The 72,089-nt window shown below is 34.9% G+C and overlaps 2 protein-coding genes across 2 annotated transcripts; one reads left to right on the top strand and one right to left on the bottom strand.

The window, feature by feature from the left end:
- Window positions 1–974: 974 nt before the first annotated feature.
- Hil (peptidase hillarin) lies at window positions 975–58,920 on the bottom strand. Its single transcript, XM_077443676.1, has 15 exons — window positions 58,815–58,920; window positions 51,134–51,460; window positions 46,964–47,153; window positions 35,020–35,249; window positions 5,343–5,459; window positions 5,067–5,263; window positions 4,752–4,977; window positions 4,594–4,676; window positions 4,373–4,516; window positions 3,459–3,677; window positions 2,976–3,184; window positions 2,772–2,902; window positions 2,438–2,695; window positions 1,246–1,423; window positions 975–1,168 (listed from the first exon to the last, which is right to left on the bottom strand). Exons 2-15 carry the CDS (start codon window positions 51,284–51,286, stop codon window positions 1,029–1,031), a joined length of 2,475 nt encoding a protein of 824 aa, XP_077299802.1. The 5' UTR covers window positions 51,287–51,460; window positions 58,815–58,920; the 3' UTR covers window positions 975–1,028.
- Mccc2 (methylcrotonyl-CoA carboxylase subunit 2) lies at window positions 7,297–9,474 on the top strand. The gene has a single exon (XM_077443677.1). The coding sequence runs from the start codon at window positions 7,469–7,471 to the stop codon at window positions 9,122–9,124; it is 1,656 nt and encodes a 551-aa protein (XP_077299803.1). The 5' UTR covers window positions 7,297–7,468; the 3' UTR covers window positions 9,125–9,474.
- Window positions 58,921–72,089: the final 13,169 nt, after the last annotated feature.

Consider the following 72,089-nt stretch of genomic DNA (forward strand, 5'->3'; position numbering starts at 1 on the left):
TATGTATAATTAAATTAATGATTCTTCTTATTTTAAATAAGATTTTATAAGTGGTATTATTCACAAAAATATACATTAAATAAAATTGTAAAATTAATAACGACTGAATAAATTTTATATATTTTTAAATTTATGTTTTTGTTTTAAATGCACAATGGGATTCATTATTTCCTTTGTAAAATATATTTTTACTTCTTTAATATTATTGTAATAATGTGTACAAAACTACGACTATGAAAAAAACAGGTATTGACAGTCTATTGGTTCATTGAATATGAAAAATTTCAATGAAATGATGCCGTAAATTTTACGAATTGTTCTAAAATTTATTATCATATTTATATTGAATACACGTGACTCTTAAGTTTAATATAAATATCATTGTTATATAATCTTATACATGTTACCTATTATTAATCAATAATTTTATTTTATTCAGGTATTATAAAATCTCGTGTACGTTAAAAATAAATACACACGTAGAAATCATTTATATAATACAGTAGCCAATGAATATATAAACAGTGTCTTTTAAAATATCTTTCAGTAATAGTTATACATGTAAAATGGTTAATATAATAATTTGAATATTTTAATTGCTCAAATATGTATATATATATAAACTTTTTTGGGCGTGATATTAATATAAAACTATGTTTGTTTTTATAATAATAACTGGTGTTGATGCATTAATATAGTTCATAACTATTCATGAACAAAATTACATTCAATATAATGCACCATAAAAAGACAGTGGAATGTTTTAATCACATTTTTTTAAGTATAAATGTTACATGTTATATTAAATTTTATACCTATGAAATATTAACCCGTTTTTCTACAATAAAAATTGAAAATATATAATATAATATGTAGTTAGATTAAAAAGAACGTTACGTACAAATATTGATCAAATATATTAAAGATTTTTAAAGTGTATTATAATATTATTTATATACAAGAATAATTGATTGCTATTACAGTTCGCACATACACTAAATTTATCATAAATTTAAACACGATCCTCGTTAATTTCTTTTGCTGCTGTTTATCAAATACTTGCAACAGTGAGTGAGGAGATGTTTCTCCCTTTCGCTGGAACCATTCTGATGATGATTGGCAGGACCGCTGCCTCTCTCTCTCGTATACACATCTAAACCGTACTGACCTGCGGACGAATCGTCAAATATTGCAATAAAACACCACAAATATTTATACTTTATATGAAACGGTCCAAATTTCTACCTTCTTCAGGGAAGTTGATCACGAACGTGACGATATCATCGGTCAACGTGTGCGTGACGAATTTAGACAGTCGCTTTTCTTCAACGCCGTTCTTGTGTAATGTAGCCATGAAGTCGGTTAACTGACGAGACATCCTGAATTGGATTTCTACTTCGCGACCAGCAAATACTAACGCATCCTGTAATTTGATAGATTTATTGTTGGTAAAAGTAAATAAGATAGTTTCAGTGATGATAATAATGTTATATAAACAAGAAAACCATTTATTAAAATGCAAAAATTGGTATGAAAACAACAATTTCCACGCTTACTATTGGAAAAGTCATCATCTTGAGTTAATCTACTTGTAAACTACCTACATATGTCTATGAACTCAAATAGCATGGAAGAATACAAAGATAGTTTAGTATGGTTTGAAGAAAGGTCGGACCTTAGTTATAATACTATAAGTTAGATAATTGCAATTCATCTCTAATACTATATCTGATTCAAATTAATCAGATTCATCTCCGTACAAAACTTTAGTGGTAGATCTGTCTTATTAATGTCACCATATTATATTTTACCATTCTACCATTTTCCAAGAAGTTTACTTAAAAAGACAGATGTTTACTTAACCGTTTGCCCGCGGCCGTCTTCTATGGAAGCTTTGAGCGACGAGTCTAGCGCGGCTGTCTTCCATAGAATTTCTGAACTTTGCACGGAATTTTGAGCCTTATTTGCGCCTATTTCAACTGTTTTAAGGTTCAAAATCAGTTGAATATATTACTGAGAGTTGAATGCTATCTATTCAATTTGCTTAAAATGAATATATACCAGTCAAAATTAGTTTTTTGTGGAACCATACTGAAACTTCGTTTATGTGACGTCACGTCTGTTGAACAATGGCGACGATACGTCTCAATTGTATGAAGAATGATTATTTGACAATTAAGCCAAAACTACGAGATATATTATGTATTTTATTGTTTAAAATAATACTTTATGTGTTCATTAACATATCTGGTTACTTGAGTAAATATTAAAATCTGTATTTAAGGTCGAAAACTCGATTGCCAAATTCGCGAAAAAGGTGCCGCGTACAGGGCTTGTTCGCTATATTTATTGCCGCGGGCAAAGGGTTAAATATGAAACCTTAGATGCTGATATGGAGCTCATTGAAATTAGCAAAATACATTGCTAATGTTAATACCTGATGCGTTATAGGGACCAATCCAAAGAGTCTGGTGGCCTTCGTTGGACCCCATTCGCCGCTGGCACAGTCCGGCAACGGAACCATCACGGTTTGTAATTCAGCACAGCATATCTTAAATTTACACACACTCTTAAACTTCATTGGTTCTCCGGTGAGGTATTCCTTGGGCGTAACAGCATTGGCGAATATATCGAGGAGGAACGCTCCACTGCACGGTGCGTGCACTCGGAATGATACCACATTGCCTATCACCGACTGAAATAATACAAATATATTAAAGCTACTGTCAAATATGATTTAAATCGGCGTTGGCTGTTTAAATTTGTTTTACCTGCATTACGAATCTTTTGAGACTGACACCGTCAAAGCCGTCACCTTCCGTATCGTAGAACTTCAAATTATAATGGAATATCAACGTGCTTTGCATGTGCGCTGGCATTGCTATCCTCACTGTTGCTGCGCCTGATTTTGAATTTTATTTAATATAATATGATTTTTTATTAAAATTTAATGTTATCTTAATGATTTATCAAACCTGTAGCATCTGTATACATGACAGCTTTGGTGTTTGCATCACTAAAGTATAAACCGTATCTGAAGAATAATGATCTAACAAATGGTAACTCTTCAAAGTCTCTAAGCGTTATCGGGGTCTTAAGCAGTTGCCAGTCCGATTGCAACGGGAAGAATTCATAAATAAATTCTCTTGGATCCGTCAAGAAATAGTGATCATCATATTCGTATCTGAAATGGTATTTATAATTTTTAGTATGAATTACTCGCATAATTCATGATTTAGGTTCGGTTCGATGATATGGAAGAACTGAGTAAATCCATTTATTGAAAATTATTAGGTTGAAACTTATGTACATAGTTGGTAGTGGAATGTCAGATCTAAATCCAGATCCAGTGCAACCTCGTGCATATCTTTTGTACAATATAAAAGCAAAATCATAAAATATATTGTACAACTACGTCTTAATATACATAATATGAAAAAAATCTAAGCAAAATTCACCTAAGACTATCACTTTTTCCCTTGTTTCCGGGCTTCGGGGCATCTTTGGCGTTAACAAGGTGGCGTGCCCCCCAATTGCACTGTACAAATCTCCACGCACCAGCAACATAAACGGCATTCCACGAATTGCGGAACCTATTATCTTCGAATCGCACGCCCGGTTGGTAGCCGGCAGATTTACTGTAACCCTTAATTACGACGCAGTGCAATCCAGCGTAACTAGAAGAAAATTATAACACAATTAGTATACTACTTACATGACAAATCACACACGTATACACAATCTATTGGAAACAAGGATATGAACATTGTGGATGTGCATATATCGCGCGCTCATATTACCATTATTAACCTATGCTTCACCTGTATGGAATAACGCCTCGAATACTAACTTTTCCAAGCTCCAAGTAATACAAAATAAATCCCTAAAAATAATTTATAATACACCCATATATACTAACTTGATAAAACTGCATGCCATATATAATATTCCGTTTGTTACAGACATTACTAACAAACTTACCAGTGGATTCTATGACAGAATCACTAATAACCATACTAACACACTTGTGAAGAGTCTCGGTGATTACAACAAAATGTCTATACCCTTCAGGTATAAACACAATCTGCTTTAGGTCATCGACTTTAGAGAGTCTTTAATTAATATTATGTATTAGATGTATTATGAGCATTTATAAGAATTGTAAATAGGTTTTTGAGCTCTTTTTCCTATTACGCTGTACATATTAACATTATAATAATATAATACTATGATTACTAACAAAATTAATTTAAAATTGTAAAATAGAAAATGATCAGTAGATCAGTAGCTATTAAAATAGATATAAGATGTATTGTGAACATAATTTCGTAATAATAAAAAGCATTTAAAAATCAAAATCAAATGTGCGTACCTGCAGAGACGTTTAAATAATACATGGTAACTCTCGGTGCCGTGTTTGATACCTCTCAAAAGACCCATCGGCGTGTCGCCTCTTAAATTGTCATCAAACTGCATGGTATTCAGATTCTTTACAGTAATCCAACGGAATATTGTTCTGTAACAATGCAGTGCAATTAGAATCTGAACATAATTACATACAATAGAATCGTAAATTGAAATTATACTACTCACCTCGCTTTTTCAATGTCTGAACCGCATCTACCGACTAGCTGTCGCACAAGATCTGTGAACGTCTTCTGATCTTCTTGAGCCACCTTGATTAAAAAAGCAACAGTATTATATTACATACATATATAAATATGTATTTTGTAAAGGCATTGGCTTATTACCGAGATGGCGATTTGATCGACCTCAGCAAACTCGGTGGGATCGCTGTAAATATGAAATTTGGTTAGAGCTGGTGGTGCTGGAGGAGGTGCTCGTGCTGGGTATGGAGCGGCTACTTCAGCAGCATCTTCGAAAAGAGATTCGGCACGCATGTATTCTGATCGTTTCTCGTTGATCAATTCCAACATTTCGTGACTCTGTTTTTCTACTAAGGCAGCAGTAGCAGCTCTGAAAATAAATATTTATAAGTAAATACACTATTCGATAGTGGTTTTAATTTTTTAATATTTCTACTTTAAGTTCTACTCCATACTGACCTCTCATGTTCTAACATCTTCCGTGTAATGCTTTCTTTCTTTTTGTCCCTTCTCAAAGTCATGTTCTTTTCCAGGTCGTCTTTTTCTTGTTGGTGTCTAAGAGTGAGAACATTTTGGTCTTCAGGTTTTTTCCTTTTCACCTGCATTTCTCTTTCGAAGCGATGCATCAAACGTTCTAATTCTTTTTCCCATTCATCCTAAGCATACAATTATTAAATAATAAGTATATTTTATGTAATATAAACATTAGACAAGACATATAAAATTGAGTTTTACCCTAAATTCTTCCCGTATGCGTCTATCTTCTTCCTCACGGTGTCTAGCAAATCTTCTGTAAAGGTCATCTTCTTCTTGTCTGTGTTTCATCTCCAATTGTGTCTGTTCATCTCGGTCCTGTAACAAATATAACATAATATTTAGAATCATTAAATTAGGTTTATAAATATCACTGATAATAAAGTTTATATTGCTTGAACTATGTATGAATAAACAACGTTTTGAAAAATAGAGAACAATATTTGTACAAAATAAAATAAATATTCTAATAGTACAAATATGTATATTTCTGACATTTTCTCATGTTTAGATATTTGACAAATCCGTTATGGCAAACGCGAACATTTTATTAGTTTCATTTATAAATTAAAAACACAAAATATTGAAAGAAAAAAAGTTTTATTAAATCAGCTCATTATATTATATATGCAGCATTTTGTATTCGTTTATTATTATTTGTATATTATTCCAGAAATATAAAAAAATTAGCCCAATGGGAAAAAAAATACATTTTTAAAATGGAAGTTGGAATCGGATTGTTTGAAAATGCATATTGGATGAGAGTCGTATTTTTTTATAAGGTTTTTAAAAACTTCACAACCCTGATAAAATCACATAGAATATTAATGAAATGAAATTAATTAATTAAACGTAAAGGAGGTTTGTAAAAAAGCAACAGTTTAACAGCTTGATCAAAAAATAACATAAAAGTTTAACAAATATAATTGCTAAAATATAACGATAGGTATAACAAGCAAGGCACAGATTTGATATATACAACCACCAGCCCTTTGTTAAGGCACTTGCGATTTAACTGTCTTACTAGTAACTTGCAATTTAACTGTCTAGTAACTTGCAATTAAACAGCCTAAATAGAAGGGATCCCAAATATTCGTCGACTTCAACTATTCGAATATCGAATAGTAAATCAAGAGCTATTCGAATATATTCGAAAATTAAAAAAAGATAATAACATATTTACTAAGCATACATTTGAATTAATCGTCTTATCATAGTTGCCATTGAATTCCTCGTTTTTACAGCCAATAATAATTTACCAATTTTTTATTTTCTTTATTCATTATTAGAGGTCGGAATCTGAAGGGGCCGGAAACGTGCCGCCTATTGTTCAATTGTTGTAAATCCTTTGTAAAAAAGGTTCGGCAAACCTTTAACAATGCATTTACAATCTTTGAACAATAAACAGCCCCTTCAGATTCCGGGCACTATTCATTATGGTTTCTTGTAAAAATGTATATTTCGCCGGTGGCTTCTTAAATATTCGTACTATTTTTCTGATGTTTTCTAAAATTTCGTAGAGATTATTATCGATCGGAAAGTTAAAAATATTTCCTTATTTAATAAATACAAATCTGTTTCTTCACATGTAGACATTTCATATTCTTCACTATCTTCATTTTTATCACAATTATCCCTATTATATATTTAATTTTCTTCATAATCGTCGGCTCTTTTCATGTTGATTTTGTGTATTTAGTTTATAAAAAAATACATTCACGAATAATATTCGAATAGTTGATGAAATATTCGAATAACGAATGGCTGAAAAATCAGACGAATAATTCGAATAGTCGAATATTCGAATATTCGACTGGGATCCCTACTAACTAGTAACTTGTGGTAGCACTTCGAGACTAGTAACTTGTAATACAAACTTGTACATTAATTTCGTTTATACTTACTGCTATTTAAAAGAATATAATCATTTGACAAAATCTGTGACTATAATATTCTTATACCATCTCCTACTCGTCCCCGTAACAATATGTTACTGAAGGGAGTTGTTTCATAAAAGGTACAATATCGTACATTTGAAATTCAAAAATGATTTTTTTTCCATTTCAAACGGATATAGAAATAAATGTATTCACATTATATCACACTATTTTGTTTTGGAATAACTTTTGGGTTTATTTACGAACCGCGTGTTTTTGTCGTAGCATATTCTCGCGTCGAGGTCGCGTCGTACGACAACAGCGCCAGATATCGTTCAGTGCGACAGCAACCGGCTGCCTGTCAACAGCTCCAAGTCAAGTGTTAAACCTCTCTCGCTTGCACATTCATTGTCCGACTGACGTGTCCTGGTCCAGAAACAACAGGACACGATGCACAAGCTAACGAAATGTCTGCGAAAGGCCACGCCGCTGTTCAGACATTACCATCACTCGGTAATGAGCAGCAATTGTGACGTAAACTCGCAGCTGTTCAAAGAAAACCGACAGGCAATGCTGGCGCTGATAGACGGGTTGAGACAGAATACGGCCCAGGCCAGCGAAGGTGGCGGACAGAAGTCCAAGAAACAACAGAAGGACAGAGGAAAGTTGGACGCTCGAAGCAGATTGGAATTGCTCGCCGATCCAGGCTCAGACCTCCTCGAATTGAGTGCTCTAGCTGGACCTCCTGCTAGTGCCGGAGTATTAACAGCCGTAGCCAGGGTCCACGGAAGGCCGGTAGTAGTCGTAGCTAATGATCCTTCGGTCAAAGGAGGCACTTATTTCCCAATTACAGTTAAGAAGCATTTGAGAGCTCAGGAGATTGCTCAACAGTGTCGTCTGCCTTGTGTTTATCTTGTCGACAGTGGGGGAGCTCATCTGCCAGACCAGGCTAATGTATTCCCGGATAGAGACCATTTCGGTAGGATCTTCTACAACCAAGCTAACATGTCCGCTCTGGGTATACCTCAAGTTTCGGTCGTGCTCGGCTCTTGCACAGCGGGAGGTGCTTATATTCCTGCCATGTCTGACGAGAGCGTGATCGTGCGCAATCAAGGCACTGTATTTTTGGCTGGTCCACCTCTAGTTAAAGCTTCAACAGGTGAAGAAGTCACCGCTGAACAGTTGGGAGGGGCTGATTTACATTGTCGCGTATCCGGAGTTACAGATCATTACGCGCAAGACGACGAGCACGCTCTTCATATAGCTAGAAACATAGTTCAGAATTTAACCTGGCCTGATATGTCGGCAACTAATGAAGCTCTACTCGAAGATGTAGAAGAACCGCTTTACGACCCAGAAGAATTGTATGGAATAGTAGGTACGAACCTGCAAAGACCTTTCGACATGCGAGAGGTCATTGCAAGAATTGTCGATGGTAGTAAGTTTCAAGAGTTTAAAGAATTGTATGGAGAGACTGTTGTGTGTGGATTTTCTAAACTGTATGGAAAACCGGTGGGTATTCTGGGGAACAATGGCGTGTTGCAATCGGAGGGTGCTTTGAAAGGTGCCCACTTTATAGAACTATGCGCAGCCAGGAAGATCCCTCTTATCTTCTTGCAAAACATCACCGGTTTCATGGTGGGCAGAGATGCGGAAGCTGGCGGAATAGCCAAGAATGGAGCCAAGATGGTGACGGCGGTCAGCTGTTTCAAAGGACCTAAGCTAACTGTGATCGTAGGCGGCAGTTACGGAGCTGGTAACTATGGTATGTGCGGTCGAGCGTACTCTCCCAACTTCTTATACATGTGGCCTAATGCCAGGATATCAGTGATGGGAGGTCCTCAAGCTGCTGGAGTACTTTGTCAAGTGGCAAGAGACAAAGCAGCAAGGGAAGGTAAAAGTTGGGGCGATGAACAAGAGGTAGCTATTAGAAAGCCTCTGGAAGAACAATTCGAAAAAGAGGGAGCCCCTTCGTTTAGTACAGGAAAACTTTGGGATGATGGAGTTTTGGATCCAGCTTGCACAAGACGAGCTTTAGGTTTAAGTTTGGCAGCTGCTCTGAATGCACCGTTCCCTGATCCTAAATTTGGCATATTCAGAATGTGAAGTGTGTGCTTTTGATTCATTTAAATTGAAACGATCTTAGTTTGGACTGACATTTATAATCGAGTGTAGAATTTGAAACAAAATAAGGATTAAATACATATGTAGATCCATCGAATATTTATAATCAAGGTTCAAAACCTAAAAAGAACACGGAGAAACTGTCAATTGAGCAAGATGGAATGAAATTCCAATTTGTTTGTAAATATTGTATTTTGTAAATAGTTGTTATGATGATTAAAAGAATTTTATTTTGTTATAAACAAACATCTTTTATTTTATTTATATAATATGTGTATATTTATTCACCTGTTTAGGTCGAAACTGTCACTTTTCTATTAATAAATAAATCGCGAGTCGTTCTTATTCTATTTATTTGCATATGGAAATGAATGTCGTTCGATAAATTCTAAAGCCAAATTATTAACATTTAAAATTTTTATTCAGTGGTGATGTATGTAAGTGTTAAAATAGTCTAACAAAAAATATTCATTTTATTGAATTTTATACGAATTTAATTTGACACTTTTGTGAAATGAATATTAAACACGTTATATTTTGCATTCTGTATTATAAATTGTATTTTAACGTAGTTCAGAAACTTTGGAGATAAGAAAAAAAAACTACAGAATAACAATATTGATAACAAGTAAGATAAAATGTAAACCATATTATACCTAGTAAATTGATAATAATTATAATTAATTTTACTATATAAATTGAGCGTACAAGCAACTCGGCACATCTCTTGGGTATGCAATTTTTAATTGAACCAATTAAACAACACGTTTATGCTTCGTATAACGAAGAGAGTGGATAATTGACCTATTCTTGAACCGATTTTCGGTGCGAAAATTATTAATGTCATAATAGAAACTTTTTATAACTTCGAAAAACAATAGAAAAAGTCGAACATTAGAATATGCAGTCCATGGAGAGATTGAGATCCGATCAAATAGGAGCAAATAGCACAATGGGTGCTTGTGCAAGAAACGCGTGGAAAGTTTGACGCTGGTCAGGAAGTTATGAGAACTTTTCTCCCAAAAAAATGCTATAATTGTGACATAATTGTGAAATTGTGAAATAATTTTCGCGCCAAATTAAACAAGTGAAAGTTTGCACTATGAACTTAGTAATTAATTTTTAGCCAAAAATTACGACACTTGAATATATTAATATAATAGAACGACTTTCAGTATTAAACAACAAAAATCTGCCTTCGTTTTTTGTATAATGTAAACGCACATTTTGATTTAGTAAAAGTACTGTTTCCTACTGCATACAAAATTTATTTACATCGTACAAAAATGATCAATGTACATAATTAGGATGGTATTACTCATATGGATTGGACCATCAATGCAAAATTACGTATATATGGTAATTGTATTATAATATTGTGGATTATGTATTTTCTTATTCAAACTATCGGAGTGAAGGCGTAAATTATCAATTAAATTTGTAAAAATGAAAAGTCAAGGAGAAGTACAGCCCACGAAGCAAGTTGTCTCACACGGAGATACTCCTGTATCGATTTCAGTTTAAAGGTATAATATGTATTTTCATGAATATGTGAAACTTACAAACATATGCAAAAAATATATTCAGACAAATAAAAATTAATTATGTATATGAAGATCAATTCGAGCACTGGTCGAAAAAGGTCTCGATTTGCAGTTAGAATATATGGGATTGAAAGGGTTATTAATTATTATTATCTATGTATATAAAATACATTCTATGTACAAAAAACGTTACAGCAATCAACAACCGTTTAAATGACTGTTAAAAGAACAAAACATTCATTCACTTTGAATCATTTGCAATTTAAATGACAATTACATATTTGAATCGAATGTTCGGAATCCTGCTATTTTATGACCTAATTGCGGTAGAATTATCATTACGCCATCCCTTTTGTTCACCGTGACGCAATACACATGATATTTTACACACACATGTAATGAGAAAATTGGCCTTGTGTACAACCAACGCGAATAGCAAAACCTGTAAGTCGCGGTACTCAAATTTCATTACTACTATCGGTCAATCGCGAATAGTATAACTGTTCTCGGATTTAAGCCGCAAAAAACAAACAGATAGTATATTCACAGCGAAAAAAATAAATCAAATTGTACTGAGAATTTAAATTAAATCGTTTGAATTTCAGTTAGCCAGCTCGTATACATATGTAATGTTGATCAAATATTATATTATACATGCTGTGTGTGAATACATATTTATATTTATTAATATTATGTATATAATATGTATGTATGTAGACATGGGCGTAGCATACGTTTTTCACATATATATTTACACGCAACGCCAGTGTATAATTAAGCGATATAAATCGAATTACATTGACGAACATTAAATAATTGGTTATATTAATTTGCATAAATCGTCATTCCTAATATTGGGAGATCACGCATATTATTAACTAATTGTTTATGATTCGTTAAGAGAAAAAATAATAGGAAGATCATCTGATGAAGGTCAGTCGTGTAGGTGTGATCAAATGAAGCGTAATCGATAACTGGTTTGGAAATAAAATAAACAAATATTTTGGAATTATTTAATCCTGCATAATATGCAGTATGCATACGATGCATATGTTCGACTCGGAAAGGTCAAAACTTTAATTTATTTCAATATGTTTAGCAAAACAAAAAAATCAATCATCATGTATAAAATTTCATACATGAATTATTTATATACGTATGATTATCATAAATAATAGAAAAAAAAATAAAAAAATTAACATGCTTATGAGAGTTCAATTTTTCACATAACTATTCGTCAATGTCACTTATAATAACATTTAATAATATGTATTGTGGCTATCAATTGAGATCCACTTATTTAAGATAATACATAGGCAATTTAAACGTCGTTTTTCAATCTAAAACTAGGGGAAAAACAAAATAAAACATCCATCATGTTGACATAGTGTGTGCGTTGCTCCAAACCAATTAAATAAATATTTTCTAAGACAAAATATGAAAAAGTATCTGTATTTTAAATTAAAAGTTAAAAAGAGTGGATTAACTATAGAATAGCTCTGACTCTCACATCAATTGAATTCAAAGTCACAGCAAATACATATTGACGTATCCAGTTCCAGAAATAGAAAATGGAGCAGCGGATTGTCTTCTTTGGTCTTATAAATTTTCTAAGCAAATTAGTGCGATTCATCGCGAAGAAACATCATCCTTATTAGCCTTCGTCTGAGATGGGTTAATTGGTATTCATCTTTGAGCTACGTGACTAGCAACTCGTAATTATTGTGAAAATCGCATTAATTAACAATCAGTTTTGGGTACATCAAGCAATTACATCAGTACACACAAATTAAAGATTTTCAACCAGGGGAGAGACCGCATTTACTATAATAATATTTAGTTAAAAAAAATTCAAAATTAAAATAACTTAGCGGAAACCTGGTATACCCATAATAATGCTCGCGCTCACTACTAATTGATAGCAAATAATTTAAAAATTTTAAAACATAGAAAAGTATCGTTTTCTGATTTCTGAATAGCCCTTTATGTGTCGCAAAACAGTAAAATCGTTCACGGTATATTGTCAAATGGAGAGGTCAAATCTTGATAATAGTATTTTGTGATCTAACTGTACACTAGTTACAGAGTGTGTATTGCGATTTGACGTACTACACGGTGTTCACGAAGTCGGTGTTGATCGTATCGGTAAATTATGTTCGATATACAAAGGGGAAATATTAGAGCGGGATTTAATCGGTATTTCGTATCGTAAACGTTCCGAGAAATCGATTGATGGATTAGTTTCTTGTGGATCGGATCGGCATTCATACAGAGTTTGTTGTGGTCATAATTGATTTGTTTTTTGTTCGTAAATACCAGATCAATTTCAAAAACAGTTTTAAAACACACACGGAAAATTAATGCAAAAATCAATTGTGTAAATCGAAATATAATGTACATACGTCAATTCATTACGAACAATCAAATTTGAACTATTGATTTTTTCCCATCGATTTCTACATTTAACACGCCTATACAATCGGTATTTAATTGCACGCTTTATTGCCGACGGAAACGGTTATTTATATTTTTCTAAAAAGTAAAAAGGTATAATTGATTTATTTTGTCATTAATCTCCGAAGTGAATTTTTATATGCGTTGAGAAAATTCAGCTCAAGGTAAAATTCACACGCATGTGTGATGACATTATTGCAATGATGATGATCCTATATAAATATGATGTCACAGATTTATTTATGCAACAAAATCATCAATTGCTTATAAAATACATACATTTATTATTCCATATCCTTCAATTTGAACTTCATTTGACCGTAGTTTTGCTCTTATTTACTACTAATCGATAGCATACTTCCCCTTAAAATTTATTAATAGAGCGACCAATTGTTGTAGTTTCTTCTCCCCTTTTATCACTTATAAACACACTTTTGTTATTTTTCTATCAATATAAGATTCTTAAAATACAATTAAGAGTTTTCAGAAAATTCAACTTCGAAATCTACAATAACGATATACGATGGCCGTATAATTATGTGTTATGGCCTGCGCATGACACGAACTGTCAAAATGACATTTGTCGCGCAAACACGCGAATATTTAAATTGAGTTTAAATCACACCATGAACCGACCTACACTATTTGAGTACCCCTGAAGTTTTTGCAATGTATTAAAAAAATCATAACACGAATGCCGACACAAACTTATCGCCATATTCCATCAATTTGTCAAACGTCGATGATAGGTTATGAAAACGCTGCTTACTCAGCATTCCAAAATGACTCTTAACGCATATACGACTAAGATCTATTATCGCTTATCAACTCTCGAGTATTCACTACAGTGTATGCAAGTGTTATGTATTTCGTGCGTGTGCGTTGGCACAAGTGGGCGCTATTCGATCAGTCGAGTTGAGGGCGGAGGCTGTGAGCAAGGACGACCGGTTCGGGAGGATCTGTGGGTCACAGGCAGAGCAGGAAATGTCCTCGGAGCCCTTCCAGAACAATCGGTCCGATCGAACGGGTCGTTCAACCACCATCGACACCGGTCGCCTCGTTTCCGACGGTCCACATTCCTCGATTCGAACGAGAGATTTCCGATTAGAATAGATGCTCGAATATCGTCGATAGTTAATTATATATATATATATATATATATATATATATATATATATATATATATATATATATATATATATATATATATATATATATATATATATATATATATATATATATATATATATATATATATATATATATATATATATATATATATATATATATATATATATATATATATATATATATATATATATATATATATATATATATATATATATATATATATATATATATATATATATATATATATATATATATATATATATATATATATATATATATATATATATATATATATATATATATATATATATATATATATATATATATATATATATATATATATATATATATATATATATATATATATATATATATATATATATATATATATATATATATATATATATATATATATATATATATATATATATATATATATATATATATATATATATATATATATATATATATATATATATATATATATATATATATATATATATATATATATATATATATATATATATATATATATATATATATATATATATATATATATATATATATATATATATATATATATATATATATATATATATATATATATATATATATATATATATATATATATATATATATATATATATATATATATATATATATATATATATATATATATATATATATATATATATATATATATATATATATATATATATATATATATATATATATATATATATATATATATATATATATATATATATATATATATATATATATATATATATATATATATATATATATATATATATATATATATATATATATATATATATATATATATATATATATATATATATATATATATATATATATATATATATATATATATATATATATATATATATATATATATATATATATATATATATATATATATATATATATATATATATATATATATATATATATATATATATATATATATATATATATATATATATATATATATATATATATATATATATATATATATATATATATATATATATATATATATATATATATATATATATATATATATATATATATATATATATATATATATATATATATATATATATATATATTGTAACGCGGTATGTTTTAGGTGTGAATATGATTCAGCTTTAGATATGTATGTATAGACACAAGTAGGATTGAGTCATCTGTGCAAATGAATCGCTGCAACAAACGTTGATAGAGGAAAAGTATATACAAATGTTACTTAACCCTTGGAATGGTGACCAACGCCTATCGGCGTTTTGCCAACAAGTCCATGAGCCTGAAATACGCCGATAGGCGTTGTTTTTTGATTATGTAAAAAATAAACAAGAATACTACCCGCTAAGCATTGATGTATAATACACTAGATCCGCCCTCACGCTTTATACTCGTCTCCCTTTTGGCGCATGCAAAATAAATGGCGCATGCACAGTTTCTCTCAGTAGGTAGGTAGGTACCGCTGCGTCGTAGGGAAAAAAGCTTTTTTTTCCCCAACTTCCCCGCTAGTTAAACCCCCCGCACCCCTCAGTTAGTGAAGACAAGATCTCTGACCAAAATCACACGTCAGGGCCCATCTATGTGTATCTATGCCGCTAAGCCTTTCCAGGTAGCATTGAAAAAAAATGGATAGAACATGGGTCGTGTAATCCGTGTCAATGTTTATAAAGACTGGTTTACACCGGAATTTATAACCATAGCAGAATTTCTCGATGAAAATCCCTAACTGCTGAGTATTTTAGATTTTGGCTTGGCATTTAGATTGTGAGTATGACATTTTAAAAACAATTAAGAAAATGGAACTAGTTTTGGAAAAATACATTAATTCAATATACTTCTTTTATTTATTTTATATTGTTGCAAGATATATTAGAGAGTCTAAACACACCTTTACAAAACTAAAAATCCTCGGCGGTGGTTATCTAGGGTTTGTTTGGATTAGCTCCAAATTTATACTACCTGCTTTCTATTGGATTTCTAAATAATTCTAGTTGGAAATTTTGGTGAAATATCCAGCGTGGCGGGCTTTCAACAGACAAGACGTCAGCACTCAAAGAGTTAATCTTCAATATACATACATATGTATCTATAGAAACCCAGTCAGTATTCAACATATTGAAGGAAGAATATTGATAATAATATAATGTTTATATGAGGTAATGCGAAAATTTTTAATGATTAAATGATTTAATTAAATTTGTGAACGAGGCTGCTTAGAAAGGCTTTCGGATGCTTAGAATCCCCTGGACAGCGAGAAAAACCAATGCTTCCATCCTGCACGAGCTGAGGGTTGGTGACGGGCTATCTTCCATATGCCTTTGGCGTATCTTCCAGTTCTTTGAACGCATCGCGAGGCGAGACCAGGACAGCCTGGAAAAATTGGTCGTTCTGGGAAGCGTTTATGGAAACAGAGGAAGAGGATGATTCCCAACAAGATGGAATGACCAGGACAGAACTGGCACTGGAAAAACGGTTGTCGAATCACTGCGAGCTGCAAGGTGTCGAGAAGGTTGGATACCCTCATACATAAGGAAAGCGACCGGAAAGAGATCGAATTTGGAGGGTTAATTGTATGAGACTAAGTCTAAGTGAGGAAAGGTTGAAAGCACGAATATATTTTCCATGAACAATGCCAAGGAAGACAGTGTCTTGAAGGAGATAAGTTCAGGGGTTGAGATTCCAACTCGAGTAGGATAGATAGGTTGGAATGAGAATGGATAAATGATATTTCTATTGAGCATGATATTGATATCACTTTCATTTGAATTGTAAAAAAAATCGAGATGTATCATCGAGAAGATACCGAGTCGCTAATAGAGCCACAAGGCAAGACGCCGAATAAAAATATGTACATAAATTATGACGAAATAAAAGCTCATAAAATCTCATGACCGACAAGCTATTATGGCATAAATGTCAAAAGTTTTGATTGTAATCGCATCGTTTGTCATATTTTTTTAGGGGTCGCGCTTGCAATTATGTGATCAAACACTGTCATTGTCCGTCGCAAATGTGCGTCGATAAATTTGTACGACCTTAAATTTTAAGCGTGTTCAGACCCGCACACGCTCCCAGGATGGATGTTGTGATTGTATAATGATTATACGTAGGCGACTCTACGAAATAAAAATCAGCGTTTTTCAAACAATATTTGGAAAATTTTTAAAAAAATTTTATAGAACACCCACACAACTTTCCGTGACAAGTAGTACATATAACATTACGATCGAGTTATCAATAGGAGCTCACGAGTTCAAGACCCAGACAGGGCGAAATTTTTTTTTCTCTGGTTTTTATGCATCTAATATGTAGAACCACCACAGTAAAAAAAAACAGTCGGAATTGGGCTATTATATTGTTACATACACTCGGATTAGGCCGAGTAGCATCCCAGAGACTGTGTGACCGTTATAATTGGTTTCGAGGATTATCTCCCCCGAATGCACTTAGCGGGGGTAGCACTAACTCGGTCGCAGTCCGGTAGAGTTCTCAGAATCCACAGTGATAGGTGGGACACTTTCGTGGCACATCTAGTACGTGACCATAACAATAGGTAAACAAATCGGACGTCGAAGATGTTCTGACAGACCTGCCCCTTATAAGGCGGTACTTAGGCGATATAAAGACATTCTGGGCGGAGCACTGGCGGTGTGTGTATCTCCTTAATCACCAATAAATACTGTGACACGACTTTGGCCTTTTACTTGGATCCTCCACCCACCCCTACGCAACAATATATATAATCTTGCCCTTTGAAATCTTAGTCTTGGAGGTTTTTACCTACAAAGCAAATCAATTTGCTCATCACTGATCCAATCTAAGGACAATCTAATAAGATTTGAAATAGTTGGTTACATATTTGGAATACCACGACGCGACAATTTATGGCTGTCAAGAACCAGAACGCATCAATTCTAATGTACAGTGAAACCCGAGTTGCCCCAGTTCTGCCGCAATTTCAATTATGCACATTAAGCCGCATGACTAGTTGCATTTTCAATAAGAAATTTGCACTTGGACCGACACATCGCACGGACAATTAATTCAGACGAATCCACGAGTATAGACTGTGCGTTATTATTGCATTTTCGATCGAAATAAAAAATGGCGCGGTGTGCTTCAAAAGTAGCGGTATGCAATATGCAAAAACGCATCGGTCACAGTCTAGATGCGATGCGGTTTAACGAGCCGGCGTATACGCGATCGCAAACCGCGGTTTTTTTATTCGCCCCGATAGATAGTGCGCGCTTTGGTTATAATTTCTTCTGAAATTCAAAGAAATCAATTCAGATATGGCGTGCGTGGGCTTCGGAGCGGAAAAAATGAGAGTTTGTGGGTCTCGGCGAAGTTCGTGTCGAGAATGGCGATATTTTGGAAAGGAGACACAACCGGGATTTAAGAAAGGATAGTGCAGTATAAATAAAAAAAAAATGGTATGAATCCTGTAATATTGTATTGAACAATTGAAAATGAAAGCCTTTCAAAATCTTCTGATCCCTACGAAAATCCCAAAAAATGATGAACGTCGTAGGATTTACACTGCGTTTTCAGGTTCCCAGAAAAATGCACTAAATAGTGGCGCAGATTCGAGAAGTCTTAATTTTCAAAGGCGTTCAAAAAGAACTTACGCAATAGAATTCCACAAAAAAAAATTAGCACCCTCGGATAACATAAAAATACCCCTTGACCTTTTTTTGTGGAATTCTATTGCGTTAGTTCTCCTTGAGCATCTTTGAAAGTTTGGATGTCTCAAGAGTGCAACTATCTCTAGTGCATTTTTCCTGTCACCGTGCTGACATTAGCGACAGCGCAGTATTTGTAGGCCCTGATTAAGTAGGAATAGTGACCTACAGGACTGATGAAAATTGGAGAGGACAGAGAACAAATTCCTGGGATCCATTCTATTTGAAGGGATTCTGGAGAAAATTATAACCAGACATAGGCGGCTAAGATGCTGCCGCAAAATAACAATAGACCTCTCCATTGTCCGAGAAAGCAGGAGAGCAAAAAAATGGTTAAGAATAGTAATTGACAAAAGTGAACCATTTTTTAGCCGTCGAGCATCGTCTCCGCTGGTTTCTGATTATAACAGGAATATATGTATATAAAAAAAATATATATCGAAAATGAATCGCAAATAATGAATTTGCACTCGTTGGGTACGACATTGAAATCTTCGAAGGCTTTGTTTTGGTATCTAAAAATGAACTTTCTGTTTAAAAAAAGTGTTGATTTTGACATTCAAATAATATGTACATTGGGGTACTCAAATTTAAAAAGAATCTTACCATCAAATCGTCTTCTATAAAGGGAATATTTTATTTTCGGAATTCTAATTTTTTTTCTTTTGGAAGTGAAGATAACGTGCACATTTTTTGTTCAGTTATGCAAATCGGGTCTAAACATGATCTCATAGGGTCCAGAATATCGGGTCCGAACGTGATCTCATACAAAAAAGGTCCAGAATTTTTCTTTTCCCAGGGCCCGGGCTAGCTCTCGACGGTACTCTGTGTGCACACTGCACAACCGGTTGACCCCCTACGGTTTTTTACAGCGAATTGCCTCACGCGTCGATCCATGTGTCAGGAAATCACGAGATAGTATTAGATTGCCAAGTGATGATGGGATTAATTAACGATAACAAAATTAACCAAGTTTAATTTAGAAGAGTTCTTAAGGTATAAAAGAGTGGTAGGGTTCTGCAATTTAGTAAATATTTGGTATGTTTTGATTAATGATTTTAATTTTGGATCTTAGAAGAATGGAAGCATTTGAGCTTTGGTGCTATCGTAGAATGCTCCTACTGATCTACTGGACTGAACGAGTGATAAACAACACTTTCTTACGAAAGATGAGTACAAAAGAGTTTTTTTTAACAATTAAACGCAGAAAACTCGCATCAACGGGCACTTCATGAAATGCCCAAAGTTCCACTTGTTGCAGACCATTAGGGTGAAAATACACCGAATCAAAGGACACGGGTACGTTCTTAGATTCCCATTGTGAAAATGCCGCATGGGTTCTTATTTTTCGACAAGTTTCTCCTACATTTCTTTAAATATGGGAATCACCGTTATCGCTGTAAAACCTATGTCAATACATAAAAGGATTTAAGCCTGCCATAGCATAGATTATGCATGCTAGCGTTTTTTTTACACGCGCAAAACTGAAGGCCGCACGCCTATATACATATGTATGTATCTGCACCCTGGAAAAATCAAGGGACGTCGCAGAGTGAGTTTTAAATGCCTGTCCTAGTTGCAGATCATTAAAAAATGGACAGGAGTAGCTTTTGTGGAGAATATATTCCACACAGCAAGAATTCGGGAACAATTACAAGAAATTGTCCGAAATTGGGAAGAGGATGACGTCTGAATCGGGCTTGCCATAAGAAGAAGATGTTTTGATATTCGATTTGACCCCATAGTACTGGAGAGAAATGTGGTTTTCATTGTACACACGTATTAGGGTTCAAAAGGGGTTCAAAAAGTTAAGGCAGAGTATGAAATTTATAGTAGAATTGGTTGAATTTTGATACATGTAGTTCGTCAAACTCTGGCAAAGCTCGGACTACTTCAAAAGATTTCGCGAGTCTCGAATTACTTACGTTATTTCAATTAAAGTTATAGTTTTTCTTTTGTCGGCTCTAACTATGCACATATATCACTGGATAACGAAATAATTAAACGCTCGCCTGTGGCTACACCACGATTGCCGAACTAAACAAACCAGCGATTATCAAACTGATATTGCCAGACTCAAGTAGATACATGCATATGTATTTTGGAAGAAAAAAGTTGTGTTGTTGTAATATTTAACCCTCTTAAGCTTAAGGCGCTTTATTCTTCCGCGGCTCGATTAGAACATTATCGTTAAGAACGGGACTATTCTAGATTGAAAATGTCTATTCTGGGTACTTCGCGTAATAATACGTACTATGTACAACAGCATTATAATATATTTGATGCTGGTTGAATATTCCAGATCAAATATGTATCCGAGTACATATTTTTTCGACGTTAAAACTTAATTAAAAATAATATATGGCTATCTCATTTTCAAACGACGTTTGAAAAACGGTGTTATACACACAATCGTTTTATTATTAATTAAAAAAATGATGAACATTTTTTGCTGTGCAATATTTTTATGAATCCGTCACTGAATATTAATATACATATATATATTAATTCTCGACTATATGCAAATTTAACGAATACATTTATCAAATATTCCAATTATTCTAGTCGTAACGGACATTGTCATACATACTAAAAAATAATGGCCATAATTCAGAGTTGTGTGTTCTAGTTTATGAAGTTCTTATGCTAAATAGGAATAATAATGAGAAAAAGGCTAGATGAAAGCTCATACTGTCAATGGTCCTAAATCAGTGGTTTCCACGCGGGCTTTTTTCGGGTGTAGTTTATATTTTGAGCGTGAGCCATTTTTATTAATAAAGGACGAATACCAGTCAAGAAACTGATATTTTTCTCGCATCTTTTGAAAATGAATTGCTGCAATCAATACTTTTGGAATATTAGTACCTGCTATGCCCATTGAGACTACTTTCGTATGCAATTACTTTTAACTAAATACTTTTTTCTCTAAGAAAGACATTATTTACCAGAAGGGTTGTTCATTTTATTTAAAAGTAATACTCCCAAAGGAGCCGAATAATTATAACAGGAAATAATGTTTATTACGGACGGACGAATCGATATTGTTAAGGGCGAAAACACACTGAGTGGTATGGGAAGTCACATGTCCTTGGTTTCCCGCTGTACACGTGCAGAATGCACATGTATGCATATCCGACAAGTTTCTCCTACATTTCTTCGAATATGGGATTCACCATTATCGATCACTATCGAGCAAGGATAAATTCAAGGATACAATATCACTGGAAACACTCCAGGGGGTGATTTTTGGGATTGTGTACCATGTATATGGGCTAGGGGTGCTGCGTTTTTTTCGCATGTTTAGAATTACTAAAAAGAAAACACACGTACCACGTCCTACTCAGTGTGTTTTCACCCTAAATGTACATAACTTATGTAACATAAGTGCAAGCCTTAATACAAAAGTAGGTATAAATTTTCTTTACAAAGAGAAAAAGGAAAGAACGGATCTTATCTAAAATATTTAACACGAAAATATTTACATTGTTATTGATTTGTTTAATTACAAAACACAGTACTTGTTTATATATTTTCTTAATACATATTATATTTTATAATGAAAACCCGTGTCAACTGTTTATATAAAATAATAGGCCAATAGAATAATACTGGAAAAATGAACTAAGCCTGAAAAAAAGCCCGCGTGGCGACCAGTGTCCTACATAGACCTGCTGTTTGTTCTCTCGTCCTCAGTGAGTACAGTTAGTTTCTTTCTGCAACTCTGCACTTTTAATCCTACAAATTGAGTGATCGAAGCGTGTCCAATTTTTCGGACGCGTACCAAAAGCTCAAAACAAACGAAAGAGGATAATCTTATCTTATCGGAATTGAAACTGGGAACTTCCGGTCTGTGCGTTACAGTTGGATACGCTCGTGACCATTGCGGAATAGTGCACTACAAAAATTGTTGAAAAACAAATAAATTCATGCTCGGAAATAAACTGTAGCAAACAGTGAGATAGTAATAACACGTTGTAAGCGTATACATCATTTCAATTTTTCTCCATACAATTATTGTTTTAAACAACAGATTATATTATACAATAGAAAGTTTAATAGCATGGTGCAGTTTGAGCAATGATGATTATTGTCTCTGGAGTCTTAGCGAAGAATGAGTGCCGACTTTAATTATACCCTATGCACCAGTCTGTCATTAGTCAACTAAAGGTCACAATAAAGATTGACTTATTTTAACAGAATAATCATCGAAACTCTTTCTTGCCGGAGAAAATCACCATTGGTACCGAGCCCACAACTCTGTTCTAAAATTTAATGAAAGAAGCACACGTTCGAGGTTGGACCACCTTAATATATTTAAACGTCAAAATTATAATTGCCACGTGGAAGACATACATATGTACAGAGTAATAAACATAATTTTTTTCACTTGACGCAAGCGATAACTCTTCTATAAACAAAAATTACTCTCGGTAAACATTGCTCTTGCACAATATACAAGTTGAGCCCTTTCACGCTTGAAAATGCAATTTATACAGTGATTTTTTTCTTGATCTATAAATAATAATCCAAAGAAAGTTGTCCACCGACAGAGCAACATATAATGGCGGCGATTTAATATTTTTATACTTACTATCGATATCATAACTGGCGATGTGTGCTCTCGATTTTACTTTCGCGCATTCTACGCACGTTCGCCATCGATATAACCGTTATTATCATTTCCATCGAAACTGTTTACAATACTGTCGAATTTCATTTTACTTTCTACTGAAAAAATGTTGTCGATAACTCTTCGTTAGATAGGAAAGAGTGTTTAAACTGCGTAATAAATGTGAGCGTGACTATGTGTGATGATGAAATAATGTACATATGTATGATACATATGTAAATAAGCTATCTATGTACATATTAATCAACTAGTGTACAGTAATAAAACATTAATGAGAAACTCCTGAATGGTAAGAGTGACGGGCGTTGTCTTTTAATAATGACCTGAAGAAGTGCCCTTCCTAACTGGAAATCACGGGCACGTGCCGTACGTTCCAGTGTGTTTGTGCCTTACCTAACCACATAATCGCCACGCGTTTGTAGAAACCGATTCGATTATTTTATTATGTGTTTAGTGCCAACCCTCGACACTACCTCTTGAATATATTTTTTATTTTTATTTACATATGTATATACCAGGAAGGCCTTACAGGTAAATCCTAATGTGCCTTCCTGGCCAATTACAAATACAAATGCAGCATTTTTTATTACAAGTCATTGAATTACGAGACACTGAAAAACTCGCAAATTAACGAGACATCTATGAATTGTACATAAATTTTATTGTACATCAATCAAACTTCAAATAGTGGTGACATAGTAGGTAGAAAGGATTTTAGCCAATTTTTTTTCCGGGAACCGTTTCAACAATGAAATCAGAGAAAATTGGCAAACTCTGATAGGAAACGATCAACCTGGAGTCACAAATCCAGGTCTGACCAACAGCATACTCTGAAAAATTCATTTTCATTCAGGGATTGAGCCCGGCACCTTCTTGACGCTAAGCAGAAGCTTAACGACCGAGCTATGCTGCTGGCTATTATATCACAAATGGATAATATATCACAAACTAGCAATTCAATTTGATTAGTATCACAGGATATTTTTACATGTCACTGTGAAGAACCCAAAATTATTTTCGAGTCATGGCCTTAAATACGAAGGATCGCGCACCGGTGCGCTTATGGCGATGAAGTGGTTAAAAATACACAACTGGAGGGATGCTGCCCAGGGGAGAGAAGATTAGCAGAGGATCTTAATGTCTAGCAAATCCGACATTAAGCCGTGAATCCAATAATGATGATGACGACTCGAAGATTCCCACCGAATTTCAGTTCCAAATTTTTTACTTGTATCTATTTTGACATTGGCCTTTTAAAGAGCCAAAATTGCATACACAATATTTCCTTTGTCCAATTTGTAATCATCACGCTCGTTCTCCGCGCGCTTTTCAATATCGCGGACACAATTGACGTAACGGCGGTCGCCCGTGTGCATTTACTGCATTTACTGTTACCTAATTACTATGCTTAATTACTATTGTTTCGCGGCCCGTTCGCTTTCCCACATCCGATCGAGTCCGCTCCAGATGCGACCTTTTTTATTTTTGCTCGCGAACTGCAGAGCGTGTCCGATGGATGCACGGTTGCAAAATAATAAAACCACTTTGGACAATTTCAAATTATCCAGATATTCAAGTACACGTACCCAGATCGTACAACTGCCAGGCAAGATTGCCGCACTTGATAAACGATGGGTCATTATGGTGGCGTTATCACATTGATCCGTACTTTCACTGCGAGTGTTGACAGGTTTTATTGAAAGACAAACTAGAAATTTATTTTCCTTTCGAATGATAAAAAGACAGTGTAACAGACGCAGACCAATTACTAACCTGAAATGTGAACGTTGAGCAGGCTATTATAATAATTTACGGATCGATCTTGCACACATATGTATGTACATATACATATGTATATGTACATATTTATGTAGGCACACACAATATTGCAATTTTCCCCACTTAACATGTTCATTCGTTGTAGAAAACGAAGATAAAAGCAAATTAATTATATCACATTAAATATTGATAGTAAATTTAACAGAATAATTACAAAAAAGGCAGCAGGAGGCCAATTAGAGGCGTTGCTAATGAACCGCTCTTGTATTTCATGCAAATTTTTTAAACAATTCATCTAATAAAAGTTATGGCAATGAATATCCCATATAATAGATTGAAAGCACTGATACTACATCACAAAATTTTGCAAACATTTAAATATTTCTAAAAATAAAAGACGGAAACATTTTAAATTTAGCACGTGCATTCAGCACCAGTCGTTGACGAGATTGAGGCTGGTACTTTTCAAAATTAAACCGTGTAAACTTTGTAAAATGGTTCCAAGTGGTTACGTAAGTGTTTAAACGTTTGGAACAACCGCTATTGTATTCACTATGATGTACCCGCATATAATGCATAATAATATCGTAAACATGGCAATGTGCAAACAATGTCAACTGAAGTCTTGCACAATAGTGCAATTTGTGTTCGCAAATGAACGCAACGGTTTAAAATGCTTTCGTCAATATGACATTAACACCTCGTGAACTGAGCGGTTCAAACAGGAATTCTTTGTATTCGAGCTACGGTGAGCAAGGAGGAAGTAGCCTCGAGAGGAGCTCATAGGAATGATTGAATACATGACCCACCACAGCAATGGAATGCAGTTTACATGCTGCATTGTGATCATACGGATGATTATAACCAGATAATAATAACGTTTAACGATATTTAATCCTCAGATTCTGGACATTGAGCTAAAACAAAAACGATATCAAGAAATAATCAAAAAATCTTTTGACACCGTTGAAAATCTCACTTTTTAACAAAACTTACATTATTCGTGAGTTGGTTACGACATGAAAAATATGTCTCCATTATCTCTCAATAATAGCAGTTATTGAAAAAAGCAAGAATGCTTTATCAGCGTGTTGTCCTAGCAACAGTCTGCAGTATTTCATTTGTGCAGAAATGTATATGTGATCCTGTAAATAATCGCAATAAACGAAACCATTGCTAATTCTAACACGATCATAAGGCAAATGCACTATATATACATAACAGACTGCAACTCTGGTATTTTCAATTTCGCAAGAAACTATAATCTAAAGCGTACGTAATTCCACATTAAAACAAAATGAGCGGATCTCATTTATTCTTATATTTAATATTATACCTGTAATTCCTATATTAAAAGGTAATCCCAAGATTTATGCATACATTTTAGCCGGCCCTGATTGGCAATTGTGATAAATATTGAATTAATAGTTGCAAGAGGATTACAGTATAGTTCTCTCACAGTAGAAGAAACTTTTTACATCATTAAAACTCTAGATCAAAAGCGATTGTCTTTATGTACATTCATTCTATGTACATAAGTTGAGAGAACGACTTCAGAGGATTGTAGTGAAATTGTCGAGGAACTTCAGGGGGTGCATGCTGAAGTCAGCTGAGCTGAAACGAGGGCAGCGAAAGGTGCTGATTTTTCAGGGGGTGGGCCAGAGTTCCCCCCCAGGCTCTGGAGCGTAACGAGGAGTTGCGCTCGCAAGAACGTCGTGGCCAACGACGGCGGCCGTGTTCGCTGGCCATGCAAGGCCGACGACCTTAAACTTGCGCCGCCATACTTATACGAACAATTAAACATCACCAACCAACAACCAACTCTGGCTGGCCGTTGTTGTTCCGCAACACCACGATGGCGTTAACAAAGCACATGCCCGCCATCGCCGTAAACATTGCGGAACAGAGTTGATAGGCAGAGGCGGTCAATCAAAAAGTCAATCAGTCATGTTTCGCATGCTTCGCGCTCCAGAAAGAGTGAAAAACCAGCTCGAGAGAGATGGGCAAGATACTCGGTGTGTGAGTTATTGAAAATTAATGATCTTCAACTGATTTACCGCTTGTAACAATCGGAATACATTTCCGACAACAATGTATTGAACAAAAAGTTTAAGATTGCTACATAAAAGAGTATGGTTTCATTGATAAAATCTATGAAATTATTAGGAGTCATGAGCGAAACTAACTATGTAGATATTAGCGGAATGAAACATGTATATTACAAAAAAAATTTACTGTAAACTCTATCATAAAATGAGTTTTACGACACAGCAGAGATCCTTGTGGTGCTATCCTTACTAATATCATCCATAAGATCAATGAGAGTAGACTTGTTTCACTTCCAGCATAAAAATTATTTATAAAAATATGAGCATACGTATCAAAAAAGATCAAAATTAAAGGAGAGATTTATTTCCGAAATAATAAGAAATTATCATAAATAATAATTTGTGGACCTGAAAAGCTTAATTTGGCTTAGCTCAATTAACACTTAAGTTAGTCTCTGCTACCCTTTGCTATTTTAATTTCAGTCTTTGATTTATCTTACGGTAAAATATAAACGGTTAAAAAAGACACATCACAATCACAATTTCAAGGTCGATTTTTTTCACAATCACAATACTTCATCTATTGACAATTCTCATGTACTACATATACGTTACAGTCCAAGTGTACATTTTGTTCGTTCATGAACATACTAGTATGTCCATACACGAACTAATTTGGTTATAGTTAGTTATAGTGTACACTGTACACAAAATAATATATTGACAAACGAAATAGTTTGTTCATGCACCAACTATTAGGCTTAAGTTTAAGTATTCAAAATCGAAATTACAGCAATATACAGGAATTATAGCAACGTTTTAATGCGGTTTCCATAAGATTTCCCGTTTTAAATAATTGACGATTTAACATCTAAAAGTTTTGACAGCTATGTAAAAGTTGACAGCTGATGAGTATTTGGAGGTACATTTTGACTGTTGGCATTTAAACTAAAACCAATAGTTCGTGTATGAATAAACTAGTATTTCCATGAACAAGCTGGAGTGAACACTGGAGTTGGAAGTTGATCTCCCCTGGCGTCTAACAATAACGTAAGTATGTATTACAAGATGCTATTTAATTGTTTTTAAACGAGTTTGATTTGATTGCATGCTATACACTACAGTGAACAGTTTAATGGCCTTAATTATTCCATGACATACGGAAAGGTTTCGATTCGATACCTAATAAGGTCAAGAATGGCAAGATTTAGCAATAAATAAATAAAATCAGAAATAAAACACCTGATTGAATGAATTCAAAGCGAAGGGGGAAATGCGTAAAAAAATCAAGTTCAATATCGTTCCATGCGAGCGAAGACGAAGGGTCAGGTGTTTATTAGTCACCCTTAATAGTGAACAACTGCATACATATATGAAGGAAGGGATCGATTCTAAGCAGAATGCACTCGACGATGACTCATGCTTTATTTTTAATATATACATAAATATAGATATGTATGTAAAAAATATTATGGCGATAAAAAACAAATGTGATGGGATAAAAACGAGCGTTGAATATCAAACAATCAATTGCTATGTCCGAAAATCACAATTGTCGAACCGCATCACGTTCGATGTAACTCAATAAAACGTTTTCAAGCATTCAAAGACGAGTTAAACACGTGAGAACGTTATAATATGTTTTTATGACTGACATAAGACAGTAGTCAAATTTATAACGCAGTCGAAATATGCCGGAACTTGAGCTGATAGCTAAAAAAAATGAGAGTAGAAGAATTGCCATTTATTAGTATTGTATTATATATGACGTTTTTACGACAAATACATACATATATAGTAAACGATTTCAATTCCAAAATAAAATGGTTTCTTAAACTTACGGTTTAATTATACCCGACTTCTATGGTCAAATATTGCCAAGTGCATTGCAAACATTGTATACAATACGATCAATACAAGCACTAATATTCATCCAAAGACAAATATATAACTGGAAGATACACTTCAACTTTAACACATATATATGATTGCATCTTTAATGACTATACTCTAGTCATGATTATTAAATAAGATAATTATACTCATTATTATCGACGAACGTAATGCACTAAAATCATTGATACGAGCTCGTATTTACTTCGCATCTATATTCAACTGGAATTACTTAATTACACAATTAATTTTAGTACCTATATAATGACATAATAAAAAAAAAACAAATAAAACGAGTTTACGTCGTAATTAACTGTAAATATGTACGTTTGTACGTTCGAAACGGAATCATTTTGATTCGCCAATATTGAAGATATATGTAGAACCGACATAAAGTTTGACTTCCTTTACAAAATTGTATTTTTTATAGTACGCCATTATAGATAATTATATTCAAACACATATAGAATTAAAGCTTTTAATATCTTTGCATATTTTGACTACCGAAACTGCTACATATAATATTAAATTTATAGAACTAGTTTATTTTATACGTACGGTGGATAAACACATAAATTTTGTAATTAATATTCAAAAGTAGACTGTATATACATACACAAGTATACAATTTTATTATAAGATTTCCCATGAATACCGTTTGACCTTTTTTATATAACAATAGGCATGTTAATCTAAAAGTATATTTTCCTACTTTTATACATGTGTATTTATTAAAATATGTGATATATAATGGGAAGAAATTTTCCTATGTGCCCCTTTGGCTACTTGAATGATGCACATGCGTCAATTGTCTATGGTTATGTACTGAATTTGCGAGATACGCAAGTGGTATTTGCGAAAATGAAATGGAGAAAGTCGTCAGTGAGTAAGTTCGAGCACACCAGATTTTTATCAAGGTGTCGTCAATTATATTTGTGATTTTTTTCAGCGAAGATTTTCACGATCGTGTATATGTACGTTGACTTCGGATCCGGATATACACAAATCAACGTCAACAACGAACGTGTTTCCGGTTGCACTTTCTGTGTCATTGGGTCGTTTTGTCCCTACATACACATGTCGACCAAAGGCGGTCAGAATTTTAATTTTTAAACGACCGGCGACGAAAGCGAACCCAGCAGAAATGAGATGGGCATCGAATGGGTCATGGCCGCACTAAAATGCGACCTCAACAGCCGTTTTATCCCACGGCGGAAGATTCGATCCACCAATTACCAATATGACGAATTGCTAAAGTCGTTGAACTGTCTACTGGAGGAGACGAGATCCGATTTTCAACACCCTCGAATCATTTGGTATGAAAATTAAGGTTCACAGAGAGGTACGCGACACGTTTTTTTAAAAGATTGTTTTGCACATGCAAAAAAACCGCTAGCACGTCTAATCTATGCCTTCGGGATCCTTGCCAAAACTCTCCGCCTGGAATTTTTTCGGTGTTATTTTATCCTTGTATTGATATACATGCAAATGTTTAACAGGGATCGATGGCTATGATTCCCATATTTGAAAAAATGTAGGAGAAACTTTTCTACATAATTAGATCGATCTCGGTATGGGCAATCCGTCCAGTGTGAAGGTACGCCCTCACAGCTAGAGTGTACGTGCACGTCCCATGCCGCACTTTTGAATGTGTTCTTACCACAAGGGGCGCGGTCACACAGAGTGGTACGAGGCACGTGTTTTTTAGATAGTTTTGCACACGAAAAAAAAATCCAGCACTATGCTATGGCTATCTGATCTATGCTATGGCAATCCAGGCCAAAACTCACCCCCTGGAGTGTTTTCTGTGATTGTTTTGTATTGAAATACATATGTTTAACAGTGATTGATAGTGTTGATTCCTATATTTGAAGGAATGTAGGAGAAACTTGTGGAAATAACAAAATCGTACGATTTAACAATGCCATGAGGATACGCCCATCCCAGCTGGGGTCTACCTAAGCATGGCGTGCCGTGCGAATCAGTGCATTTGCGCCCAAAGACTTCTCGACTATTTTTATAAATACAGTATGTACGTACATACATATGTAAATACTATGTATATTTATTTACTCATGTTTTTTCTGATTATGATACCTTTGATTTTAGTAATTTGAAAATCTGGAACATTGTGGCATTACAGCTCATCCAATTGTCCAACAATGGTGAAAAAATAATAATCTGGTATGCTGATCTATGAAATTTATGCACATACATTTCTAACCTGACTCCCTCCAGCAATTTAACTCTGCCGTTAGTAACAATTTGCTTCAAAATTTTCCTTCTTTTTTTCCATAGAAATATTCGTCAAATTTAAACATATGATCATGTATTCTTTTATTATTTTCCTTAGTTTGGGAGTTATTACAAACAATCAATCCTAAAAAGACTTCCTTTCAAGGTAGGCCAATAGAAATTCTCACTTCAGTATAATTCAGTATGTTTATTTTATCTATTAAAAGTCATACAGAAATAAAATCCTAATAGGGATTTTGGAGAGAAGGTATTGAATTTTTAAAATCAATATTAGTGCCAAAGAACAATTAGGTACATCTAAGCGAAAAACAAATGGAAGAACATAAACTTACGCATACACAAAAGCACAAATTTCAAAACCAAACAACGATATGCCATATGAGTCGTTAGATAGCTAGAAACGTTTGATTTATTGTTTAAACTTTTTTTTTCGGTAAAAGTGTATCTTACATCACACTCGACATGCAATAATTTACTTTGTTAGGTTATGTAACGTTTTAAAAACGTCTTTGAAACACAGTATTGCAACAACGTCAACCTTCCGCAATTAATTGGTGTGGTTAAAATGGAATAGGCATATTCCATATGAATGATGACTCTGTGTAGAAGACATTTGTGCGTCATCTTTGTGTTTACATAGCGATAAAAAAGGATCGCAAGAAGTACTACGAATTGGTCGAATTGATTTTTCGGCCTGATCAAAAAACAAAACTACCTTTTTTCTGCTCTGAAGACCCGATCGGGATATATTGTTCGCGTACGTGAGCGCGCGCGCACATGTTCAAATACAGGATGTAGCATGTTTGATACGGACAAGCAAAATTTGAATTGCAAAAGCATTCAACTTCAACATCATCGGTGTTGAAAACTCACGCCGAATCGTACGTGATCCTATCTACCTATGTATATCTGAACGTATGCATGTGTCGAATTAAAGTAGGCACCAAGTCTTACTACCGGATTCACATCAAGGATAATCATAGTAGTCCATTAAAAATAATTTAATATGCAATTGGATGATTCAGACAGAAGACTTTTCACACTTGGATCATAGCAGTTGCCAATAAAGTGCGAATGGGATACTCGCTAAAATATTTGACCCGTGGGTTACTGAGTGAAACGTGATAAAAATCGGCATGACCCATTGAAACTTGAGCGTTTACTCAGTCACCAAACTGGTTAAAACATGTCGATTATTATTAGTAAAATTCCAGGTGAAAAATAAAACTTGTAGAATAACCGGATTGAACGAAACATTCGGCCTAACATCTTAGAAACTGCAAAACCGATGAAAAGTGGCGACCGAATCTACAAGTACATCACTGGTCGCCACGCGGGCCATTTTTCTAAGGTTTACTTCACAAACGATTCAGTATTTCCTACAGTCTTCGGATCGTTTTGAAACTTTGCCATTTTGCGCGGTTTGGTCAATGATGGAAATTTAAATCGATTTTGATAGTTCGATGGTGAAAAATAATCGTAATAAACACTTCTAAATTTTCGTAATTTTTGGAAACGGTGACGTTTAATAGGCAGTAACCTTATACATATGTTTGACTTTCCGCCATCCACTTGTCTTGCCAGATTTTAATTGTTTAAGGGCCTATAGCTCTATCTTTTTCGCTCTAAATCTTATAAAATTTGCATTTTAGGCTCTCATTATCTCTCATATATATTTACTTCACGCATAGGTTATATATTGAATGTTAAAATGTTTATATTAGAATGGTGATTCGATATGCTTGTTATGGCCAAATACCCCAGGCTCAACTGTCATTGTGACATTTGTGACTGACATCTCGCTGTAAGAATAGGTGATCTTTTTGTTTTGTTTTTAACTCGTTGACATGGGATGTTTTTTTGGACGTAGTTCATTTTACCAGTATTATCCTATTAGCTTATTTTTTCTATAGATACAGGTGACAGCAGTTTTCTATATAAATTATAATATGTATTTTAATAAAATAAATCAATAACAATGTACATATGTATGTATGTAAATATAATATTTTCGTGTTAAATATTATGATGAGATCCGTCGTTTCTTTTTTCTCTTTGTCGGGGAGGTTTATACCTACTTTTGTATTTAGATAGGTTTGCACTTTCATTTAACAACATCGGTTCGTCCGGAATAAACACTATTTCCTGTTTTAACTATTCGGCTCCTTTGAGACTATTATTTTTAAATAAAATGAACATCCCTGCTGGCAACTAAATAATGTATTTCTAATGGAATAGGTAGAATAAAAAATATTTAACAGTTATTTAATAGAAAAATAGTCTGAATGAAAAGGCATTGCCGGTACTAATATGTCATAAGTATGTAGAAGTAGGACCGGAAACGCGCCGTCTATTGTTCCATTATTGTAAATGCTTTGTAAAAAAGGTTCGGCAAACCTTTAACAATGCATTTACAACATGTGAAGAATGAACAGCGCGCACTGGGTCCGCTCTTTAGTCATAAGCAGAGATCGGCGCGGAAGAGTTTAGATATCGTCTCTAGAGAGCAAAAAAGGTTAACAATAGAAATTGACAAGAGGATCCCATTTTCTTCTGTGCTGGCGCATTTCCGCGCCGATCTCTGGTCATAAGTAAGCTTTGGTGCGACCCTGCTCACCATTGTCCATTTCTATGGCGAACCTTTTTTTTTTACTCTCGAGCTTTGTAGTTTGCCCTCTTTCCTGGAAAATAGCCCCAAAGCTCCCATTTTTTGTCCAAATAGCACGGTCTCGCGCCGATTTCTAGTCATAAGTATTCATTGAAGTCATTTATTTTCAAAAGACGCGAGAACAATATCAGTTCCTTGACTGGTATTCGTCCTTTTTTATTCGGGAAAAAAAGTTCACTCCCAAAATATAAACTACTCCCGAAAAAAGCCCGTGTGGCAACCTCTGAAGTACATCATGATTTGTTTCATTAGTATATATTTAACTGGTGATATGCGTGTCTGTGGTTGAAATTACAATCAATTGTACATGGCAAGATAATCTAAAGACGCATGGTGAAAAGATGAAAGAAAATTCGACGGCATTCTTGTGTCGCTTGTCACACACAAGATTCAAAATAGAAACCGTTAGGTCTTTTGGATATAAACGTTTCTCTCACAAAAAAATTACACGACGCCGTCGTAATGTCCGTAAAAAGCAACTGTCGATGGGTTAAATAAAATAGTTGTTCAGATTTACATACTAATGTCGGTGACGGCACGATGACGCAAAGTGAAATAAAACGCCAATCAAATGCGAAAAAACTCACGAGAGTGTCACAACCGAACAAGGTGAAAGTGTGACAGGGAGGGGGAGCAAAAAGGAGGAAGAGAACGTGCCGGATAGGAAAACGCGACAAAAAGTTGCGTACAAGCATTTTTAATTGGAAACGATGGCGATGGGAGCGATTTTAGAATGAGGAGACTCACCAGATAGCAATCGATCGGTTTCTCTCTGGATCTGGCGTAGGCCCTTTGCAGTTCGGTCTGCTTGAGGGCGTGGGCGATGTGAAGGGCGCTGGCGTCGAACCTGCCATACTGGTGAGCTGCAGGACTACCAGAGTTGTTCAAGGGTTCTTCTCTTGGAGACCTCGGAGACACTGCCCCACCGTCAGTGTAGCTAACACCATTGGTATGGTTGTTGTTTCGGCCTCCATTGCCTGAAAATACAACACAAAGTCAGACCTAAGGACCAAATACCAAAGACTACATAAATTCGTACCCGTAATAAATTCTCACCCATAGCTGTGATATGACATTTTGTCATATCACAGTTATGGGTATTACGTCAAACTGTTCAATACAGAGACCAAGCCTTTCGTATAAAATAATAAGGCACTTATTTGCATTGAGTGCATTTAGATATTGTCAGAAATGAAGGCAAAGAGAGAGTTTATATTGAGAGGAATCAATTTACGATGACAATCTACGTACAAAAATTCCGCACTTGAACTTGGTACTCAGAATTAATAGAAAGTATTGAACATATTCGACGTATAGATTCGATATAATGTTTTATATACATTTTCCCATTAAAACAGGACTATTTACTACTTTGACTACGTATTTTTTTTTCTACATTTACGAACATTTTTTTCCATCAATTGACGTATCGATTCTGTGCTCAAATTATTTTAGGTGGGTCATTTAAAAAAAGATTTGTAAAAATCTTATCAAACTTAAGATGCAAATAAATTGTTTGGTAGGGGAGAGACTACAGTAATGGGCTTGGATTATAGCACATGAAAATTAGAATGTTAGAGGATCATTCACCATTCACTGCTGGATGAAGGTCATTGCAACACGCTTCCAATGCTTTGAGCAACCCCCATTCATCTCATCACACACATTTTCCTAATTTAATTCAACCATATCCCTCTTAGTCCTCCTTGCATCATTTTACATACTCTCGGGTACCGTTCAAACACTTCTTTCGTCCATCTATCGTTCATTCTTCTAGCTAACCGCACATCGCTATTTCAATCTCTTTACACTATCCACTATATCAACTACCTATGTATTTACATATTTCATACCTCTCACCCACGTATTCCACTTCCTAGTTCTCCTCGTTATTATGTTAATATTGAATAAAAATGTATTTATAAATGTCGATTACCAATGAATAGGAGTAACTTGACTATTCTCTTTTTTCTATATAAATAAATACCTAACTCTTTCGTTGACAAGTTATTACTTTATCTGCATATACTTATGTACATTCATATGTGAAGTATCAATAAATATTTGTAAAGTATTGTATTATTTTTTTGGAAATCATTTTTGAAATTGGATGTACATATGTAGGTTTAAAATTATCTTTCAAATGAATACATATATGTATGTACATATGTACATACACGTCTGAAATTATATTCACAGCCTTCTTCACTCGATCGTGCAAGTTTTAAGGCATCGCAAGGCCACTAAACACCCGAGTGAAAATATATTAAATTAACGACCGCAGGTGTAGGTGTATTATCCACGCATTTATTACGCATCCAACAATGTGCACATACTTATCCTACACGTTTCGGAATGAATACCGTTTCTGGTTAATCATAAATTCCTCGTGTACATACACACATCCATACAGAGATGCCTTACAGACAATTCGATATAAAATTACACTCTCACTGGTGGTAGCCGGCCGCGCGAATGGCATAACACTAGAAAAACCTGTCCATACCGATTGAAAACGACTCTCAAAGTGTGGCGCGCAACGCTCTAATAAAACCCGTATCAGATGACAGCAGTGCTCTCGTAGATCTATATTGGATTCTGCGATTTAATTACACTTTTGCACGGTGCAGTTTGCTCAGTGTTACAGTTACCTGTAATACCGTGTTACAGATTTCTACAATCTATCCAATTTTCTAGAGTTTATTTTATAATACAAATATATCTGAAATATGTAATGATTCCAAATATAACATGCGTATTCTAACTACAAGCTTTAGACGAATTAATTATCAGATTGTAAAAATGTATGTACATATCTCAAGTCTAAAGGTGTAGTTCCACTTTGGGCAACAAAGATCTGCAACGTGATTGAATGCATACTATTCCCGTTTTCCAGACCATTTTTTTCAATATGCATAAATATGTCTTAGGTATTCGGAAGTAAAATTATATGTAGGTCGGCATTTAAATCGGAGTAAAAGACTTTTTTCAAGTCCTAAAGCTTAAGACTACCTTAGATATTCGGAAATTCTAAATTAAAAACTGTTTATCTGAAAACATTTATCTTTGTATGGGTATATAAGAAGATTGATCGACAATTTATTCGCGGTCGCAGACCTCCGTTTCCAAAAGTGCAACTTCATTTTAAGACTAATTGAGAGACACTACATACAATTAGAAGTGGAATGGATGATTAGAATACATTATAATCCATGTAAATAAAGGCGTCCGACAAGGATGCATACTGTCTCCTGGTCTTTTTAATATACATAACACATTTATATGAGAAATACATAATGAGAAGAGTACTCCACGGATAAGAAGGTGGAATAACAATAGGCGCCAGAAAGATTTCTAACATAAGATTCGCGAACGACACGACGTTAATGGCCAGCAATAAAGATGAAATGGCTGAACTACTTCGTGGAATAGAGATAGAGAGTAGACAGGGTCTAGATAAAACAAAAATCAGATGTGAGACTCTCATAAATTCCAACGCTCTAAAAGGAAGTCGACGACTTTATCCACTAAGGTGCCTTTATCACAAGGGAAGGATACAATGATTTTAAAGCTAATTACAACAATTAACTTCGCAGATTTTGCATTATTTTAACATTAAACACAAACTGGACGCAGGGGTCCAGCACAGTGGCTAACGGATTTTTTTAGCACAGTGAGGCAAGTGTTATTAAGGTTATTCATTTTCATGTTCTGGTGTAAACATATCTAATTGTGTACTCGTACGTACACGTGTCGTTATAAAACTTTATTGATATGTATGTACCTACACACACGTAACTGCGTCAATCATCTCATAATGTTTCCTAATTCTGGACCTGTTGCATCAGTTGCGATCCGAGTGGACTTGACTACTTTTGCATCAGAGAAAACGGGTAATGTAACTCGCACGCACCGCATGCGTTAACGTGTTACGTAAACGACATGAAATCTATCGATCGTCCAATACGCACAAGATTGGTTTGCGGACACAAAAATAACAAATAAATAAATAATAAAATCCAGTGTGTGTGGTTATTCAACGACCATCAGGTGCGCCACATAACACTTTCGGGTCGTTTGTGGTGCGAGAGGAGAGTTCGGCGGCCGCATTCTGAGAGGTCTTTATTGCCGATCGGAAGTACCGGTGTTGTATAACAGTGAAGAAATTGAACCGAACCGTGGACGATTGCGCAGATTGCGATTTTTGATTTACATAAAAAGATCGAACGTACTCGTAGGAACAGTATGGACTTCAGCCGCAATCGCCAGTGAGACTAATTTTTTACTCAACATCCAAAGACTAGATAGTTTACAACGAGCTGATTCTAAACAAAAAATTCTTACAGCACACAAACTTGAGTAACGCACTTTCATCACAAGCAAGTGGAAAATAATTAGACCTAGATTCAAAATTTTAATTTATGTATGTACTATACGTATCAAGTAAGTCCATTTTCAAAAAGAGTACGTACATATGTATTCCTCGGTCTCCGTGACGAGCCAGAATGTTAAATTACAGAAAACGCAAAGATCGAAAATCGAAAGATCAAAAAAAGGGTGCATGGTAAATGGTACATACTCACTTAATTTGCGCGAGCAGGATACAACAGGAACAAGAGGAACAGGCTTTTCCTCCCGTATTAATGTGCGCACGCAGAATACGGGAGGAAAAGCCTGTTCCTCTTGTTCCTGTTGTACCCTGCTCGCGCAAATTAAGTGAGTATGTACGTGAGTGTGTACCGTTTACCATGCACCCTTTTTTTTTGATCTTTCGACTTAAGATCTTTCGATTTTCGATCTTTGCCTTCCGATATTTGTGTTTTCTGTAATTTAACATTCTGGCTCGTCACGTAGACCCATGTATTCCTATCTGTCAAATTTGAGCAACTCAGATGAGCAGGTCACATGACGCAAATGGATAGTACCCAATCACCCAAAAGTATACTAAATAACAGATCAAACTTTGTTAACTGAAATTGTCAAAAAAAAATTGAATAAAACCCATCCTGGCAAAAACAATAATAATGATGAAGTAAGCAACAAGAGTTTTATATTGTAAACTTCTTAAACTGACAGTCAGACAGTCAGATAGTCAAAGATAAAAATATGATCTGGACCTAAATAAGAAAGAACGTTTCTATCCTAAGAAAAATGCTTCAGGTTTGCTTGCTTGGTATTGTGAAGACAATAAGAGGAATACATCTTCGACCGAATTTTCTCCAATACTCAAGACAAATTTTCGTTATATTGAGGGTCAAAGAAAACAATCAAAACCTACGATAATGAGGAAAACGTATTGGAAGTATGCAGATCTTACTTGGATGTCATTGGATTTACATATTTCCTACACGTATTCCTCATAATCCTGGAATTTGATGATCATGTCTGATGATGGGTCCCCCAATTTTCTTTGACACTCAACAGAATGAAAATATTTTAAGAGTATTGGATGGAATTTGGTCGGGAACGTTTTCCTCCTATTGCCTTTGCAATACCAACCAAGCAAACTTGAAACATTTTGCTTGAAATAGAAACTTTTTTATTTGGGTTTAAAAGATCTTATGTCAATCTCTATATTATACAGTTTTATCTTTGGCTATCCGTCTGTCAGAATCTCCAATGTACATAAAATAACCCTAGTTGCTTACTAGATCATTGTCAGAGTAAATTCATCAATAAGGCAGACATCTTTAAATATTTAGTTAATGTAAACATTGAGTCAAAGATCATCTGATGGTGTCGTTGAATAGGAGAGACATTTTGATCCATATTAACAATTCTCTGTTGTGAAACATTCGAATAATCAAGATCGACCTTTGCGTCTACATTTATTTAAAAAAAATAAAAATAAAACATTCTCCGAATGAGAGTAATTAATTGAAACACTCCCAGATAGAGTGACGCTTTCCTCCCGCATGTTCCGATAGGAAGCAGATTTAAATGTCCACATCCCGTAGCATATCTTCGAGGCGGCAGATAAAGATTATCAATCAATATTAGGCGTAAAAAAATTCGTTAGGCGTCGAAACGAAAATAAATTATGGCGCATTTAACGCATGACTCGAGAAGCCATTATGTCTCAATAGGCATTCGCTTTGATTAATTAAACTTTAAAATATACAAATGCGCGCTTAAGGCGAAGACAGCGCTGAATTGATTGACGTTTTATTGCGTATCGCGTTTACGACACATATGTACATATGTATAATATATACTACTTATATTTACATGCAAAAATGGCGGGAAAAATTAGAGAAATTATCGCAGATATTAACGTTGGAAACCTTGCACGTTTCCGGCGCCATCCAACGGGCGCGAATGTCAAACAACACGATCCGCCATTTGCTCTATTATGTATTTGCAGCCTCTCCGCGTAAAAAATCTAACAAAACAATGTCATAATACGCTAATTCGAAACCGGTGCGCCTTTATTCTAAATGCTTTTATGCTGTTGTTGTTTTTTTTTCGTTTGTACGATTTTAAATAACGCGACGAAAAATGAAATAAAGATACATATGTACATATGTACGTCTGAAATGTATTCGATCGATTTCTTTTATTTTTTCGTCGGTTTGTATTACATTCGCAATATCGCTTTTATTCTCATTAACACGTCGCAGACATTTCGACGAATGGTTGTTCCGTGTTTCTTTTTTTTATTGCTCAAATTAACATTATTATATTTGTGTGTGTGTGTGTGTGTGTTAGAACTGAGTGTTCTTGCACGCAGACAGATATGAATATTCTTAAAAGGAGACGTGTTGAAATGGTCGATTATGGCTTTTAAATGTTTTGGCATAAATTAAACAGGATACACATAGTAAGTAGTGGCAGTCGTAAGGAAGAGCATTCAGATTGAGATGTGGTTTATAATGAAATTTACAAGCCGATGTACATATTTATGTACCGGTCCCCCTCACGGGACCGAAAGTGAAACGCCCGAAAACGCAAATATTGGAAGGCAAAGATCGAAAATCGAAAGATCTTAAGTCGAAAGATCAAAAAAAAAGAGTGCATGGTAAACGGTACTATGTATATATAATATATATGAGTGGCATGCGGTGAAATTATCTCTCTCTTTTTCATACAGCCTTGTTTAATGTGCGCGCGCAGAATACGGGAGGAAAAGCCTGTTCCTCTTGTTCCTGTTATATCCTGCTCGCGCAAATTAAGTGATAATGTACGACGGGGGGAGAGACCCTTTTTTTATCTTCGACTTAAGATCTTTCGATTTTCGATCTTTGCCTTCCGATATTTGCGTTTTCGGGCGTTTCACTTTCGGTCCCGTGAGGTAGACCCACATATGTATGTAGATATTTCATATCAAGTTTAGATATGTACATATATGTATATGTTGTATGAAAATTTGTGACATTTTTACATAGACTTTCAGTTGTTGATACTTACTAACAAAAATAGCAATTTGAACATAGAAAAGTAAATACAAAGTCTTTTGAGTCTTAGCTATAATTTTGTGTTGGGTTACCTATAAAATCAGTTTTTTAGTATCTATGTATACCAGAATCGAGCGTGTTTAAAAATAACAAAAAAAATTCATTGAAGATCTGAGAGAAATGACAGCTAAAAAATGATTTTTAAGTTGTGCGGAATAAGTTCCACTTGTGAAGCGAGATAAAAATTTAGAAGTAATTATGGGTATGAAATTTAAAATATGTATATATTTGTATCTTTTTCTTAAGGTGCTATTTCTAAAATTTATTTAAAGTATTAGTCTTATTAGTGCTTAAAAAAAAGTAAAAGAAAAAACTACATCCTCAATCATATGACGTGCATATTGTTGCATCACATCCACTAAGCACGGCTTGCAGTCTCACAATTTCAATACGTCAAATCGGAAATCTCTAAACCTACGGCCGATCCACAAGCAAGATCTGCGAAATCAAATCAGCAGAACTGGAATCGAAGCATTGGCGAATGCAAATGTCGTCGTCGGTTGTTGTTGTTGTCGTTGCAGATATAAAATCAGACTGTGGGAGCTGAGCGGATTGCGTATTCCGTCGATAGTTCGGTGGGCGTCTTCGATTGACTTTCACCTTCTCCGAGATCATTCTCCCAGGTCAAAATCTCCAACGAGAGCGTAATTGGAGATGCAATTAAAGACCCGCGAGCCGCGCCAAGAAATCGCAAAATAGAAAATGGCGGCAAAATAGAAATTGACTTTCGTCGATGCGTCTTTTATTTTGACAAAAATTGTGCACGAAACAAAATCGTCAAGAATTTGGCGAAAACGCTCGCTTGCACCGAGGACAATGCACTCGATTTCTTACGAAATAGGGAAGTCGTACTATGGGAAAAAAATCATACGAACATGAAGAAAAAATACACAGTCGAATTAAAATAATAATGAAAAAAAATTAGCGCACATCAAAAATCGTTCTCACAAGATAAAAACATTCACCACGCAAAATAGGCATGTGCGTAACCGACGCCACTTTCTCATTACATAATTCATCAGTGTTTTGCGGGAAGTTTGAGTTGTTTGAATGCAAACAGCTTGCACACATATCAGTTACGTCAAAACTAGAAAAAAATCATACTAATATTCATATATTTGTGCTAAAAAAAATTGAAACTATCATAATGTTGATTATTGTGTCACTTATTTTGAGAAGCCAAGTCTATGAATTAAACATTCAAAAGGATTAAAGAATATTTACATATCGTCGGTATTAGTCGGTATTACTGGCAGAAAATGTTAAGTCAAAAAATGAATAATAATTTAGGTCACAAGATGGAGAGCTTCAAACTTATTGCTTTTCGAAAAGTCGATTTTCTCAAAGCAAGGATTTTTGACGAAAACCTTTCTGCCAATATACCAACGATATATTGAATGTCTGGACAACTCAATTTGCACATGCTTGCTCCAATGCTAACAATCTAAAGAAATGTGGTCTAGACTTTTATATTGGAAAATTACCACGTAGAAAAGCTAGAGCTAATCTTGAAATGAAAATAATGATAGTTTTCATATATTCATAGAAGGAAAGGCCCCAGTTTGAGACTCTCCACAACATGTAGGAAAAGGGTTCTTTTCTACTTTGGCCATATGGCCAGGAAGAATATGGAGAGTCTGGAGAGGCTTGTAGTCACCAGAACGCTGGAGGGAAGACGAGCGAGAGGACGGTCTCCCAAGAGATGGTCTGACTAAATCAAAGAATTGGCGGGATCGTCCCTTAACGTTGCCTTTAACTTGGCAAAGAACCGGGAGGAGTGGAGGTGGATCGTCCATCAAATTCAAGATGATATCAATGACCACGATGTTCAGTATTGAGCAAAAGAGAAAGAAGAAATTGACTACTACTTAACTCAAAGAAACTGTTATATCATATTTTTATTTATGTATATTAACAGATTTTGCTCTGCAAACTAAGACTTAAATATTATACAAAGCGGAAAGCATTTATGTATATTGGAAGTAATTCAAATAGTCGCTGTAAGCATTGTATTTATATGTGCCATTGTATCTTGGCTGTCATTAATGGCACTATTCCAAAGAAGAGAAATTAAAGTACATACATATGTATGCTAACTTGATGCAAATACTGTTCTTCGATCCATTTAACTACTAAGCTCAAATCCAGTAGACTGATCAACTTAGGATGATTTTCGTTCAAGTAATAACATTTCCGAAATGAGAATATCATTATTATAACAGCTATAATAGGAACCGGTTAATTCAACGCATCATCGTTCATTAGTATTTTGTTATGGAAATGTAAAATTTTCCCAACGAGCTGATGTCGCAACTTCCGCGTCGGGTCAACGATGCTACCCAGAGAGGTGTCAAATGTTGCGTAAAACGGAAGAAAAGTGTTTGGTTATTGCGGATATTACCGATTTGAAATTGATATGTGGTCGTTCGGTCGATTTGCATAGCGGCCTTCGGCACAGTTTCACTTTCTTCCAATGAGATCTCGTGAGCGGACCGAAAGCAAAACGCTGAAATTGGTTCGTTTGCATCGATTCAATATCCGCTTCTGTGCCGGAAACAATTTCACAAGCAACAAAATACCACATAGTTACATTTCGCAGATAAATTCTATTAGACAACAGTAAAATTCTATTAGACGACTTTTGGAAATTGGATTTCAAGTCGGGGGACTCTTGCTCAGACCGCTTTGCTGGCTGAGTATATGATGGTTCTAAAATATTAGATATCTTTGCTACCACCTGGACCTGACACTTATTCTATTACAGCGCTTTGAATTTGCAACAAGGATTTGCTCTAAATTTTTGAAAGGAAAACTCAAAATGTGGGTGACCATTTTATACAAAAGGTCAACGATTAGAATGGTATACCAAAGACGAATCAAATAAATAAACATCAGTGACAAATGCGTGACCTCGAAGCATACTTAAAAAGTGTTATAGAAGGGTTTAGATTCGAGCTATCATACAGACATAGATAGAAGAGTCAAATTCAAAGTAGGTATATAAACAATGCCAAACGATAACCAATACGAATTTAGTTGGTTAACATTCATTGGTTAGATATATTCTAATCTACCAATAACTTTTAAAAGCCTTATCAATATTTCGATAAGAATTATCAGATAAGTATAAAAAGAAAACCAATAGTAAAATGGCGGTTGTACGCTAACCAGAAATATCTCAGGTTAGCGTATAATGCTAGCAACTGAGGGGTCACGAGTTCAAGCCATGACCCAACGGTGATGCTGGCCAGACCTTGGATATATGTGATTCCAGGTCGATCATTTCTATCAGAGTTTGCCAATGTATCTGACTTCATTGTTGAAACGGTTCCTCATTTAATTGGCCATCTACCCTCTATAGTACAATTTTGGCCATAAGTGTCGCCTTGAGGAAACCTGTAATGGCACCATGATATACATCTGTGAACCAACTGTGAGCGAATTGTCGGTGAACGAAGCACCTGTACACGATCTGTCGGTGAACGGAATGTCTGTGCACGACTAGTCATGTAATCGTACATATCGGTAGATAAACATTGTAATGAGAGTTAAAAAAAAGACTTGAATGGATTGATTGGGTACAATTTTGAACTACGTACCAGTTAAACCAGTAAATGCTGATTGAACGATGAAATTTCATCGGCTGTAGGTTCAGTTTGAGAAAAAATGACTAGGCCACGTAGGAATTTAGACCTTGAACCGTGTAGTAAGTACCTACTTATAGCTAACAGTGTATGCTTTATTCTACAGCACGAATAACAGAGAACTTTGTGAAAGTCGATGTGTTGGGAAATGATGAAATATTATTAAATACAACCGGAGAAAAAACTCTTGAGCACTAACTAGTACATACTATGTACATAAAACGTGGGAAATTTCAATGAATGCGAAAAAGTGTTGGAGTGCATTGCGAAAAGTCATGGGAGACCACATCGAAATGCATCTTAGCACCAGAGAACGGGTGTTTAAAAGTCGCGAAAATTAAATCGAGCGGTCGTCATTTAACTTTTCTTTATCCGACATTTAACCGGCAGGTAGAATATGCTAATGTCCGTTTTCGAAACCAGCTCACAGTAATCACTCTACTACATACATATAACGCATTGATAAAAAGTATCAGATTAATCTTTAAATTTATTCTAATTAATATAATATGTATTTTATGCATACCAACTATCTATTGACAATGTTAATTGTAAGAAATATGACCTTTCTTTATTATAATAAGTATCAGAGTGTGGATGAAATACAATATATTTTATTGTATGGAGAGAACAAAAGAAAAAGACTGCAAAACTATGCACAGACCAGACAGACGGAAATCTGGTGGTGCTGATTCCAGAGAAAATTAGAGCGCCATCATCAGGTAAGACGTACATCAGTATTATTATTATTGAAAGCGAAAGTCTGACTACAACTGACTGTTTTTTAGGGAGGATAGTCAATTAATTATAGACAGACATTCACTGTCAATCACTCCTGGCTCATCCCATCAGTATGCTAATGTACATATATTGTATACCTACATATATGTACATATGTTCATACACTAACCAATTTGGCTAGTTCTGGTATGGTACATATAAATAAAAGAACAAATTGAAAAACGAACTAGTTTGTTCATGCAAATAAGTTTAAGCCTTTGGCAGCGGCATCTTTCGCGGTACTTTCTTAGTGAATCAAGTTTTCGACCATAAACATATATTGCAAAACTTATGCAAGTGACCAAATATGTCAATTGAAACCTGGAGTAATTCTTTTACACAGTGAATCAAGCCATTTTCACTGCTGGCATTTTACGCATGACGTCTATAGCGGTCATCCACGGGCAAAGAGTTAAGTATTCAAAATCGTTTGTCCCATCCTCTATATATCTACATATGCTTACTTTTGCAATATTTTAAAAATTAGCGAAAATGGGAATTATACCAACGTTATAATGCGATTCCATAAGATTTCTGATTTCAAACACTTTGGCGTTTTGACATCTCAAAGGTATTGCCAACTCAAAAGTTTTGACAGCTAACATTTTCATCTCATTTCAACTGGTGAGTATATTAGAAGATAGCGGTTTAAGATAGACATGAACAAACTAGTACATATATGAATCGGAGTGAACACTTGAACTGTAGCATATATAATATGTATGTATGTATATTCTTTTATATTTTTTGTAAGAGTATTAAAAAATATAAAACTACCGTTATGAAGTGCCCCAAATACCAGTCCTTGCATACCTTCAGCCTCGAGCGATCCTCTGGAGTGTCCCCTGATTTGCTCGTTGACGAAATTAGCACTTCTGGGTACATTTAGAGCGCTCCTGATACCCACTGAGGAGTTGTCCAAGTGTCCTGGACCAATCCGCGGCACGTGACTGCAGCAGTACACTTCCTTGTCCTCCTGCCGGTGTTGGTTGTTGTAGTAAGTCTGCAAACGGAAAAGGAATAATGAGGCATTTCAATTCGAGTGAAAGTCGACGCGAATTAGGATGCCGGCGATCTAGATCGATTCGTGGAATAATTATGTATGTACGCCGATCGGGTTCTACCTACAAAAGTTATAGGGTTAACGGAACAAAAGCGCCGTTTGTACGCACGTCACACATTCCCATGTCAATTCGCAAGCAACGTGAGGTGAAGTTCATTAAGCATGAAAGTGGCGAGTGATAAAATGCACGATTTCCTGATTTCAATATCAATTACAATCATCGCTCTGAGGTATCGAGGTGTGTGCGTTTGGAGATCGAGCAAATGAAAAATGATCTTTCGGCGCACAAAAGGGGACCAAAGCGGTTGGTTATTCATTTTTGCTCCATCATCAATCAAATCGATATAAAAGTAGTGTAAAACTGTTGTAAAAAAATCAATGTCAAATTAAGTTATGTAAAAGCACGTCAAATATATATTTCTTCGTAATTCGTTTTAGCGATGGATTAAATTCAAACATTAGAAGTGAAAACATTAAAAATAAATTTAATTATATACATATGTATGTATTAGTAGCGTGCCGTGAAAATCTCCCTGTTTTTGTCGCACATTACTTACATGTGTACGAGCACGATACTAGGGGACTCGGTATGACGTCACCTAGTTTCCTTGTATCCTACTCGCACACATAAATAAGGCTGTGCGACAAAAACAGGGATATTTTCACGGCACGCCACTGATATGTATTTACGTGTAATATATATAGAATATATTGGACTAATGTAGAATGAATTTAAACTATCCACATATTTGGATTGAGCATGGACTTCATATTAACTACTCATATTAATTTATTTATTTCACAGATTTAAATTAGGCCATAGTGATTTTACTGGTTTCCCTAAAGCGCCACTATGTCTAGAAAAATATGCTACCAATTTTTCACTTGCCAATCTTGGGAATTTTGCTCCAGTCGCCATACGGAACATCACATGAGGGGCGTTTAGAAAAGGATTTGATCTACTTTCACTATTTTTCTTCATATATAATGGTAGATCTATAGAGTATATGCAAATCATGGCCGTAATAAGAATTTTTACGTTTCAAGATTTTGATAATTTAAATAATCTTCAAAATAACAAAAAAAAAATAGCATTGCTAGAAAGGAAATTTTATTTTTAAAATAACTTATCTCAAGTTATTATTCTTTTGTAATTTTATTTTTCTATGTATTACAATGGAGTTGAACTGTAAATAAAAAAAATGTATTACCATACGTATGTACATATGTATACAAAACTCGAGACATTAGAGCACACATAATGGAGCAACAAGGTGAAATATAATTGAATGATGTACATAATCTGTCTTAAAATCAGTGCATTTTACGTTAACATTTAAAATGGATTGTTATTGAAAAGACATTATTCATATTTTTAAGTTCTCGTAAGTCAATCGAATAGATTGGCTTATACATAATAAACAAGAATGATCTTTGTCCTCTTTCGCGCAATGTATGTACATGCATTATTATCAAAATACGGATAATCATTAAGGCAATCTCAAAACACAATACATGTTCCAACAGTTTTGAAAGCAAAAGAGCAAAAAATAGTTGTCCTAATCTTATCCTAGTGACAATCCGTTCTCTAATTTTAATATTGCCACCCATACGTGGCAACATAATAATACATATAAAATGCACTAAAACCGAAAGAACGGCTAAATTCAACGACATATAATTCGAAAATACGACATAAACATAATAAACATGTAATAATAAAATAATTTGATGTTGCGCTCGCCCGCTTTAAAATGTTAAGTGTCAAAGCGGACAGGTATTTCCTATGTGCAAAAATCATTAAATTTTCAATTTACTGAGAAGCGCGTTCTTTCGACCTTGCCAATGTCGACATTTCGACATTTTTTCTGGACGATAGCCATAAACCGGCATAGACCGACGGAATTTTTGCACTGTTAAATAATGACGAAAAATAAACAAAATAATTTTTTGGACAATCTAAAAACACAACCATTATCATTGAACATGTAAATTTGGCCAATCGCTAATTTGCATTGTCAATTTTTTAAGACAATTTTCCGGGCTCAGAACATTAACAATTAACAGTTGACGTTACCAACACTAAATAGTTTACTATTTGGTAAAATGTGTGTGTATTCAAATTGATTCTCACACTAAACCCCAATTTAGGATATGATTGAGAGTTTTGACCTTTTGACTGCTTGGGCGTATGAAATAGCCCGAAGCTCAATTGCAACTCTACCATCCGAAATTGGTGCTGGTGTTATCGTTCTTTTTAATATCTAATAAAAAGCTATTTACGTTTTGGGAAACTTTCACGAATTCGCTTTATCTTTTTTAGAAAATGAAAAAAATCTATCGGGTTCATAGTTGAGAAATTCGGTGCATAATCAAATATGTACATACGTCGATAAATTAAAATTAATGTTGTGTAGAGAGTGGGTGGAGTGGGAGTTAAGAATAGTAGAGAATGTGTGAGAGAAGATGGTCAATATTTAGACATTGGAATAATTTCGAAACTGAGCTATTTATTATGAATCATTAAAGAAAAGAACATATTTACATCGAATAAAAATCTATAGGATTCAGGAATGATGGTTCGATTGAAACTCTTCAACCTTTGATAGGAGAGCTAGAAATGTTAACAAGAAAATTGAACCGAAAGGTAAACTTTACAATACAACAAATGTAATATCATATTTTAATTGGAAGTAAGAGTTTTCATCTAAGATAAAGAGCTAACGCTAATTAAATGTCATTTACAGTGAATCTATGTTACCCGTTCCATGGAATTCCCGTGTAACAAATTAAAAAGTTCCTCATTGATTGAAGAGAAGACGAAAGCATAACCGGATTGAAGCCTTAACTACATACATATATACATACATATCTATAGTCTGTTATTTTACGAAGAAAAAATAAGAGAGCAGTGTAAGTAATGCGACACGATATTTGAGTGAGTTGTCGATACGTCAATTATTAAACGAAATATGAACCAAGAACGATGAGAAAATTTTTCCCAGACTTTCCGTTGTAATATGAAAGGTCAATTTATGTTATCAGCTCGACAGCAATGCACGGAAAAGACTACTTCTATTCATACTATACAGCACCGTCCGTTTTCGGCACGTTCATACTTCTTTTGGACGATTTAAATGCAAAGTCGCCTTACATAATACATATGTATACATTACAGAGCGCGATGACACATCAAGTAAATATTATCACAGTATGACGTTTCCGAAAATATGGAAACACTTTCGTTGGTTCATGTGCACTCGCCGGATTTCTTTACTGTGAATTTTTCCACAATAAAGAAATCCGGTTCTGCTTGATACGTTTCGGTGACATGCACGTCTGTATAATATTAATAGATTGTGTCGGTTGCTGCTCTTTCAGATACGGCACATACACATTACGGAACATATAAATGTGTCCATATAGAATGTGCTGAAGAATATTATTCGTGCTGCTGTTTACGTGCAGTTGCCGGTTTGTACCACGTTAGTATAAATGAACCTTAAATGGTACTCATTCATATGCACCGTTTGGTCAAATGAAGTAAGAATTAGAATAATAGGTATGATATTGTAACATGGACGTGTAGAGGGGAGAGAAAGACGTAGTAGTGTGGTAGAGGTTGTTTATTGATGTTCACCAGTCGGCCCGCCAGCTTCGAATGACATACTGTCCGAAACCACCCAATATTTATACCCATGGGGTACTCTCCGCACAGAGAGATCATTGGTCGATGGGTCGCGAGACCCCATTGGCCGTGTTACACGGCTCCTCTAGGCCTTTTTGGCGCGAACGCGAGATCAGGTGATCAACGCTAGGAAACCATTGGTTGACGAGCGCCACTCACATAATCTCTACGTTGCAATATTGTTTCCATTATTAAGCTACATTTACAAGTTGATAAAACAATAATTAATTACCTTCAATGTGAGCTTCGTACCGCAGACAGCACATTTGAAGCACCCACTGTGAAAGAACGAGAAGTCCTTCAGTGGACCAACACGATCCACTTGGTAGACAACTTCGGCACACCTGAGGCAGGTGCTCTCGTAGAAGTTGGGCCTGTACATCATCCTGCAGTCAGAAGACACCGCAGGAAGAAAACACCACGTGACACTTTCACCACCGATTCACTTTACTTCACTCGTTGAAGGTACACACTGCATTCGATTCCAACATCTCACATGGAAACCGTTCTTCAACTGGGTTTATTCGAGTATACGATACTTTAACATCGTGCCATCAACCTGAATTAGAACAAAACTTTATCATTATCGAGAGAAATCTTCCAAGTCGGCGGCTTTGTATGAAAATCACCAGTGTTTCCGGTAAGAATTTCGAATCTTTATCGTTCTAAATTCGCTTCGAATTACTTCCCGTCGATTTTTACGACCACTTGCACTACTATAATAAGAAAATACGTACAACAACTCGGTTCAAAGCAATGCAGTGATTGATTTTCGTGACGCTTTTGTACCGACCGATCGGGCGTTAATTCAAGTGCTGTAATGACAGGTCATTATGTCCGTTAAAAATACGTTGCATTTTCGGATCGAGGTCAATAATCGGTTTAGTAAATATTACCTCACGAGCCGTTCACAAAAGTGTGGTCATGCATTACACGGTGTACAATCGGGTGGTCACAAAAAATTAACTATAATAAAATGCTCAGGTATGGTATGTAGTATGTGGATATGACTCACGCGCACTGACACTACTTGCTGATGATGATCGTTAGCCAACAACGTGCATTGCACGGCCGTTTAAAAGTATAGTAAGAAATAACGAAACCCAATAATTACACACACACACACACACACACACATACATACATACATATGTATAAAATAAGTAAAAGACGAAAAAAATGGCCGGCGAAAAAGCCCACACGCCTCGCATCGAAGATTCAACGCCTACAATGAGAGTAACGCGTATGCGGTTGACGACATAGGACTTCCTGGTAAGGAGACGATGGTCATATAAGGCCACGGATGGGACAAATCGTTTCGTGTACAACCTTTTAGTTTGCCCATCTTCAGTGAATTGTCAACACGTCCTTTCGCGATAAAACCGCTGACGCCTCATTAAACGTCGATCCTTGAATGTCGATTTGTGATCTCTTTTTTTACTAAATACGTACATATGTACATACATACACACTTTCTATGTTGTTTTACATGCTTTCTATACATTGTCCCCCTCTCAGACGGTTTTTTAAACTGATTTAAACTTTCAGCGTCCGTATCTAAATGTTACGGCCAATTTGCGTACGCGGTGAAGGTGCAAATTCATTTGAATAATAGAATGCTTCGAACGAATTCGCAAGTAAATCTAAGATCATGGCTATTTTAAATTTGCTATACTTTCAATGTATAAAGAAACGATTTTCATGAAAAAAAATAACGATCGAACATATTTTATTACCATAAAAATCAAATTAAATCTAAAATTGAATTTTAGTAGTCAAATTTTTATATATAATATTTAGCACGGCCTTAGTTTCAAAATTTATGAACCCTGAAAAAGAGAGAAAGACATGCTAGATGCATTTGAAATGTGGTGGCATTCAAAATTAGAAAGACGCACGAACATCTCCATCACCAAGGAGATGGCAGTTTCAGAGACACTCCACAACATGTAGGTAAAGGGTTCTTTCCTACTTTAGCCATTTCGTCAGGAAATATGTGGCGAGTTTGGTATTCACCGGACCGCTGGATGAGAAGCGAGCGGATGGTCTCCCAAGAGATGGTCAGGCCAAGTTAAAGGACTGACGGGATCGTCCCTTAACGCTGCCTTCAATTTGGCAAAGAACCAGGAAGAGTGGAGGCGGATCGTCCATCAAATTCCAGACATTATTGAGCAAACGAGGAATATTATAATTAATATTTATTTGAAATTGATTATTCCCATATATTCGTGAATGTATTGTATGTTGTTTACATGGGACAAATATGGAAAAAAAAGTTATCAGAAGTTCATAAAAATGCAGAAGATCGTGCTGTGACCACTGACGAAGGCTAACACATGTTACTTTGTATGCAGACGGCCAGGCGAGCGTGCGGGGATGGAATGAGAGCAATGCGTGAGTGGAGTGAGGGGGCGATGCGCGAGGGTGATGCTGAAACCAATAGCAGTGGCGTAGCTACCTCATAGCAGGGTCATGCAAAGCATAAGAGTCCAGCTTGACAAGGGACCCAAATTTCTAAACACTCAATATGCAAAATAATTATTATCAATCTAAAAATATCGAAATTTAAAACATAATATTGGAAAATTGTTTGAAACTGAGAAAAAATACCCAGAAGTTTTCTCATGCACGTAACTAACTTCACTATTGAAAAAAGATTGAAAATATGACCATAAGACAATGTTCAGAATTACTCATCACGAAATACAATTGCTTAGAAAGTGAATTTTCAGAAGTTTGTGTTACTTTTTACTCTACCAATAACAATGGCGTTTTTACTTATTGAAAGGTCTTTCAGTAAGTAAAAAAATATTAAAAACTACAAAAGAAACTCTATCGGAAAATCAAGACTAAATATGTAAACTCGCATTACTGGCCATTGAACATAAATAAGCATTAAAAATAGAAATTAAAAAACTTATTACTGATTTCGCAAATATTAAAGCGAGAAAGAAGAAATTTTAAAATCGGCGAGTTCATTTCTAATTTATTCTATTGTGTGCAAATATTTAGTTAAAAATTATTTTATTTCATATTTTAAAAAATCTTATGGGCCCTTACATTTTATGAGGGCCTAAAATTTCTAGCTACGCCACTGACCAATAACCTCGGATGTTCATGCTAGCGACAATAGCCTCGGGTGTGGTTTATGTATCAATTCCTTTCCAAAACCACCCCGCTGAAATATCAACGGGCAAAACACTAGTATGAAATAAAATTATATTTAAAGTCAAATCAAAGACTGAATAAATTATATAATATGACAAAAAGGATTCGATACAATATAAATTTCATATTTTAATAAAATGATTTAAATTTATTATATGAGTACATATACAAAGGTCATCTTTTTCAATATAAAATATTGACGTTTAGTTTTAAATTAATTATTTTTGCTTACTAATACGCGAATTAGTTTAATTACTAATTTGCTTAAGTAATACGCGAATTAGTTATTATTTTACAAAATGGAAATTTCTCTGTGTGTACATATGTAGCTTTAACTGTATACAAACACGTCCATATACAATGAAAAAGTATAAATTTACATAGAAAATTTCATACTTTGATCTATTTTCCGAAAAACGGTTGTATTTTTGGTGTCAGCAGTGGGCGAAGATGCCCTCGGGCAAGATCAGGAAGCGCAATCGCACGATACTGCGTGTTGCTCTCCTCCTCCACCCTTCTTTCGACCTCTCATCGCCGATTTACGATGCCGACGGCCAATTATGTCCGACATAAACGGCAATAAAAAACAATTGATTGCGGACCGCTGTTGTGCTCACCACCCGCTGCCTTTTTTTGGACCGCGATAACTCGAATGAGCGAAATTTAGTACTCCAGTGACATTTGCAAGTGGTATGGAGAAACCCCTCAAAAAACCAAAATAAAATAATTTTATTCAAAAATTCGACAGCTCATCATCAATTTCTAATGATATATTAGACGACACACACATTTAAAATGGGCGATTATAAAAACTGAAGCGGCACAATTTTGCTTTGGAAATTTATACGAAATCTAAATTTGCGTCATTTTGCTCTATCGCGCAGTTGTTTCACTTTCTATCGGCGCGTGAAATTTTGATGATTTTTTGTGTGTAATTTTTTTTCAATATTCAAATTAAACACACAAAAAATTGTTTATATTATTATTATTGGACGATTAGAACGAGCGTGTGAACCTAAAATGTACGAATGTAAACACTCGAGAGAGGAGATCTCGAACAAGTTTGCCTTCCAGTCGGGTCACGGAGGCCCACAAGACTAGTGTACGTCTCAAAAACATAAATTCTCAAACTTGTGACCGGTATTGAAATTAACTCCAAATATATTGCCTTCAAAAAACTTTTTGCACTACACTTCTGATGAAGAATCTCGGACAGAAACTTATTAAAAAAAAAATAATCACGAATGAAAATCATCATTATCATTTGTTCATTCCACCCCTTTTTATGATTTATTCAGTCCAACACATATACATACATGTGTATGTATGTATGTACATACTTTTATCTCGCTCTTTGAACCTTCGCTTAGATACGCGTATTTTCCATTGCCGTCATATTTCCATTTCCATATCTTCAATCTGTTCATTTGCTTCACTATATTTATTTGATCAGTTACACTCCTTATAACAATGATTATTTTTATATCCCCTATCGTTGATGCAAACACATAATATTCCATACTCAATCAAACCACTCTATAAAGCTTGTTCGCGACAATTTGAGCATTTTCTTATATACCTATACATATGTAGCATTAGAATACATGTACATGTATATATGTAGATATGATAGCCAGCAACATGGTTTGGTCGTTTTGTTAGTGCTAACTACCGAGAGGTTCCCAGATTCTAACCATGGGTTGACTGGATTGAAAATAATTTATTCCGAGTATTTATGTAGTGCTGTCGGTCAGACTTGGATATTTGTGACTCAACGTTGATCGTCTCCTATCAGAGTTCGCCAATTTATCTGATATCAACGTTGAAAAGGTTCCTCATCAATTGGCAAAACCATCCTACTCACTATGTCACCACCATCTGAATATGATTTCAAATTTATAATCTATAAATTTATAAACATATGTACAAGCTAAAGACCATAAGTATCGCTTAGGGGCAAACCGTAATGGCTTTGTGGGAGAATATAAAAAAATAATTACGTAATATTTGAATGCAAAAATATTGTATAATTAACCCCCTGCAAGGGTGTACGCAGCGTACAACCCATAAGCCCAGTACATTTTACAAACATCGCCAATCAAATTTAGACACTGAAAATATTCACACAGAGTTTCTCTCTCGCACAGCATCGGCATTGTACCAGATTCGGCGAAGAGTTTAACCCCTCGAGCGAAAAACGAACAAATCGGTGTTTGCGTGCGCGTAATGTATGCGCGTTGGTTACCCCACCTGAGAACAGGTTGAGAAGTCCTGGTGTTAAGTGTGTCAAGCGAATTCCTTGCATACCTGAGACCGGGCCGGACACGTTGCGTTTCCTTCTCCACAACCAACGGCCGGCCGATAATACAACGTTTGTCAACATCTGATCAGCGAAAATTTGGGTGACATTAAAATATGATATATTTCCACAATAAGGGCACAGACACACATAGTGGTACGCGGAACGTGTTTTTTTGATAGTTTTGCACATGTAAAAAATACGCTTGAAAAATATGGCAATCCAAGCCAAAATTCACCCCCTTGGAGTGTTTTCGGTGATATTTTATCCTTGTATTGACAGTGATCGATAACGGTGATTCGGATTTGAAGAAATTTAGAAGAAACTTATCGAAATAGTAAGATCGTACGAATTAACAATAACATGAGGATACGCCCATAACAGCTGTAGTCTATCTAAGCAAGCCGTGCCGTACGATTCAATATGTCTGCGCCCTAAAACGTTCCCATATGTACCTATATAATATATTAATAATATTTTGACAACTACATATCTAGTATGTAATTTGATAATAACAATCAATACGAAAAACAACATCCTGTTGTATATTTATATATAATATCACGTGGGTTGGACTATTTTTGCTAAACTAAGTGCTGACAAATTACAACCGATTTAAACTATGAATCTGTGACTGAAGAATACGAAAGTTCAATATCTTTTTCTTTTCAATATTGGCGAGTATATGTATGCGAAACTTCGCCTTTGAATGTTAATATTAAGTGTTACAGAGAAGTATTGATCGAAGTATAATGTACATATACATATATATAGGTACATATATGCTTAGAGTAAGGACATGAAAGATACGCACTTAGATAAGAAGTGTGACTAATGGTGGGCTTAAAATGGCAATGGGCAGGACGCTAACTAGACGACATGACATGACATGAAGGATTCGAATTGTAACAAATACCATTTACAAAGCCATAAGATGATGCATTAATGTCGTGGGATGATGGAAATGGGAAAACGAGTAGAAATAAATAAACGAAAGGATAAACGGTACACACTTTCATGTACATACATAGAAACGGTTGATGATGATGTTGATTAGCAACAAACGACGGTGTTAAAAGATACCTTCCATGTACGGAATTTTCGAAAGGAAATGGGCATATAATTTTATGACACGCGTATTTGATATTTAGTACAATCCATTAAGATCTTTTTTTTTAGATTTTAGACGTGAGGACGTAACGCTACGTGAATATTTCGAAATACTGTACCAAAATCATAGCATGAATCCTGTGTTTGAGGATTTATGCTATGATCTCACGTTTAGCATAAATTTTTTCGAGGTATACGATTTTAGATTATGATTTAGACATAAAACATCCATTGCTCAAAGTTACATATGGACATGTGTTGCAAAGTTTGAACACAAACTTGCGCAATGCTCGGAAAAAGCGTACTCATTTAACGACATTAGTGTTGCAATTCAAACAATAAAAAAAATAATGATATCATGAATATTTTGGCATATTCAAAATGTCTCTTTGATTTATACATATGTATATACATAATAATATTACTTCAAATTTAAATTTCAAATTTGATATTTTCCAGAAATCTTTTGAAAAGAGAATGTCAAAATAGATTCAATCCGCATTTAGCATAGTTATTAACATATTCGAAACATCGTAAATATTTTATATACAATGCATGTTTTACAATTCTTCATACGAAAGTTCCTGTTGTCAAAATATTACTGACTGATTGCATCTCTTGTTTTGTAGAATAGAGTGAAACTAGTATTCAGTGTTTTAATTAATCAAATTTTATATTAATTATAATAAAAAGGTTCAACAATAATGACTTCACCCTACCAAGTATTGATCATTTAAGCATTACTGTCTTGACTTGGTATTTTATGCTTCGAGATACAAAAATAAATTTATCTGAGTAATGCCTGGTGCTAAAGCCATACTAGTATATATCGACACACTCAAAGTTCTAAGAGAAAATTATGAATTTTTAACAATCGAATTAGCTAATTGATAATATCAAACCCTTCAAAATTAACAAAAGCATAATATGTATGAACGGAAACATTAAACTGTCAAAAAAACTGCATGTATTTCTATACAAATAAATACTCAACGATAAAACACAATACGAAACGTCAACCTGTGTATTTCACAAACAAGGGGGAGAACATTTATATAAAAGTTCAATAATTAAATTCAACGAAAACCTCATATTCACAACACACTAATAATACCATTAGTAGACACGACCGGAAGTTGTGAAATGACATTAGATACAAACACGTGTTTCGTATTTAGTTACGAACGTAAGTATGAATGAATAATCGGACCGGGTTTGGTTCTTTTAGCGCGTTGATGTTACTTTTCGGTCGGCGGTTTCGCGAAGGAAAAACAGTTTTCTTTCGATCTGTACCGTCGCAACGTTTAGAAACACTGGCGAGGCAAGGGGTGCCGACCTGATAGGGTTTGAAGAACACTTTGAGGGATGCAGGCGAATTTTCCGGTTAGTCTAAACGAGAAAAGAACGCGTACGAACCGGTTGAAGCACCGGTTGCGACTGCCGTTAGCGGTCGCCAAACACTCGGCCCGCCATGTTGAAGCACTCCAGTGCACAGAGGCGGTACGTGGATATAATATTTAAGTCGTATTTGACAACTAGCAACTGTCCAAAATTCACCAATTCACTTGACGGGTGGATCTCTTTAAAACTGCTCATTTGAATTTGGTTGTGGTGCGGTTTGTTACTTTTGTCAGTGGGTTGCTATGTGACTGAAAATTGATTGCCATGTGCGATGCGATTTTTCAATTTAGTTGATTGTTTGAACGGTGATAAAAAATGCTCAAGTATTTTTAAATGAAGGTTAGATCTACAAAGCGTGAAAAATGTGGATATCACTTCACGATTTTGATTATGAAATTTTTTTAAATATTTATTATATATGAAGATATTCTAATGCGTTTTTTATGGTCATTTTTCATACTGTCTTAATCAACACAGCCTTGATAGTTTATTTTTCTGATATTAATAAATGAGTGATATTGTATAGAATTTTGGATAGATGTATGTTTTGGAAGATTGGAGAATTGTGTAGACCAGGGCCGGCCAACTTGAGGTAAAAGCACACAGAGAGGTATGTGGCACGTGTTGTTTTTGGATAGTTTTGCACATACAAGAAAAAAACGCTGGTAGATCAAATCTGTATAGTCGCGTCTCTTCGCAAACCTCACCCCCTGAAGTGTTTTCGGTGATATTTTATCTTTGTATTGTCATAGGTTTGAAAGTGATCGATAACGGTGATTCCCATATTTGAATAAATGTAGGACAAACTTGTTGAAATAATAAAATTAGAATTATTAACGATATGAAGAAACGCCTCTGACAGCTGGAGTTTATCTAAACGTCTCGTCCTGCACTTTTGAGTGTGTTCTTACCATTAGGGGAGCAACGGAAACATGGCCCCTGTATCCTGTACACGAAGGGGCTCCGAAAAATGAAAAAGAAGGAAAGATATAATTTGTTGCAATATGTTTTTTTTTACTTATTGCAATATATTGGCAATATATTATATAGTCTTACTTATTGCAATATATATTTTGACACTTGCATTACCGTCTCGCGTACGTGAGGTCTGTTTTTTGAGGCCCAAGTTTTGCTCAAAGCCGGCCCCCGTCTGTAGAAGGCCGTCCCTAGCATAGACTATTATATGTATATATATTTTAATTCAAGTGACCTATAACTATAATTTTTTCAAACGGAGAAGAAGCGTGACAGTGTTGCAAATTTGGAAGAAAAATTAAATATGGATGTTGTAATTTTTGCAGAAATCTACCTTTTTTTTAATTTTTGTAACAAAATAATCAATTTGTGATTTAATTTATTAATTTTCAATGTGTAAATCTATCAATTAAAAACAATATTAATATTAAAGGTAATGTGAAAACACACATTTCTTTCAATTTTCCTTTTTTACTTGAATATTATCTAAAATTATGGTAATTGAATAAATTTCAATAGATATTTTCAAATGAAAATGTCACGAAGTAAGATGTAACGCCACTGCTTTCCATTGTTGCATGTGTGCGCGTTGGCTCACCTGCGCGCCTCTACCTGTCGGGGGCTCCGGAGGCTGCGGTCCAGACCACGATTACGTAACCCTCGACAGCCACCACCATCATCACCACGATCGTCATCATTGAGGAGCCCCAGATGCGGGGGAGCCGCCCCCACTCTTCAGGCGCCGGCGCTTCCTTGCTATACACATAACCTATAAAAAACAACAAACTATTTCACAATATACATTTGTAAATACATATTCACTTTCACCACCAAATCCTGCAATATAAGTAAATTTGAGTGAACTATGATTTACGATAAATAAGTATATACTTAAAATTCGATCTTTGTAATAGAATTTTTCATTTAGGTCATATCCTTATATGTGCCACATTTTTTTTAAGAAAATTTAGTACTTGGTATATAAAACCCAACACAGTACAAATTTGTATGCTGCTTAGAAACATTACACTTTCTTATCGTATGATGATCTCACTATCGAATCATTCTGTTTTCTTTCTTTTCCTTTAATTCAAGCCTACATCGCGATCTGCATACTTGCTCGATGACGAATGATCAGTTCATCTGTCATCGAAATTGACTGCAATATATGTATGTACATATGTACATACGTATGCGAGTTGTCTAATGAGCTTAATGCGTGTCGTTGTTTTATTATAAAAAAAGTTTGTATATCAATGTCAATGCCGTCGAATAAAAGGACACTAATTAGCTCGGCTTTAAAATGTATAATTCATAAACAGCGAGACCTTGCTCTTGTTTTAATGTCATAGCAGTCAATGTTTTAGAGACAATGAAACGGATGACATTGATTAAGGGCATTATATTGTAGAGTTGATTATAGTGGCAGATTTAATGTTGTGTTGAATTGACATCAAGTGAAGTTTTATGTTGTCTGATTGCTCATAGCTTATCCAAAGTTTTATTGCTCTATAAAAAAATTGTCTATATAAGCAACTAGTGGTGTTACCCGGCTTTACTCGATTCTACTTTTGACGATCTCTTCCGTTTTAGCACTGATATAATAAAAGTAACTTGAAATGAAAATGCAGTAGTGAGAATGTTTAGTAGTGAAAATGCCGTCGAACCATGAAAAAAATCTTCATTTGTTTTTTTCTTAATTTTTTTTGAATCTAAGAAAAATAATATTATTTAACCAACGACCAATCACAAACGTCTTAGACCAAAGCCAGCCAATCATAAACGACTTTGACGACAGCTAATCAGAAATGAATTACAGACGCCGTTTCGGTTTTATATGTAAGATTATGGGATACAGAGTTAAGGCAAGTTGTCTGATCTACCGTTTGCTTCGGTTCAGTGATTATTCCGCACAAAGTGATCTCGCAAACGTCACTTAAATTTCGATCACGGAACATCTGGCACCCGAAAATTCCATCCATCGAGAGTTAACCACACGAATTATCATATTAATGAGAAGTCAAGTTCCAGATATTCGATATTCACGATTTTCGTGCGCGCGATCGCAATGTGCGAAATAATCCATTTACCGTTTACTTCACTATAATAATTCTTAATATTTTGCTTATGTATTACATTCATGATTCTAACACGATGTATCTTCACAACCCTCTCAAATTCTGTACATTACAAAGATTTAATATCCAAATATGTATGAATCAATGGCATGCCGTGACTTTTAAAGCAGGGGACTTGGTATGGACAAAAATATATAAAGTACATAATTTTTTATTTTTGAATTATAATAATCTGTCTTGAAGTGATAATTTGAGTATAATTTTCTATTTTTGTGCTAACAGAAATATCCTAAGTAGCTTACCTTCCTTAATAACATCTTTTTTGCCTGCAAAACTTATCTAATGAATAATTTGCCACAAAATCGATCAAGAATGCAACATTCCAAGGCTTCGATATTTGTTCCGAGGGAATTATTTCGTGAGCTGAGTCCCTTGCCATATTTGCACTCAAGAAGTTCTATGTAAATATTTGCTATTTTAACAAAAAAAAATCATTATGATGTTTGATAGATATTCAATAAATTCAATAAATTCTTGAAGAGATAAGTAAATTAAAATGTTTTGTCGCGAAAGGAACGGAATTGAGATGGCAAGTCCGTGCAAACGAATGACGCGGCGGACCATACCATAACAATCCACTACCTCAACTAGGGCCGATTCTAGTTTCTGAAATTTGCTAATCTAAGTGAAAAATATCAATATGGACAACGATTTAAATTTATAGTAATTGAATTGTTGATATTTTAAAATTTATTACATAAAATTTAGGGAACTACCCTAGTCCCTCTATCTGGTCCAATGACGATACGCTGGTAGTGAAGTCTGCTGCCACAACTCAAATGGTGAAAATTTATAGGTCCATTTTGGTTGTTTGAAAAAGTTCTGGAGCGTTACAAAATCCGACTACATTCGAATTGAAAATAATATTTTCCAATATAAATTTGAAATGCATGCAATTTGAAAACGAAATTGTTTGATTGTACAAGTATAGCAAGTTGGTCCATTATAAGCTATTGCCATACTTCTACAGGTGCTCGAATTTGCCAAATAAAAAAAAAAAATATTCTCAGAGACACTTGTCGACGCCCAAGGCTGGGTTGCCTCATTGTCTTGATATACTTATATCCGAGCACGACTTGGCTCATTTTTGATATAGCATAATAAATAACATGCTTTCTAACGAGACACAGTGGACATTTATTAAATGGAAGCGTGCACTTTCATGGGGCACCACTCCCACGCGCGACATTCGCAATCGTTTTGCAAAAATGTTAATCCGACACTTCGATGCTAATGCGACTCGAGCGACATAAATCTTAGCAAAATTTTAAAATCCGACATATATGAGTATATTCTAATTAAATTAAAATAATCGAAAGCGATCGTCATTCGAGCGTAGACTCGAAAATTTGAATAGGTGTCCAAAAACTGTGAGCGTGGGCTAAATTAATTATAACCGAATCGATGATATCGTTTCAACCAGAGTTGTAGGTAGTTCTCTAGATTTGAATAAAACATTCAAAACATTAATAATATCTATTCGCTCTATGAATGCTTTGATTTTTTTTGTTTCTTTCGTCTTGGACACTTGTAAATGCTAGATTTGCATACAATGCAAATTGCACAATACAAGGAAGAGCGATCAATGCTTTTGTTTCTGATTTTGAGATGATGTGATGATGATGGCACAGGCTTCGATTTACATACATATCTGATAGAACTTCGTTAGAGTAGTTCTGAAATGAACTTTTGGGCCTTGTAAAAATCGAGAAACTTCATCAGGTTTTATCAATAGTCTTGAGTATTTCTATTGAGATTGACAAAATTTGATCATAGATGTCATACAAAATCTTAGGAGTCACCAGTTAAATTGCCTTACCTATGATGTTCTTAGATGTTATAGTTGCCGTTCGACTCATGGGTTTGTCATTTGGTCATTTGTTTTAAAAAATAAACTATAAAAACATACACATATAAGTACCTATCGTTTTATTTTATTTATTTTTTATTACAATCAATGTACACTCGTCATTACAGATCGCTCCAATGCGACGAGTGTACGAGAACAGTCAGACAACGTATACAATACGTTGAATGGTCAGACAACGTATAAAGTACGTTCAATAAACATCGAATACAATAATTAATCAATTACAGAAATAATAATCATAGAGACATCTATGGATTATTTTTTGTTTTTGTGCACAATTATTATTACAATTTTTATACACACAATAAACACAAAATTATAGAGACATCTATAGATTTCAGATTTCTGTGCATAATTTCTACAAATTAAACACAAAGATTTTTGTGACCACAGGAAAGGATATATTACCAATTTTCAGGAATCGTTTCAACAATGATTAGATAAAATTGGCAAACTCTGATAGAGAAACGATCGATTTGGAGTCATAAACCCCCAAATCTAACCAGCAATTTTTTGGTGAATCGAACCAGCGATCGCAGTGGTGCTAAATATATACACTACCATTAAGCCAAACTGCTGGCTATTTATATTACATACATTTAATACTTTCAAACCAAGGTCACGGGTTCTATACCTGCCCGGTGCTGCTAGCAAGACCTTGGATATGTGACTCCAGGTAGATCATTTTCTATCAGTGTTTGCCAATTTAACTGATTTTCATTGATATGAAACGATTGGGTATTGGTCAAGGTCTGGCCAGCAGCACCAGGCAGGTATTGAACCCGTGACCACTCGGTTTGAAAGCATAAACTTCGAAGGATATTTTTAATATAAATCGTCAAATTTCGAGATGCTGAAAAACTTGAAATTCGCGAGACATTTATGGACAAATTTGAAGCATTTTTATATGAATCAGCGAAATCCAAGATGCTGAAAACTGGAAAATTGCGTTTTCAATGAAAACCAGATAAATTGGCAAACTCTGATAGGAAACGATCGACCTGGAGTCACAAACTAAGGTCTCACGAGCAGCAACCAGTGGGACTTGAACCCGTGACCACTATTTTCGAAAGCATATACATACATTTGCTAACCAATAGTCCACTCTGCTAAATTAAACCGTGTAATAAAAAGATAAATTGGCAAACTCTGATAGGAAATGATCGAACTGGAGCCACAAACCAAGTTCTGGCCAGCAGCAATCAGTGGGACTCGAACCCGTGTGACCGCTATGTTCGAAAGCATATATGCTAACCAATTGTCCACGCTGCTAAATTAAACCACGCAATAAAAAGATAAATTGGAAAACTCTGATAGGAAACGATCGACCTGGAGCCACAAACAAGGTCCGGCCAGCAGCAACCAGTGTGACTTGAGCCCGTGACCACTATGTTCGAAAGCATATATGCTAACCAATAGTCCACGCTGCTGGTTTGAGTTTGTGGACTATTTTCCAATACCTGCAACATACATACATACTTTTGGCAAGCAGCTGCCGAATTTACACCCACCATAATTCTGTCGAGTCTTTTTCCCCACTCTGTGTCGCTGTCCATTTGAGGAATTAATACAAGTCGAATCATCTCAAAAGATCGATCACTCACAACTTGGTATACGTCAAAGTTTCGGTACTGGTTTGTCACATCCACAGCAGCACCTCAGCACTGGTGGCCACGAAGCACTACAGATCCGTGGGCTGATAGATCGTGATGGATCGTTTCCACATTTCGCTCCATCTGTTCGAGTCGGCCTTGGCTCTCTCGTTTCATTCATTCCGTGCAACAATGCGGCCGCGTGAATGGACAACGCAAACGTCCAAGACAAAACTAACCTGTGATATGTTATCTATCATACGTGGAGATTCAAACGGTGGAGGTGTAGAGACGCCATTCCACGTGGACCGGTCGATTTCACCCGGAGACCCCTCGGAATGCAAAACTCGATAATTCGAACAACAATGCGGCAAGAGCGTTGAACCGAGGACCGTGGAAATCGTCGACGGTTTTTCTTCTCATTTGCATCGTCACACATTTCACTCGCCTACCTTTTTCACGATGCATTTCGTGTTCGAGTCGATATTTCATGAGTTAGCGTAACTCGGAATTAATGATGGATGTTGCCAATGAATTGTTGCGCGTTTCGATTTTTCGCAATATTCGCCAATATTGTTAGGTAGGATTTCAATTAGATTTTCTTTTTCAAACTGGCTTGTGTGAGTAAATTTTTAACTTCCGTAACTTCATTAATCTAACAGCCGTTTGTTGTACAAAAGGTTACTCGTGTGGGCTATGTGCGTTTCATTAAAACTACGTCCAATTCAAATGTAAAGAATCGATGGAGAAAAACCCAGTTAATTTCAAGCACGACCCGATAGATTACTTACTGAGCTAATTTTGATGAAATTGAAATTTAATTATTATGTGTATTATGTAGGTTTTTTATTCCAAATTGACCCTTATTCAATTCAAATTGACCCTTTTTCATTTCAAATAACATTGAGAAAAGGTCAATTTCAAATGGAAAAGGTTTAATTTGAAATGAAAAAGGGTCAATTTCAAATGAAAAAGGGTTAATTTCAAATGAAAATGGGTCAATTTGGAATGAAAATCTGTATAAGCTGTCGATGTGCCGAAGTATTCAACAGAAATCAAAAAGCAAGAAAGACCAAATGAATAATGCATTGATGATCTAACTAACTAAATGTATGGAACTTAATGTACATACATACATATAATATATGTACATAGATATTGAAAAAATATGATTAATTTATCATATTTCTTTTACAGTCATATTTACAACGTTGTTATTGCTATTTTATATTTATTTAAGATTTTATAGATTCAAGCAATGGCGGATCAACTCGCGCGAATTGATTTTGTGGGACCCTCCCCCTCCTCCCAAAATAAATGATATATTTTTGCAGACATTCAAATATATTTACAAAATTAAAAAAAATATATTAAAAATTCAGTAATGCATTATAATTTTCGGGGTCTTTTGGAGGCTCGTCCCTAGACGAGCGCCTATTGCGCCTGTGTGATGATCAGCCACTGGATGCAAGAGTAAAATTATTTGAATTGAAGGCATGTTTATTTCTTACATTAATTTTTTAAAACCTCTCAAGAATTGAAAGATATATCTAAAAGTATATTACCAGTACGGGATTTAGTTTTATAACCTAGAATAATGCAAATATGAATGATTAAGTTGGCACGCATGAGTAGAATGAATGATGAGGTTGGTAAGATGTAGTGACGGACAGTTCATTGTGGCTCTACAAGTAATAAACAACGTGTTGAACCCAACGAGTCGCATTTTACTATACGTCTGTCTCCTGACAACCAAATCCTACAATATTACAGCCGGAGACATAGCTGAGTAGTTAGCGTATAATGCCAACAACTGGGGGGGGGTCACGCTTCGGGCCATGATCCAGCGTTGCTGGCCCAACCTTGGATAATATGACTTCGGGTCGATCGTTTCCTATCAAAGTTTACCAATATATCTGATTTCATTGTTGAAATGGTTTTTATCAAATTTGTCACCATTATTTGAATTTAATTTTAAACTTATAAAATTATAAATAGTACACTAGTGTTTTTACCCGGTTTCGCTCGGTATTTGTAATATAAACCGCTCAAAAATGGCCAATCTAATAGTAAACATTTTATAAATTTATTTGATTAGTTTTATTTTATTGAAAGTTATTTGAATATTCATTTGTATTTTTATTAAATTGAACATCACGGATTTTACGAACCAAACAAACATACAAATATACAAAGTCTCTTTCGAAATTATATATTAGATATGCACAAAGTTGGCCATAAAGCTCTGACCGCACTATGCGACAACCGAACGATCCAACACTTCACAACAGTACGTGACCAAATATTGTTTGTATGAAATTGTATGAGACATAACGCGCTGCACGAGTGTTGCATGACGTAGAACGACACCTTGCGTCAAAATTGTCTTTTCGACCAACTTTGACGCAAGGTGTCGTTTGCGACGTGACGCAGTGTCGTTGAGTGGGGGTTGCCTTGCGACAATTATTCTCCTTCTTCATATCGTGACTTTGAAATAGCATATAGGCATAATCTTTTGGTTTTTCTCGATTGTTTTTCTTCTTCGCATATCAAAGATACTATAATAGCGTCCATTTTGCTCCGAGTTACCGAACGAATGATTGACATGATTTACTGCAGAGTGTCGCATCGCTGTCGTTCAAGTGCGGTTTACCTAATATTGTCGCACACTTTTGTGAAGTTTCGGATCGTTCGGTTGTCGTATAGTGCGGTCAGACCCTAAGTGTCACCTCGGGGCAACCCCTCAATGAAAATATAAAAACATTTTTTTAAATAAATAATAAAAAAAATTTTAGAATTTTTATTTCTAAGAAGAATGTAGGACAGATTCTTAATTTGTAGATTTACGATAACTTGAAAACTCAAAACGAAGAAGTCAGCTCCGAAAATACCAGTCATTGCCAGGTGAGCCAATGATGAGCGGTGAAACTAATCCACCTGTCAAAACTACATTGAGTGTGTAAGTTCGATTCTATTCGGTAAATTTTTCAACTAAGCATTATTTATGATTTGCTGCCAATCGCTGAGAGAACTATAGTAAGCATCATCACGCATTCATCACTCTCCAGAGTTCTACATATCTTCAACAGTCTGGGATGGTAGTAAGAATCGTTGCTCAATCGTAGATCGTAGTAATTGAGTAGTTTTTAGTAAATATTATTGTAGGATTAGACATTGGCCTCGCCCAGTTGAGTTCTGTTTGCATATGTCTCAGCAGCCCACGGACCTTATGGCGTTGCAGACCTCAGCCTACTCCGCTAATCATTATTCCTGAAGCAATCGCCTACAACAGCTCGGCCCACTTGAGAAGCTGCGGCACATCAGTGATTTCCAAACGGTCAGGAAACATGGCGCTAACGAATCCGACAAACACCTGTGCGCGTGAGAGCTTTTTATTGCCGACATTCTAATGGCGGACTAGCGCAATTAGTGCTGTTTAGCCTTTTATCCGATTGCAAAACAGATTTTCAATGTATGCATGTATAGACAAAAACGAGATGAAAATTCTACATATGTGTATAACCGCTTCTTATAAAGTTATAAGATACTTACGGAGTTTACTAAAGCTGGTTAATGATACCTAAGGTCATGTAACCACATGCGTGTAGTTTGCCTTTTCCACTGCATAGGGACGATCTGCCTGATTAAGGTTTTCCATTTTCCTTTTTAGAAAATTATTTCATTATCAGTAAGTACCTACATCTACTAGCACTTACACAGGCCCATGTACAAGAAGGGGAGGGGGGGAATCCAGACATTTGTCCGGAGCGGCAGATTTAGCGGGCGGCAAAAATCGGTGTAAAGAAAAAAAAAATTAAAACAAAAATATATATATAAAACATGAAAGTTGATCATCAATAAATGTTGGAATTGATAAACAATGAATTTTAAAATTGATTCAAGAGAAAAATACTGGCGTCAAATTTTAATTGGGATCGTAACTACAGTAAAATTATTAAAAAAAATGGTGTGAGCATTTCTCAGACACAGAAATAGTAGAAAAGACTAGGCAAGGTAATTTTAGAAATTACGATTTATTAAAAATATTTTGTTTTAACTTCATCTGCATAATGACTGACGGAAATTTAAGTTTTATTTTTTTTTACATAACATCTCAAATGTTGATATACATATGTATTTAATGGACTTCCAATATAAATTTTATTTGGGCCAATTGAAATTGTAAATAGATTTTTGAGCTCTTTTTCCCATTATCCTGTACATTAACAAAAAAATAAGATAATAATTACCAAAAAAAAAATGTAAAATAGAAAATGATTAGTAGATCAGTAGATTAAAATAGATGTAAGATGTATAGTAAACATAATTTAAAAAGTAATAAAATACTTATACATACATATACATATGTATGTACGTCTTATTTTTTAAGGCGTTTACTTTTTAAAAATACCTACAAAAATTCCCTGTCAAAATATCATATTTCAATATAATAATATAAAGGGTGACAAAACCTATTTTTGGCAAGGGTGGCGAAAAAGCTGGATCGTATTAAGGGTGACCGGAAAAAAGCACTCGAGATATGTAGTTCCACTCTCAAGACATCCAAACTTTCAAAGATGCTCAAGGAGAAATAACGCAATAAAATTCCACAAAAAAGCGTCAAGGGGTAGTTGTACATATGTTATCCGAGAGTATTAACCTTTTTTGTGAAATTCTATTGCGTAAGTTTTTTTTGAGCGCCTTTGAAAATTAGGACTTCTCGAAACCGCGCTACTATTCAGTGCAATTTAGTACATCTTTCCGGGAACCGTATTAAGAGCATGTTAGAGAATGTTAATATGTTAACGATATAACTTAATTGATTTGTTAATCTAGTTTTGTTCCTCTTTTCAAATTCTATCCGATACTTTTCAAAAATTTTAAAATTTTAAATCAACGGACAAAATATTTACAGTTGAGTCGGTAACTGGAGTATAATTATCTGATTTATGTGTCTCGTTGATAATTTGGCTCTTCTGGACGTATCATCATTGTGCTTTACGAATGCATCACATTCCAGTAAGTCGCCAAAGCGTTGTTTAATTTAGGAATATTTTGTCACAGCCTTATAAAAATAAAAATATTAGAAAAATTCCATTTCACTTCATATCAATAAGCCAGCAATTCAATTAGCCAGCAGCATAGCCCAGTCGTTAGGCTTCTGCCTAGCACCGAGAGGCGCTGGGTTCGATCCCATGAGCTGACCTCGATTGAAAAGAATTTTTCTGAGTATATCTGTAATGCTGCTGGTCAGACCAGGATTTGTGACTCCTGGTTGATCGTTTCCTATCAGAGTTTGCCAATTTTCTCTGATTTCATTGTTGAAACGATTCTCGATTAAAATTTGGCTAAAAACCTTCCTACCTACTATGTCATCACTATTTGAGTATGATTAATGTACAATAAAATTTATGTACAATTCATAGATGTCTCGTTAATTTGCGAGTTTTCAGTGTCTCGTAATTCAGTGACTTGTGTAATAAAAATGATGTTTTGTTTGTAATTGGCCAGGAAGGCGCATTGGGGCTTACCTGTAAGGTCTTCCTGGTATAAAATGTAATAAAATAAATAAATATCATAAAAGTTTCGGAAATGCGTCAAAAAATTACTCGTGTGAGAATGTTTTTTTAGGCAGAATTACGTTAAATTTTCTGTTTATACGTAGTAGAGTGAGTAGATACAAAATGTATCTAAACCATTCAAGGATACAAGTGATAAACTATGATTTGTCTGAATTGTGAACGATGTTTACAAAATATTTTATTGGTGACCTCTGGTCGTCGCAGTTTGAGAGCCGTTTGTTTCCGAGGATTGGATCTATTCACACATCTGTCGCAGCTCGCAAATGTTCAATAATTCAAGTTGGTTTCTATCGCCATTTAGGTAAAGTTGCGTGTCATGACGTCGCCGTGTATTTTTATAACAAATAAACGCATAATGTTATTTAACAGTTTTTCAAAATGATCTTTCAATCAAACTACGAACAGTCAATCATAAAATAAAAAACAATGAGTCGGTGCGATGCACCGTGAAAGAATTTCAGAAGAAGTACGATGTTTACGATACACAAAGTATGCATGTACATATGTACATATATGTATATCCCAACGCGTCAAAGAGAAAAGAAAATTTACATTGGGAATGACGTGAGTGAAGATAGCGTAAAGATCCGAGAGTAAAAGACTATGAAAAAGAACAGGGGAAAAAACTTTACATCGATTTTGTTATGTTAGAAATTTATCATTCCAATCATTGCCTCGATATTAAAATATCCAATGCTGGAAAGTTTTCAGATTTTTTTAGTATGTAATTCTATTTTTTTTATTTTTCTATTCATTCGACTTCTATTAGATTTAAACTTGCCTTTGTTTCCAGACTATTACTGACTTGAGCAATTGTTGATTACAGTATTTTGCTTTCAAGCAGTTTTGGATGGGCAAAGTATGTAATAATGTACATACATACATACAGTGGCGGCTCGTCTTTAAGAGTAACCGGGGCACTACCCTAGACATATCTCTCCTAACCAAAAAAAAAAAACAATTTTGTATATTGTTAATTTCTCGTCAAGAGTTTCTTTATCCAGCTCATCACGCTGTGAGCAGAACCGGTTCATAGTTCAGTTCAGGGCAGTC

Source organism: Arctopsyche grandis, chromosome 13, assembly GCF_051622035.1.
Source record: "Arctopsyche grandis isolate Sample6627 chromosome 13, ASM5162203v2, whole genome shotgun sequence".
In the NCBI taxonomy this organism is placed as follows: domain Eukaryota; kingdom Metazoa; phylum Arthropoda; class Insecta; order Trichoptera; family Hydropsychidae; genus Arctopsyche; species Arctopsyche grandis.

Excerpts from the sequence above, each read along its gene's own strand:
- Mccc2 (XM_077443677.1), top strand. The coding sequence starts at position 7,469 with ATGCACAAGCTAACGAAATGTCTGCGAAAGGCCACGCCGCTGTTCAGA.
- Hil (XM_077443676.1), bottom strand. The coding sequence starts at position 51,286 with ATGATGTACAGGCCCAACTTCTACGAGAGCACCTGCCTCAGGTGTGCC. Across the intron at positions 3,185-3,458 it reads GGAAAAAGTGATAGTCTTAG|ATACGAATATGATGATCACT; the intron begins GTGAATTTTGCT and ends ATACCATTTCAG. Across the intron at positions 2,903-2,975 it reads CATGTATACAGATGCTACAG|GCGCAGCAACAGTGAGGATA; the intron begins GTTTGATAAATC and ends ATTCAAAATCAG.